Source organism: Desmodus rotundus, chromosome 7, assembly GCF_022682495.2.
Source record: "Desmodus rotundus isolate HL8 chromosome 7, HLdesRot8A.1, whole genome shotgun sequence".
NCBI lineage: Eukaryota > Metazoa > Chordata > Mammalia > Chiroptera > Phyllostomidae > Desmodus > Desmodus rotundus.
This window is the reverse complement of record NC_071393.1, coordinates 129,783,551-129,853,519: the sequence shown is the minus strand read 5'-3', so window position 1 is coordinate 129,853,519 and position 69,969 is coordinate 129,783,551. Positions and strand designations below refer to the sequence as shown.

At 54.1% G+C, this 69,969-nt stretch overlaps 1 protein-coding gene across 2 annotated transcripts; it reads left to right on the top strand.

Annotated features, from left to right (window-relative positions):
• The first annotated feature begins 23,416 nt into the window (after positions 1-23,416).
• Positions 23,417-69,734, top strand: PRIMA1 (proline rich membrane anchor 1). Of its 2 annotated transcripts, none has more exons than XM_045201968.3 (5): positions 23,417-23,654; positions 24,478-24,601; positions 30,798-30,933; positions 61,164-61,293; positions 68,991-69,734. In XM_045201968.3, exons 2-5 carry the CDS (start codon positions 24,509-24,511, stop codon positions 69,091-69,093), a joined length of 462 nt encoding a protein of 153 aa, XP_045057903.1. In that variant the 5' UTR covers positions 23,417-23,654; positions 24,478-24,508; the 3' UTR covers positions 69,094-69,734. The 2 variants fall into 2 exon arrangements, with proteins under 2 accessions (XP_045057903.1, XP_053784926.1); XM_053928951.2 differs by lacking the exon at positions 23,417-23,654 and adding an exon at positions 23,757-23,808.
• The last annotated feature ends 235 nt before the right edge of the window (positions 69,735-69,969 follow it).

Below are 69,969 nucleotides of genomic sequence, written 5' to 3'. Positions count from 1 at the left end.
GAACCCGAGAAGTCCTGATGCGAAGCCCAGGCCCCTGGTCATCCCTCCTTCCCTCTTGGGGGCCCAGACTCTGCTTGGAAAACCCTCAACTTCTTTCAATGGGGGGGCCCTTCCTCTGCTCCGGGGCAGATTATGGCTTTTCTGCTCCCCGTGAGTCATTCTGGTATTGGCTGAGCACCTACTATGGGCAGGTTCTCACCAGCTGCCGCACTCCTGTGCTGAAGCTAGGAAGCTGAGTGAGGCGGGACTCCAGCCTCACAGAGTGTCTCCGGAGCTCGCGCACACCGTGCAATGCTGCCTGGAAAGAGAAGCAGGGATAAAGCAGGGAGCACGTAGAGAAGGAACGCCATTCAGCTGCAGGGGAGTGTGGAAGTGGGAAGATGGGGTCAGGGCGGGTCTCCGGTGGCTGGGCCCTGGGAGACAGGGTGGGAGTCACTCTCTGTCTGACCCCTCTGAGTGTCTTCTGTGACACACAGCCAAGGGGCTAGGAGCTTAGTTACTGAAAAAGTGCTTCAGCGCGGGTCCTGGCCATGTGTCAACTGCTTTGAAAAGTTACCTAAATGCACGACGAATACAAAAGCTAGCGTTTATGGAGCCCCGTGATGTGACAGGTTCTGTGCTAAGGGGGTTCTGGGATGATGTCTCTCCATCTTTGTAACAACCACTTAAAGCCAAGGCTGGTGTGGGGTTTAACTTACAGATGAAGAGACTGAGGCCCAGAGAAGCTAAGTAACTTATCCAAGGTCACACAGCTGGTAAGGGCAGAAAAGGGACTTGAGCCATGCCACCTGAGAAATAGGAAGGGCTGCAAGAAGAACGTGACCAACTGGACATGTGATGACCCTCAGCTGGAGTGAGTTGTGGGGAAAGGCGGGACTAAGTGCAAAGATGGGGAATCTGAACGTTAAGAAAGCTCAGCTGAGCATTTCAAAATTCTTGCTGTGAAGAGTAGCAGAGAAATGGGATGGTCCCTGGGGTCAGGGCAGGACGTTTTGAAGCTTGGAGATTCTAGAATACATTTGTGTACTGCTGGGAATGACCCAGCAGGGAGGGAGGGGTCACTGATTTCAGAGGGCAGAGATAGCTGCAAAATCCTCGAGAGGGGGATGGGGACCCAGCATGGGTCAGGGACGCTTCCTTTGTTGTACAGGAGGGAGGGCACAGAGCTTGGACACAGCCTGTGGATGCCGGTTGTCCTGTGGGCAGGAATCCCGGCTTACTTGCCTCCCAGCAGAGGAGAGGTAAGGCCACCAGCTGAGAGAGGGAAGCAGGGAGAAAAGTGTGACCTTGTGAACCTGGAAAGCAAAGGGGAATGTGGGGGATTTGGGAGCCGGGCTGCAGATCCCAGGTCCTCTATGTGGTCAGGGTAGCCTCCCCCCCATAAATAGCACTGTGGTGAGCCTTTATCACATCCTGCTTTCTCAGAATCGAGCCCTCAAAGTGGATGTGGGTGAAGGCGTTTGAACCTTTTAAAGACTTGTGACAGGTATCGAAACTGCATTGTCAGGTTGCGCTCCCACAACAGTTGGTCTGGATTTTGTCGCCCCGCCGCGGCTGTGGAGAGAGAGGGTTCTCCTCTCCTCCTGCTGCAGCAGCTTCAGGGCACCGTCGTGGTATGATTTTTTCTTTTTTTAAGATTTGATTTATTTACTATTAGAGAGAGGGGAAGGAGAGGGAGAGAAACATCAGTGTGTGAGATACATCGACTGGTTGCCTCTCACACGCCCCCAACCGGGGACCTGGCCTGCAACCCAGGTGTGTGTCCTGACTGGGAATCGAACCAGCGACCTTTCAGTTCGCAGGCCGGCACTCAACCCGTTGAGCCACACCAGCCAGCACTCATGGTATGATTTTTTAAAACGCCTTCTCATTTGATAGCAAAGGGCAGTGCTTCATGGTTGTGCTTACCGCATTTCCATCTCTTTGATCCACGTTAGATGAAACATTTTTCATAAGCTCATAGTCATTTGTCTTTCCTTTTCTTGTAGACTGGCCTCTTGGGGCATCCTCACAGAGTCCCCGAGGCCAATCTCGGTGACATGATACGGCCACACGGCCCATCAAGAGCAAAGCAGAAAGCGAGCCTGCAGAAAGGGGGTCTGGGACTATTTCTTTTCCTGACAGTTGCACGGGAGTGAAGAAACAAAAGCCAGCAAACGGAGTCCAGGCCATCAGCAGCCTGTTTTGAAGTTAATTTAAAATAGATGTCTTTGTTTAAACTGTCGCTTCTGTCTCTGTCTTCCTTGCGTACACACAGGCGGACACAAACATACGCCGGCAACAGTGAGGGATTATTTACAGAGTTCTATCTGGGCCGAGCTTTGGGGGATGACTTTTATTAATTATTGAATAATTCGATGAATAATTCATGATGTCCCTGCTGGCGAAGTCCTCATCAAAAACCCACGAGAGCAAGTCAAGACATCCCACAATTTTCCTGAAGCTGGAATAAACCCTGATTGTATTTCTACGTGTGTGTATATGTGCCTGCGTGTTTGTGTAAGTGCCTGAATGTGCAAACCCGTGTGTGAGCAAGTCTGCAAGTGATTGTACTACGAGTGTATGTTGAGCAGCTTGTGTGACCGAATGTATGAGTGGAGGGACGCATCTGGGTAAGAGTGAGCGGCAAAGGAATTTCTCTGGGGACTTTATATTCTACACATTGTTATAATTTCTTTGTCTCTGGAGGTGGGAGCAATAGTTCTTTCTTCATTACCTGTGTAGGTCCCTCTTAATAAAAAGCATCCAGATTTCAGATAGAGGAAATTGAAATTTAAAAAAATACGTGTGCGGTAAGGAGCAGTGAGGAGCAGGGCAGGGATGGTGGGAAAAAACTAAGGAATATCACTTCCACCTGATTTTTCTCTTATTCCCCAAGCTGGGCTTCTTCGGGCTTGGCGCATAATGTTACCGAGCTGAACCATTAAAAAATACAAGAGAGAAGAAGGAGAAGCCCCTTCAGACAAAAGGACAAACAAACCAGGCCATGCACCTTGCCAGCTGCAGCAGGGTTTCCAGTCCCGCCCCTTTGGGGAGGGACCTGAGGATGGGAGGGAGATGACTTCATTGGGGGTGGGGGGGCATGCAATTTACACACCCTGGGCCCTGTGGTTGTTAGTTACTTAATGTTTCTGGGCTTCTGCCTATAAAATCTTCATAACAAATCTGCGCAGTGACCACTGGGGGCTACTGTTGGAGCTTTGACGAGAAGTGGGTGCCATGTGCCCAGGGTCCCTGCAGTGCCAGTGAAGGGGCACGAGACAAAGGGTCATTCTCTGAATCTCCGTTACTGAGAAAGAAGCATTAACAGCTCCAGCTCTGACAGGTGGACGTTTCCAAGTCCCCATTTACTTCTGTCACTTCTTGCTTCGTGCGTTTTGATGCTATCATGTGCTGACACATTTATGATTGTTACGCCTTTCTGTCGAATAGAACCCTAGCTCCCAAACAAAGGCTTTGTTCTGAAGTCCACTTTGTCTGATATTAAGACAAAGAAAGATGTGCCGGCTTTCTTTTGTTAGCACACGCGTGGTCATCTTTTCCCATCCCTTTGGCTTTTAACCTCCCTACGTCTTCAGAGTTACCGGTGTCTTGTGCAGGCAGCATGTAGTGGAGCCCCGCTGCTTCATCCAGTCTGACAATCTCTGCTTTTCAGCTGAACTGTTCGATCCATTTACTTTTAGTATAATTGCTGTTATGCTCGGGTGTAAGTTTACCATCTTGCCATTTTTTCTATTTGTCTCAGCCTTTTCACTTTTCTAGTTCTCTGAAAAGCTTTCTTTTGCATTAATGTATTGTTCAGTGTTTCATTTTATTTCCTCTATTGCTTTTTAGCTATGCTTTTTTTCACATACTACTTTTCATTATTTTTACTGGTTGTTCTGGGGATGCTAATATGCACCCTTAACTCATCACGGCCCAATTAGATTCGATGTTGTGCCACTTTGCACCGCTCAAATTTAAGAACACTGCAAGAGTCTAATTACATTTATTTTTTTATCCATTGTAGTAGTAAGGTCATATATTTTATTTCCATATACATGATAAACCTGATATTACAGTGCTATTATTTTTACGTTAAACTGTGATCTGCCATGGAAAGAAATTAAGAGAAAAACGTAAAAGCTACTATTTTCTATTTACCCACATCTCTGTCCGTTCTGGTGTTCATCAGCCCTAGCTTTAGATCTGAATTTCCCTCTAGATCCACCTCCACTCAGCCTTAAGAACCTGCTTTAGTATCTCTTGCAGTGCCAGTCTGGGAGAGACAAGCTTTCTCAGCCTCTGTCTGAGAATATCTTTATTTCCCCCTCATTATTAAACAGCTTTATTGAGATGTAATTCACATATCATACAACCCACCCATGTAAAATGTACAAGTCAATGGTTTTCGGTATATTACATCATTTATTTTTTTAAATCATTTTTTAAATTGTGGTAAATTTTGCCAGTGTAACCATGTTAGCGTACAATTCAGTGGCATTAATATTGTGTGAACGTCACCACTATTTCTAAAGCCATTAAGCAATAACTTCCCACGGCCCCTCCCACCACCAGCCCCCCTAATCTACTCTCAGTGTCTATAAATTTGCCTGCTCTAGATCCCTCATGTGAGGGGCCTCATACAGTGTCTGGCTTTTTGTGTGTGCCTTACTTCACGTAGCCTATGTTTTCAAGTTCCTCCATGTTGTGACATATGTCGGTCCTTTCTTCCCTTTGAGGGCCGAACAATATTCCATCGTAAGCGCTCATCTACTCCCACAACACGTTTTGTTTATGCGTTCATTCGCCATGGTCACGTGGGTTGTCTCTACGTTTTGACTGCTGTATGTAAATCATTCTGCTGTGGACTTTGGGCTACAAAAACCTACGTCCTCGTTCTCAGCTCCTTGGAGCTCATCTTTATTTTTGAAAGATACAGAATTCTATGTTGACAGTTTGTTTCTTTCTGTGTTTAAAATTCGTGTTCCATTTTCCTTCAGGTCCCCATTGTTTCTGATGAGAAATCAGCCTTGATTTCTATTGTTTCCTGTATGTGATGTGTCATTTTTTTTTTAATCTGGCTGCTTTTACAGCTTTGGGCTTTAGCTTTGGTTCTCACAAGTTTGACTATGATGTTTCTCGCTGTGGTTTGCCAAGGTTTGCTGAAGCTTCCAGATGAAATTGGGTAAAAACACGCAATGTTCATTAATCAACTGATGGATGATGAAAAACACCTATCAGCTGATATTTTTCATCAAATTTGGCAATTGTCAGCCATTATTTCTTCGAATACTTTTCTGGATTATTTTTTCTCACTGTGCGTTTTGGGATGCTAAAATACATGCATGTCACACTGCTTAACGTTGGGTTGGGGGTCACTAAGGTACAGTTCATTTTTTCAAATCATTGCTTTCTCTCTGTTCTTTAGGTAGGATAATTCTGCGCTTCTGTCTTCAAGTTCACCAGCTCTCCAGGCTGATGTTAAGCCCATCCAGAGATGTTTTATTTTATGCCCTATTGTACTTTTCTGTTCTAAAACACTCGTGTGGCTTGTTTCCATTTCTCGGCTAGGACTCCTCATGTTTACTCAACCAGGCCATCGTTTTCTTGAAGTCCTCGAATATTTATAATAGCTTCTTCAACGCTCCTGTCTCCTAAGTCCAATTATCTGGGTCACCTCTGGATCTGCTCATACCAACTGTTTTTCCTTAATTATTAAACAGGGGTTCGAATCCCATCTTCCCCACTCTTTACCTGTGTGACCTGAGGCAGATGAACATCTCTTGGAGTTTTTCCCCTCTAAATAACAGGAATAAGAGCAGCCACTTTGTAGGAATATCACATGAATTAAACAAGAGAATGTGCTCGAAGCTCCTCCACACAGCAGGTGTTTAGTGAGAGGTGGCTGTTACTGGCCTTCAAGATTTGGCTCATGCGATATCACTCCCACAAGAAGCTTGTTCGATAATCCCATCTGGAATCAACTGCCTTTCCTCTTTGCCCCTGAACATTGTGGGCTTACCTCTCAACTACCCCTTGTTGTCCTATTATTTGCTAACCCATCTCTCCAGGTCCCCAAAAGTGGGGACAGGTTGTACTGAGCTCTGTGTCCCTGGCTCACAGTGGGTCCCTGATGCTCACTTGTCACACTCAGCGAAGCAGCCCGTCTCTGAGGGGCTGGGCGCAGTTTCACAGGCGATGTAGTGTGTGAGAGCTGCTGTGGTCCGGGACCTCCCTAGGGGCCAGCCCGCCCCGGGGTCCCCATGCCTCCAGGCCTGCTGAGCTGTAACTGAAGCGCAGGCCGCACGAAGCAAGGCTCGTGGTGGCCTCAGGAAAGCGCTGTGTGCTGTGCCTCTGAAAGCTCCTGACCTTTCCTTTGCAGAGCATCAGTGCCTCCTGATTTCTCGCTGCTCTGCCACGAGACCGTTAATACCGAATGCATACATTAGGCTTTTCTCCCCACGCAGCCCTCTCAGGCCTGAAACGTCCCCAGTCCTCCCCTGCCCCTCTAACTCGGGCACCGGACCCCTGGGCCGTTCCTCTATCCAGTGAACTGGTGAGGCAGTTGTCATGGACGGTGAGGAGGAGGATAAGCATGAGGATGAAGACAAGCTTTCGTACGGAGGCAGAACTATGCTCCGGGCACAATGCATGTTATCCGGTTTAGTCCTCATCGACCCTGAGATAGGTGTCAACCTCCTCACCTAACAGCAGCCTTCTCTGGAGGCTCAGAAAGATGACGGCATTGCCCAAGGTCAGGTGAATGGTAAGAGGGAGCCCGGTCTTGCAGACTCTGCCCTATGCAGTTGACTCTTCGTGGCACTCGGCAACCCCCAACTCTGTGGACAGGTGCGCAGGCCTGACCCCCAACCCCCCCACCCAGTCACGTCAAGTTCTCAGGGGTCCTGAAGCACGGGGCGTGGTGTTTTTTCAAAGGGATGTGACTACCTGTGATAGACTGATTGTAACGTGTGCTGGACAGGGAGGTAGGTGGGGTGACCTGAGAGATCTGGTGGGGGTGAGGACGGGTCCCCACACACTTATAATGACAAACATCACTTGGTGAGGGCCAGCTGGAGCCAGAGCACACATCGCAACTTGACATACGTTATCTCTCTTCTGTTCTCACGACAATCCTGTGAGGTGGCTATTATTCCCATTGCACAGATGAGGGAGCTGAGTCCCGGAGGGATTTGGTAACTTGGAGCTTCTAGATGGGCCTGCTCTCCCTGTCCTCAGTCTGTTCCATCCTCTGCTTCTCCTCTGGCTGGCTCAATCCAGGTCACCATTTGGTCGAGCCGAGATGTTACCTCCCTGGCCTGCAGCATCCCCAAGGCTGGGTCGAGGCCCTCCTGGCCCCACTTTCTGGCAACCCTGCCCTTCACCCTGCCATGGAGCTCTACAGGCCGCACTGTCCTTGCCCTTCGCTGACCCAACCCTCCGTCTGGGCAGAGAGCAACTCACCTCTTACTCGGCTCCATGTGGTTAAAAGACTTAGTTAAAGGAAAATGCCCAGAGCAGGCTCTGGCACACAGGAACTAAATAAATGCTGTTACTTTTATTGTTCCCATTGCTTACCACAATGTCAGGTCAAAAGACATCCGTTAAATTAAGAAATGAATGGTTATCACACAGCTATGCATTCTCAGAGCCAGGGATATGATGCTTCCTTTCCCAAACCCATGCACCACTTCCACATCCAGGCTGGGCCTGTGGGACCCTTTCCATCCACCTGCTGCTGGCATGCCTAGACCCCCAGAGCACACCCACACCCCCTCAGCAGAGGCAAGTGCATGCACTGGGCACAGCTCTCCACCACGAAGCCCTCAGCTGCCTCTGGCTCCAGCCAGGAGACCACTGCCTTGGAGAAAGTCCAGTAAAGCACCCTGGCAAGGAAGCCCCGAGACTTGCCCTCTGCAGGGTTAGTGGACAGTTAGGGAACCCTCCGCATTGTTCTGGGAACTCTCCAACATAAAATGCTGAAAAGAGCAGGGATTTAAAGCCAGACTTGCCCGTCGGCCTTCAGGAGTCATCTCAACCAGCTCCCTCCTCTCACTGTCTTCCCTGGGAGACCTTCATTTTGGTCCAGGCCTTTCTCTCTGTCCCTCCTCTACCACCTGCCACCCCCCTGGGCTGCCTCCCCAATTCCTTTTCTCCCACTGTCCTCTCAGCCTTTATAAAAAGCAGGATCACAAGGAAACCCCATAGTGGCTCTTGCTGAGGTTGGCAAAGTCCACGCCAAGACCGAAGTTTAGACCAAAGTTGAAGTCCCCTGGCGGGGAGGATGGTGTTCAGCCCTTTGTGATGAGCATGGATTCTGGGGTCAGGAATTTAGGAAGGGCTCGGAGGGGCAGGCTGCAGGGATCTGAAGGCTTGACTGGGGCCGGAGGACCCACCTCTAAAGTAAGTCACTCTTAGGGCTGGCAAGCTGGCACTGGCTGTCACCCAGGTGCCTTGGTCTGTCCAGATGGGCCTCCACAGAACTGCTTGATGACGTGGCAGCTGGCTTCTTCCAGAGAGATATCCAAGAGGCCAAGATGGAAGCTCCGACACATTTTGTGACCTTGTCTTAGAAGTCACTCACTGTCACGTCCACCACATTCTGTGGGTGGCACAGGCTAACCGTGACTCAGGCTAGGAGGAGACTACATGGTGCGTGAACACCAGGAAGCAACGATCATTGAGGCCATCCCAGACTCTGGCTTCCACAGAGACTGTCCCAAGGATGACACGGTCCTGCAGGTGAGAATGGAATTGGGGACCAAAGAGATCCTAGGCAACCCTCCCCAGGTTCCAGAGTTGGAGGTGTTAAGACACCAGCCGCTTTCTCCCAAACTCTGGGTGGCACAGCAGTGCCCACCACGTGAAATAAGACTGTGGTCTGATGCTGGCTGCTGCTGTGGGTGCAGTCCCCAGCACACTGTGGAACCCCATCTATAGTGCGGCCACGTTTCACTTCCCTGCTGGGTGCTGGCTTGGCGCACGCACAGGGAAGCCCAGACATGCAGAAGGGGGGCTAACCGTCCCTAGCAGCAGGGGATGGCAGTCAGTGGGTACGAGCCTCAGCCCCCGTCCCTTCCCTGAAACAAGGCTGAGGCTCACTCTACACTGCTTCCTGGGGATCCCCAGTGGATGTGGGACCCAGCTGTCCACAGCAGCTCAATAAAGTGCTCCTCACTGCCATTTTTCTCCTTGCCTGTCTCTCCCTCCCTGTCGTCTCCGCTTCAGAATAAACTCCCTTCACCCAACTCCTTGCCTCAGACTCTACCCTAAGACAGCCAGCTTCGCCCGTATTCTACGGAGACCCCACTTTCTAGATTCATGATATCCCCTGCTGGTCCTCTGAGTCAGAAGACGCTCTTCGAGCACTTGGTCTGCACCAGGCACTGGGAAGGAAAGAAAACCAGACGTGATCTCAGCCCTGAAGGAACTCAGCCTCACACATGCTAATGCGAGACAGAGGCACTGACGACAGAGCACGTTGATGAGGGCAGGGACCCAGTGTCCCAGGATGTGACAGGAGCCCCAAAGAGGAGGCTGTAAATCAGACAGGGCACTAGGAAGTCTGGTCAGACAACTGGTGCCTGAGCCAAGAGGTACAAAGGATGAAAAGTGGTTGGTTAAAAGCCCGGGGAAAAGTCGAGACAAACCAAGGGATGAGCTTGGTTAGGGCCAAGGGAAGTGCGTGAGAGAAACAAACGGGACGACCTGTCAGGGAGCTGCTGCTATGGCACTCTGCCGTTCTTCGGCCCCTGCAGAGAGCTCTTCCGAGGGCTGAGCCTCCACGTGGGTTCTTTCATGGAACCCTTTTTCTTCTCCGTAAAGATGACCCTTTAACATTTCAACGATACTGATTTGGTGGTGAAGCTCTGTATGTCCTTTCACTCTGAATGATAGCTTCATTGGGCACAGTAACCTTGGTTGTAGGTCCTTGATTTTCATCACTTGGAATATTTCTTGACAATCTTTTCTGGCCTACAAATTTTTTTTTTGAGAAATCAGCTGACAGTCTTATGAGGGTCTCCCTCGTAGATAACAAACTGCTTTTCTCTTGCTGCTTTTAAGATCCTCTCTTTGTCTTTAACCTTTGGCATTTTAATTATGATGTGTCTTGGAGAGGGCCTCTTTGGGGTTCATGTTGTCTGGGATTCTCTGTGCTTCCTGGTCTTGTATGTCTATTTCTTTCACCAGGTTAGGGAAGTTTTCTGCCACAATTTTTTTTAAAGTAGATTTTCAATTTCTTGCTCTTTCTCTTCTTCTTTCAGCACCCCCCATGATACAAACATTGGTACACTTGAAGTTGTCCCAGAGACCCCTTACACTATCCTCACTTCTTTTTAATTCTTTTTTCTTTCTGCTGTTCTGATTGGGATTTTTGTTTCCTTATCTTCCAAATCACTGATATGATTCTTGGCTTCATCTGCTGTGCTGTTGATTCCCTATAAACTATTCTTTATTTCAGTTAGTGTATCCTTCATTTCTGACTGCTTATTTTTTATGGTGTCTGTGTCCTTCGTTATGCTGGTGAAATCATCACTGAGCTCACTGAGCATCCTTATAAACAGTGTTTTGAACTCTGCACATAGTAGATTGCTTGTCTCCATTTTTTTTTCTCAAATTTTGTTCTGGTGTTTCATTTGGGACTTGTTTCTTTGTCTCCTCATTTTGGCAGCCTCCCTGTGCTTGTTTCTATGTATTAGGCAAAGCTGCTACCTCTCCCGGGCTTGGCAGAGTGGCCTTATGTAGCAGGTATTCGGTAGGGCTCAGTGGCACAGCCTCGCTGTCATCCAAGCTGGGCACTCCAGGTGAGTTGCCATCCCCCCACCCCACCCCCGCCCATGGGCTGTATAACCCTCCTGTTGTAGTTGAGTCTTGATTGCTGTTGGAACATCAATGAGAGGGATATACCTCCAGGCCGATCAGCTGCAAGAGCTGGCTGATCGACCGCCGAGGATCGGCTGTGCAGGGGCACACCTCACAGAGCAGTACTTACTTCAGCGGGGCTCCGGTGCCCACGGATACCACATCTGGAATGTGTAGCTCGTGGAGGTGGTTGGGTCGTGCTTTGATGTGGTCTGAAGGTGTCCACTGGGTGTGCTGGCTCTAGGGCCTCCTGGGAGCTGCAGGCCGAGGTCAGCTGCCACCTGTCTTTGCCCGGGGCCACCCGGCATGAGCTACAAAGTTATCTGCAGGTGGCTGCTACTTGTTCTGGGCTTGGAGGTGCCCAGGTGAGGCCAAGCTGCAAACCAAAGCCCACTGCAATTAGTGCTGGGTCTGGGGCCACTTAGTGAGAGGTACGGGGCGGGGCTCGCTGAGGCCAGATGCTGCTTGTTTGAGAGATTTTAGGAAAGTCTGAAGCAGGAGCCAAGACAGGCCATTCGTATTGTTGCTATTTTTAAGTAATGTTTATTAGAATCCCTTGGCACGTAATAAATTTAATTTACAGCCGCTTACAGCCCGACTTACACATGGCCTCCTGTGGCTTAGCTCATTAACACACTCAGGGTAGAAATGAGTTTTCCCTTTAATTCTCCCATTTCATTTCTCCTTTTGAATGCGGCCAGATTGTGAAACTCTTCAGGAGAGAGTTTCCCCATCATCTCCAGTAAAAATCATCTTAAACACTGAAAATTGTTCATTATCACAGAGGCACACAGCCCAAGTTCATGTTAGATAGCTCGGGGCAGAGCTGGGTAAAGAAACGGTGACTCATCCCTGCTCACGTGAGTAAGTACGAGCCCTCAGAAAGGAGGACCAGAGAAGGGGCTCTGGAGAGGCCCATGGGTACCAAGAACATTCTAGTTGTAGATTTGGAGGCCTTTAAACAAATCCAGCTGTTCTTTATTGGCCCCTCCAGAGAGCAGTAGCAGACAGAGCTCCGGGCTAGGAGACCGGGAACCTGGGCTCTCCTTCTGCCTCTGAGGTTGATCGGAAGATCTCCGAGGGCCTTTCAAGCTCTTAGCAGTCTGACCCTCTCCATTTCTTGGCCTGAGTACCAAATTCAAAGACGGAACATCTCAATCAAACTATCATATAGAATGGGAGTCAGCAGACGAGTTCTGAAAAGAGCCAGCTGGTAAATATAGGGTCCGGCACATATAATGCCCCTTTTTTATTACAAAATCATAAACATGTCATTCTGTAACATTACAATATCACACTCAAGCACACCATATGAGGTGAAATGTTCAAATTAAAACTATAAATTATTACACCCATATTATTACCCAACCAACCACACTCAAGCAGGCGTTGACTTCTGCTGGACCCTGTGTTTTAGGCTTTGCCTGCCAAGAGTCAACATCAAGGATATTATATAGATACTTACCTAATAAGAAAGAACAAATTTCCACAAATTGTGATTGGTGAAATTCAAAATATAATAAAGAACAATATCTAGTAACATAGGTCTACTAATGAGAATGGAATTCTTTTTATGGGATAGCAGCATTTTATTCAACTGGGGTTCAAAGTTAGCATTCCCTGTCATAAAACTGATGGCAAATATTCATCTGTAATAACCATTCCTAGCTCGTGGGCTGTACAGAAACAGGTGGTGGGCTGGATCTGGCCTGCAGGCTCCCGTTTGCCAGCAACGGGCAGAGAATAGTATCTAAGAGTCTGAGCTCGGCAGTCAAAGTGCCCAGATGCAACCCCTGGCTGTACCGACGATTAGCTGGGAAGTTAGGTAATCTCTTGTATCAGCTCTCTACCTCCATAGCAACGCCACACAACTTCAGTGGTGTATGCCGAGAACTATTCGCTTACCTCGTGAATCTGCAGGGCCCCTTGACCTGGGCCAGGCTCTCTCTGCTGGTCTGCGTGGTCTTGCTCACGCACCTATAGGCAGTTGCAGATTGGCTAAGCAGCTTTGCGGATCTTGGCTGGGCTTGCCCACAGGTGTGAGGTTCCGCTGGCTGTTGGCTGATCTAGGATGGCCTCAGCTGGGATGAGTCCATCATCTTGGCTCTTTTCCATGTCTTTTGCTGTCTGGCAGGTTGGCCAGGACATGTTCCTCACATGGCCAGGTACAGAGAAGCAAAAGCAAGCAAACCCAGTTACACAGCACACTCCAAGCTTCCTCTTGCATCGTTCTCTCCAACACCCCATGGGCTCAAAGCAGGGCCCAAGCGGCTGAGTCAGAGTGGGAAAGCAGAACCAAGTCACGAGGCCGAGGGGGTAGGGTTGTCTACCCTACCAGAGGCACACACTGGAACCGTTGATGCAGACCTCCCACTCATTGCCTGTTTCCTTCTTTATAAAAGGGTGTCTGGAATAGTAGCCACCTTATAAGGCTGCCATGAGGATTTAAGGAGTTAATACTGCAATAGCTTCAGAACAGAGACTGGCCCTGTTCTGTACACAGCCAGCAAATATTACTCATTCTTACTGCCTGGTTTACCCACTCTGGGTACCAGCATCTCAATTCTAATAGCCTGGTAGAATTTATGCATCCTAAGGATCTAAGGATAGAAGTACCTGGAAAGAATGAGTTCTTCTGGGGCTCTTTTAAAGCTTTCTCCATCCTCGGTTAGGTATGGACATGGATGCCAGAGCGGGGCCGTGGTATCTGGTCCCAGCCTCCTGCTCCACCCATTAACAAGTGCAGAGAGGCTGAGAGGAAGGATCTGGTCCTCCAGGGAGATGTGCCCGTGTGTTCCGGGTTATCTGGTCCCACGCTGTGTGCACGGCCGGCTGCTTCCTGTTCAGAGCCCTCTTCCCCACCCTCTCGAAGCTCAGTGTCTTCATCAGTTGATTGTATGAAGGCTTTGCCTTGTTTCCCACAGTCCACCTGGCCAGCTGCTGTGGTGGGGCACTGCACCCCCTGCCCCTCTGACCTGTGCTCCTCGAGGCTGGTCTCTGGCCTGTTCATCATGCCTGTACCACAGGATGAGGTACATGTCTCTTTCTGTTTGGACTATGACCCCCAAAAGGGCCCCCATCACTGAGGGAAAAGGATACCCTTGGTCCTCTTATGAAACATAACTAAGCCTCCTTTCTACAGCACTGCCTCCGGGGTTGCCGTGTCTGGCGGGCTACATACACTCCTCATCGAAGAAATCCAACACAGCAAACCCCACAGTGCAAATCATTAAAAGATGTGAGAGAAATGGCTAGCTGTCTTCCAATGTCAATATTTCTCTTATTCCTTAGTAATGAAAACTGATTTCAGCTGGGCACATGGCTGCCCTGAATAAGAAATTGGTTTCATAGCCTCGCTTGCAACTAGGTATGGTCACACGATTAAGTCCAGATCAACAGGATGTAAGCAGAAGTGTCATTTGATATTTGTGCAAAGCACAGCTAAAGGGAGGATCATACTTTTCTTTCTCTCTTCCTTTTTCCTGCTGGATGGAATGTGGATGTGACAGCTGGAGTTCGAGCAGCCATATTGGACCATGAGGTGAACAGAAACCTATATGCTGAGGAGGGCAGATCAATAAGCGAGAAAGAGCCTGGACCCTGATCTGTGGAATACCACACTAGCCCCAACTTCCTTTTACCAGAAATATATTATTATCATGTTTAAACCTCTCCCGATTACTGATTATATCTGGTATTTGCATGGTATTTTAGAGTTGACAAAACCCATTCCCATTTATGTTCCCTTGTTGATTTTCCCAGGCAAAGAAAGTAATATGATTATTCCCATTTTACTGATAAAGAAGCTGATTTACATGATTGCCCAAGATTATACAACTAGGTAAAAGCTACTACTCAAACTTCGACTGCGTGACTCCAAGTCCAGGTTCCGAGCCGCTGCTGGCTCCCCTACACATCCCTCCTCCGAAGCACTGCCAGCGTGGTCTCTATAAATCACAAATGTGCAATACCCAAAACAGCCTCACTTAAAACCATTCAGTGCTTCCCCACTGCCCCCAGAATGAATGCCAATGTCTCGGCATGGCTCCCAAAGCCCGCCACGGTGGGGCCTTCCCTCCCACAGCCTGGTCCCTTGTACTTCTCCATGCTCTGCTCCAGCCACACCCAAGAACACCTAGCCAGGGAAGAGCAGTACTGAGATTCAACCCCAGCTTGGTTTGGTACCAGAATTGATATATTTTTTGCTTAAATCACAAGCCCCCCCACCCCATTACTCATTACTCACACAAGCGGGTAAAAAGGGCAGCTTATACAAGTCCTTATAAGACAGAGGGGGACAGGATGAGCTTGGTGGGGTGAGGGATAGGGGAAGGGAAGTTTCCTGGGCAGAGCGACAAGAGCTGGGGTTTGAAGGATGATAAGGACTTAGCGGAGAAGACAGAGGGAAACATTCCAGGTAGAAGAAACTGCATGTTTGAAGTCCATTTGTGCAGAAAAGCACAGTTTGGTCCATCTAAAGCATAAAGTACAGTTGTGCCAAGATGCTGAAAACACCGGGTTCTTCCTGCAAGTTTGCATCCTGTGCTCACTTCTGTCACAGCCCTTCCCAGCACATTTGTAATCGTTTCCTCCTCTCTCTGTCTCCCCCACCAGCCCTGGGGCTCCCGGAGGGAGGCAGGCAAACCGGGTTCCCAGTGCTCATGTTTGGTACATAGTCTGCATTCTATACGTGTTTGTCGAGTGCCTAGAAAGTGTGGATTGTCTCAACCACATTTCAGGGGCTATCGGACCGAACTAATCCTTCTACCTTACACTCTGAGGTAGGCGTGCTCATGGAAAAGTTATAACGAACAGCCGAGTGATGGACTGGCCACCTCGGGTGTTCGCAAGAGATCGCCACACTCCCCGATGCTTCTGACATTTCTGACTAAGTAAATGGCAAAATCCTCATTCCCTGAAAAATCTACAAAGCTCAAAGACAAGACAGGTTTCCAGGCAGAAGTCATTCTGTGAAAATCCTAGTGTAAACAAGAAAAAGATGTAGTTCCACAAGTTCTCCCTATGATAATAAGTTACCCAAACATTTCATCATCAGACAAGACGCAGAATGTAAAACTTTGTAAACTGTCTCTCTGCCCCTTCATTCATTCAACAAATACGTAGCTGGTCAGCATAGGTCAAAGGCCATTCTAGGCTCTGGAATATGGGGGCTCTCTTAGTTGGGGTGCTCCCCAAAGCCAAGATAGGACAAAGACTCACGCAGGTGATCTCTATTTGGGAGGTGAGCCCAGAGGAGGCAGAAAGAGCCACTTAAGGCTGTGCAAAGGAGCCAGTTCCTGCTGTGGACCAACTGGTTCACTCCACTGGGGACCCGCAAGGAACTGTAAAGAATTAGCCTCAGACTGTGCTCCAAGGAAAAGAGGCTGGGGCATGTGTCTGCAGCCCCTCCCTCTCGTTCAGGCTGCTCTGGAGGCCTCGACCCTGGGCTTCCTCAGCTCTCAAGCAGAGAGCAGAGAGATGCTACACAGCTAGGTAGGCAGACAGACAAGGGAGGACCCCGAGCACCGAAGAACTGTCCATCACGGCTGTGCTGAAACCAGAGCTGGTGGAGGGGATGCAGGGCAGGACTCATGATGGGCCTGCTGGGACCGTGGACAGAGGAGCCCGAGCTCCCGCTCCTCCATGGAGCTTACATTCTAGGGAGAGGAGACACCCACCAACCAAAGGAAACACATAAAATAGTGTATTAGAAAGCAGTAAGTCCTAGGGCGAAAAATAAAACGAAGTAGGAGAGGATGGGGAAAGCCTGCAGGCTGGGGCTAGCATTTTAAATAGGGCAGTTGTGGCATGTGAATGGAGACAAGATGGGGAGGGGGGATGGGCCCTGCTGACATTGCAGGAAAGGCATTCAGGCCGAGGGAACAGCCAGGCCGAGGCCTGAGGCAGGCGTGGGCCTGAGGGTTTGCAAAATGTCAAGGAGGCAAGAGGGTGAGAGGAGACACATCGAAGGAAAGGTCAAGAAGTCAGGGGCCCCTTCCCCATAGGAGCGGGGGCCCGTGGTCTGCACAGCCCCTCTCAGGTATTCACAGGGCTCCTGCTCGTTGCCGGGGGCTGTCACGCACCTGAACTTCAGGATGGATCGAACAGAGCCCCTGGCCTGGGGCTCGCCCAGTGGAGGGGAGGCCAACTTGCCCTCAGGTCTAATGGATGGGATTTCCTGCGGCCTGGCCGAGAAGGTGCCAGGCTCAAAGCTTCATGGGCACCATCTCCAGTGCTCCCCACTGCCGTTCCGTAAGGAGCACCCAGCATCCTGGCTTTGCGGTCAGGGAAACTGAGGCCCAGAGAGGTTAAAGGGGTGTCCCGGGCTCAACTCAGATTCAAGCACCACCAACATCAGAGTTCTTTCCAGCAAGCCCTTGCCCTGCCACCCCTGACTGCACACACCCTAATAATTAGAGTCCAGCAGGGCAGGTGTGGCGGCAGGAGGCTGGTAAGGTCCTGGTAAGGTCCAGAGAAGGGGACAGGGTGGTTGTATGGGAACTGGCCACATTGACAAGAGGAGAAAGGACTCTTGGGGGAGGGCGCAGCGTGGGTGGAGCAGAAAGATGTGACTCAGCAGGGGTGGGTACTGGGGAACCGCAGAAGCACACGGAACAAAGGGGCGAGTGACTGGGGAGGGGGGCGAGGGAGTCTTCTGGAGAGTCTAAAGCAGGGAAGAGAAATGGCCCTATTTGCAGTTCAGGGTCATGTACGTATCTCCTCCCGCTAGTGGACTGCGAGCTCTTGGAAAGGAGGTTCCACCTCCCTCACCCTGATGGCCCCCACTTGACCCAGCACATGGAAGAGAAGACGTGGAACCAGCTCTCCCCGCTGGGCTGGCATTTGGACTTGGCTGACCCTGCCCCAGAGGGGCGACCAGCAAGCGGTTCCCATCAAATGTTCTCTTGGATCATTTCTGCTTGGACTTCCTTTGACGTAGGAAAGTGGTCCTGAGCCAGGCTGTGCTACTGAGTATGTCCGGTCCTGACAGTTTTGCCCCCCCAAATTTTGGTGCTTTCTTAGGGTTTAAGAGAGGATAACAAGAGAGGGAAGACGTGAGTGGTTTAAAGTAAAATTAAAAATCTGGGCTTCTTCCTGGCTCTTTTCCACATCCAAACATCTGGCTGCAAGGGATTTGGACCAAAATGTGCCCAGCGAAAGAGCTAAGGCCAAGTTTGGGGCAAGACAAATCCGTGGTGAATCCTGAGCAGCTCTTAGTAACTGGCTGGGACATGGGACCAACGTCAGATGGACAAGTGACATCTTGAACAGAGCCCAGGAGAGACTTGGGGTCCCCCTTCTGCCATAACTAGTCAATCAGGAGCACATTCTCTTGGATAGAGTCACAGCCGGCCAGGAAAACGTGGTGTTAACAATTGCCTGTTTAATTCCAGCTGCGGTCATGAGCAATTTGGGCAACACCAATGTCTTTTCAAAACATAATTAGCCTGATAATTTCATAGCTGCATAATGAGTGCTTCTATACTGGTCACAAAGCCTTTCTTTTGTTTTCTTTGTGTTTTACCCGGATGCCAATTAGCACTCTTGCAAAAGGGCAGCATTTTTGCCCCTCTATCTTTCAAAGTAATTAGAAATGGCCTTTTTTTAAAGTACTTTTTAAAAGATGTTATTTATTTATTTCCAGAGAGAGGGGAGGAGAGAGAGAAAGAGAGGGAGAGAGACATCAGTTGGCGGCCTCTCGCACGCCCCCACATGGGGACCCAGCCCACTACGCAGGCATGTGCGTGCCCTGACAGGGAATCAAACCCGTGACCCTTCAGGTTGTAGGCTGGCACTCAGTCCACTGAGCTGCACCAGCCAGGGCAGAAACGTCCTTTTCTGAGCAGTTCCTATGAGCCAGGCTAAGTGTTTATCTGAATTATCTCAGTTGATCCTTCCAAGAACTCTGAGATCTAATTATGTCTAAACACTATTATAATTCCTGCTGGACGAGGGGAAAGAGTTGGGCTTTGAAGGTTAGGAGAGTCTTCAAAGATTACGCAGCTAGAGAGAGTCAAGCGGTCTGACAGGTGTTCTTGACCAGCATGGCATTCTTCCCACGTGGAACGTGCCCGTAACCATAGTAATGGAGGCCTGAGAAAATCCCCTGGATGCTTAAGGAATCTCCACTCTCAGTTTGCTGTGGTCCTACAGGTGTCTCACATACAGGGTCTCCTGGATGCCATGCTGTCCCACTGCATTTTAGGCAAGTGGCCACAACATCTCCAGCCCATGACACCCCTAAGAACTTGTCTGAACCTAGTTTCCCTCAAAAAGGGAGCCCGAAGCAAAGTGTATGTGATAACACATTTGGGGGGGGGATGCAACCCCAGGTCAGAAGGAGTGAGAGAAAATAGGCAGGGAGGCAGGGAAGGAAGGAAAGCCGAGGAAATGTGGTATGCTTACTGAGTAGGCCCCAGCTTTGCCAGGGAACACAGCCCATTGCTCAGTCCCGCAAGACAGATTTGAATAAGTCATCTGGAACCATGGGTGGAAGGAAGCGGGGTGGAGACCTACCAGAGACCCTTTTTTCTCATTGATCAAAATTCATATCATGGGGAGTTAACTCCCCCACACTTTCCAGTTGGCCCCTACAGACAGCTGCGGCGGGGGGGGGGGGGGGAGCAGATCCCACCCAGTCTCTGGAGGGTGGGACTTCAGCTGAGTAGAAGCCAAAACCGCCGTGAGGATGGATAGGCTGAGCGTCCACCCACTGCAGCCGGGGTCTCTCCCAAGCCAGTGGTATGAGGAGAGGGGACAACGATGATGACGATGATGGCTGTCCTCTCCACTGAGCAGCACAAAGAGCCGGGGGGAGCCGAGCAAATCTAAGGAAGTGCAAAATGGGCAGCAATATAGTCCACCCCTTGCGTTATTCAGAGGTGCTCACCCCACCTATGATTTGCATCTAACTTAAAACAAACCAGCGTTGATTTGAGAGTGAAGGGACAAGTCCAATTTTTGAATCAGTCAATCGTAACTTCCTAAGAAGACATGAAAGTATTAGCGAATCAGGCAATAGTCCCACTACTGCAGCTGGTCCTGGGGCCATAACTGATACTCATCATCTTCCCTCTGCCCACACCTCTCTTTCTAGATTTCTCCAGCCAGCTTGTCAGCTGGCCTGGGTTCTTAACTGGAGGGTCTGTGCGTTACTCAGACCATTAGTGGTTTCCTCGGAGCACAAAAGCCCCAGTGAACCCCAGTGTATCAGCTGGGGCTGCCCTAACAAAATACTACAGGTGGGGGTAGGTGGCGGGGCTTAAACAACAGAAATTCATTTTTTGACTTCCAGAGGCTGGAAGTCCCATAACATTCCAGCAGGGTCAGCTTCTGGTGAGAGTTCTCTTCCTGACCTATAGACAGCTGCCTTGTCCTCACATGTCCTTTCTTCTGAGCTCAGGGGGAGAAAGGGGGGAAGGGAGAGAGAGAGAAAGAGAAAGAGAGAGCGAGCACATGCCCTAATCTCTCTATTCTTGTAAGGGCACCAATACTATTGGGTTGGGGCCCCACCTTTATGAACTCATTTAACCTTCATTTCCTCCTAAAAAGCCCATCTGCAAATACAGTCACATGGGTAGTTAGTGAATTGGGGTGGCAGGGGGCACAATTCAGTCCATAGCACCAGAAGTACTCTGTCCTGTGTCCCCTGTGTGACAGCAAGCCTAGATCACAGTCATCAAGGATGATCATCCTACCCCTGTAGCAGCCCCTCTCTCTGACTGCTGGTCCCACAGCATGAAGAGCCCATGGTGCCCAGGGAGTGGTTACAGCTTCCAGTTTAGTGGAGTCCTTACTATACGCACCAGTGGAAGCTTCACCCTATAGAAGCCAGGGCCTCTAACTCCGGAGAGTCTAAGTTTGCAGGAACAAGGAACACAGTCTTCAGGCATCTCACTGGCCGTTGGGCTCAGAGGGGCCAAGCCTATATCCACACCTTGGTTCCCAGACTTGTGTATTCTAGTGACTGGAGACACACTTATCAACTCACATTATGTCTGGGAGGAAAACGTCTCAAGCCCACAAGCTGTCATCTCTAAGATGATCTGGAGCTGAGCCCTCGGCAGACCACGCCATGGTTCGGGGAGGTACTAAGATGGCCAGAGAGAGGCCGGCTGACTTCTACAGGGTGGGTCCCCCTGTCCAACTGAATGCTGAGAGCCTCCTTGGCAGTGGATGGTCTCTGGTGCGTATCAGCAGGAGGCAGAAAAACCCTTTGTGCCCACTCCACGAACTCACCGACTTCCTGTGCGCCTGACCTCCAGGAGGTTACCACTGCATTGCCCCAGGAGCCAGTGCTTGTCTGCACCTCGGACCAGCTCTCCTTCCGCCCTTAAGCGGGGATGTAATGCAACAGTAGTCTGTTCCCAACTAGCACCAATACGTTGTAAACGAGGTCTCGGCCCTTTCATCCCCTGTCAGATAGTCAAAGGGACCTCCTCTTTGAGGCCGTAGGTACAATTGAGGAAGAACTTTCACAGAGCTCAGGATCTAGGCCACTTGTTGATGTAACTTACCCGTTCCTCGTGGACTTGCTCAAGCATGGCCCAAAGCGTACCACCTCTACCCCACGTCGGATGGCTGCTGCTCGTAACCAGCCTTCTCACTCAGCAGCATTGCCCAGCCCGTCTTCTAAGGTGCTCCATCCCCCTTCAATCACTGGGCTCTGGGCTGTGAACAAACAGTTAATTGTCCATTGTAATAGCTCCTGTTAACTTTCTGCTCTTGCACTCTTGATTTTCTTTAAAAAACAGTTATACAAATTGAGCACTATCCTTCCTTGTCTCCATTGGTCTCGCCCCTAGTGACACCATGATCTGTCACCCACTGAAACAGACACCTATGGCTCAAGGTCAGCCCGGTTGCCACTCCAGCCTTGCTGTCCTTATGGTAAGTATGTCCCCTTTGTCTCTCATGCCTCGGGAGCCCAGCTGGCCTTTGCTAAGACATCTATTCCCCCTGATGCTAAGGAGTCAGTTTCCCTGCCATTTCCCACCCTTGAACTCAGCCTTCAGAGGATCACCACCATCAAACCTCTCAAAGAAGCTGGCGCTCCCCCGCCCCCACCAATGAAGGGAATGTCCTCTGGGCCATCCCACAAGACAGTCAGGCGGCGGTCTCACGACGCTCATATGTGCGTGTCTCTGAGCCTTGTGTCCCTTTTCTCACCAGTGTGCCAGAAAACTGCTAGCATCTCGTGTAGGCTACTGTCAAGGGAACGAGCGCCCTCTCGGCAAGGCACCTGCGGCATCGGGGTCACTGCTCAGTCTCCAGGCCGAGAGGAGCTGTTCTGTTCTGATGAAGGAGAAAGGGGGTGCTTCTACCAGCCAGAGGATTTAGGGAGATTTGGGGGTCCAAGAGTCTCAGGCTTGTGCACCCAAATGTCCCTATTCCAGAGCCCTGACTTAGACATAGGACATCTGGGCGACTGCATGCTTGGTGTTCTTTTCAGCTTGCCACAAAGCATGCCTTACGTCGACAAACAGCTTCCCTGAATCTACCCACCCTCCTTTTTTTTTTTTTTTTTTTTTTGGCAAAACTTCGGTACCATCAGAAGAAGCCACCTAAGCTCACAATCCTCACGGTTATCACTTCCCACAACGGTCAAGTGCAGCAGGTGCTTGACCTCCCAAAGCCTTGTAGCCCCTCCGGAGCCCCTGGTACCATCGTCCAAACGAAAACTAGGATTGTCCATGCCTAGGGGGCCCTTCTGCAAGGCCACTCCATCAGTCAAAGCGCTCGCCACTCACTTCCGCGGGATGAGCAGAGCAGCCTCGAATACCTGCGGTGTGGCCTGGGAGCCGGGGGCAACCTGTTTGAAAGAAACCTACGGGGCTGCTTCGCGACTACTTGTTGATAGTCTTGCCTCAAACAGAGGAGCTTGAGGCGGTTGAGGAAAAACAGTGGTGGAGAGATCTTCCTCGGGACCATCAGCAGCTCCTTCCCAGGCGCAGCCCTGTGATTGGAGAGGGCCCTGTGGGAGGGAGAGCGAGCGCTTGGCCCCTGCACCTGAGCCCCGGCACCCACGGGAGCTTCCGTCCCCTCCGAAAGGGTCCTCCAGGACAGAGCGCCAAAAGGGGTCTCCACGAATCAGCCCTTACCCCCTTCCCGCCGCCTCGGAGAAACTTGGGAGGAGGGCAAGCAAGGAGCAAGCCCCCCTGGAGCTGAGTCTTCTTCCTCGCGGGTGAATTAATAAATGATTGAGCACCCGATTCACAATAGCCTCGCTAGATGGAGACGAGGAATCACTGCAGCGGCGCTGGCGGCGGCGGCGGCGGGGAGCGCGGGCGGGAGCGCTGCCCGCTCGGGAGGCGGGCGAGGCTCTGGCGAGGCTCACGTCTGTTTTCCTTTTTCGTGCATTATTTATTTCGCCTCCGCCTGCGGCCCTGCTGCCCGAGCGGGCACTCCCAGCCAGCGCCTCTCGCCGCTGCCTCTCGCGGGCCGGCGTGACGGACCAGGAGAGCTCCTGCACCCCCGCGCCCTAGGCGGCCGCGCGGCGCCACTGCGAAGGGCGGGGACCCGGGGAGGGCACTCGCTGCTTGCTCCAGGCTGCTCGGAAGAGACTTTCCCCGCCCCCGCCTCCGCCTCAGCAGCCTGCCCTGGCCCTGGGCGCGGGGTGCCGCCCCTCCCGCCCGCGCGCGGCCAGGCGCAGCCTGGAGCCACCGCGCCCTGCACCCAGTGCGAGCGCGCAGCGCCTGGGACCCCAGCTCAGCGGCCCCGGAGGCCCAAAACGCACGCAAACTTTTGCTCCAGTGCCCGGTGCTCCTCCCAGGCACGTGAAGCCCCCAAGCGCCCGCGCGGTCACTAGGGTGAGGACAGAGGCCCCGCCTAGAGGGCGGGGGACTGGGGAGGCGGCTGGCTTTAAATGGGGGCCGTCCGGCGGCTGGCGAACAGTCTACCGCGGGGGGGAGTGCGACCTCCCTTCTCCGCGCCGAGAATCGGCTGGGGCGGCCCCCAGGCAAGGTGGCGTGACGCCCTGGAGGGGTGCGGGCGGAGATGGAGACCTGAGGGAAGCTCAGGCTCTGGGGCGGGAGGCCGGGGCTCGGGAGAGCTGCCGGGATAAATGGGGTGCGCACGGAGGTGCATATGTTGCAGTGTGCGCAGTGAGGGCCGCGGGGCAAGGAGGCAAGGATGGTGCCCGCAGCGTGTGATTTCGTGGTGTTGTGCATGCAGGGTCAGCGAGTGTGCAGGCAGGAGTCGGTGGGTGTGCACTCAGTGAGTGATTCCCGCCGGGTTTGAAGTGTGTTAACTGTGGGAGTGAGTTGTGCATGGCTGTTTCTGGGGTGATGCACGGGGCTCTCTATGCGTGCTTGGCTGTTTCTGAAGGGGCGCATGGGGCCAAGGTGTGCATGCAGGATTCTGGGGGTGTGCACTTGGGCCAAGGTATTCACGCAGGGTTCTGAGGGCATGCACCAGGATAGAGTGTGAGTTCTGGGAAGTCGGTTTCTGCGAGTGTGCACGAGAAGTCATCAAATGTGCAAACTGGAGTGAAGGGACAGGCTTGATTTACGAGGGTGCCCCAGGGTGCGGGGCTTGCCTGCCCAGACGGAGCTGCTTGCCCAGAGTTCGGGTGCGCGGCCACGACGGTGCCCGCGCGGCGCCCGCCTGACCCAAGCTTTGCTCCCCTGACAGTTCGCCCCGAGAGCGGGTGCCACTGGCCGAGATGCTCCTCCGGGACCTGGTCCTGCGCCGTGGCTGCTGTTGGCCCTCGTTGCTGCTGCACTGCGCGCTCCACCCGCTCTGGGGCTTCGTGCAGGTGAGCGCTGGCGCCAGTTGCAGACTGCACGGGCTTGGAGACCTGGGCAGGACCGGGTGGGGGTGGGGTGCCACTTCACTCCCCCAACCCCAGATTCCTGCAGTCCCCCTCTGATTAGTCCTGGGGAGAATTTAGGTAAAGAAAAGATGCTAGGGCCTCCCCAAAGTCTGGCCCAGAAGAGATGAGAGACTCCAGAGGGAGGCTTCAATTGTGGCCTAAGGCCCGCAGGACAGGGCCTCAGAACAGGAATGGCTTAGGGAATGCCAGGTGGCATTTGGGGGGTTGGGGATTATTCCCGTGCTTTTGTGAGTAGGAGGTGAACGTCCAAAGAAAAAGAGATGGGCGAGACTGCTTGCCGGTCTGCCGTGGCCCATGAGCTGTCCCAAGTTATGGGGCCCCGCTGGGAACCAGCTCAGTCAGTCTTGCTTGGATGGTGGCCGAGTGACCAGTGGGAGAGGACCAGGAGCTCTAAAGCTGGACCCAACATGCTGGTTCAGTGGGTGGGTGGATCAGGGTCCCTTCACCCCTCAACCCTGGCACCAGGCCTGTCTTCTGCCCTCTTCTCTGGCTTGCCTCCACCTCACTCACAATTGTTTTCCTTTCGGAACTGACAGCTTTCTTTAATGTGTGAAACAGCAGTTATTAAACTCAGCTGTGCCTCCTCAGGATGCAGGGTTTTGTCACTTTTAAACACTCAGGCAGTTGAGGACCAGCTTCCCTTGTTCAACTTTGAGTTGAACCTCAGATATGATGTTCACTTCGTTTTTATTTTCATTTGCTTCCAGTTTTCCATAAGACTTTTCAGCTAGTGTGGGAAGCAACCCAATGATGTTGCCTGTCTCCACGACTAGAATTCTCCCGGGTAGAAACTGGAGACCCACCACCACCACCACCAAAAGAAATAACTGTGCAAAAGCAGCACAGTTTTTTATCAGCGCCCTTCAGCCAGGCGGTCCTTACACAAGTGTGTGTGTGTGTGTTTCAGATGCTGTTACTCAATACAAATCAATTTGCGTGCAAACCAATTAGAAAAGGAATCCACTAGACAAGTAGAATGGATACAATCTTGGCTGCAGGCTCTGGAAAAATTAATCTACAAATGATAAGGACTGGGAAGCCAAGGGAAAGGGGCTTGGGGACGGATGGATCTGGTTTTTAAGCAAAAAGAGCTGAATTGAGGGGAACAGGGGGAAGAAGAGGAAAAATGGAAGGGCATGATGCTGAGTATTTCCCTGTGAGTGCCGTGCTTAAAATCTGTCACGTCCTGGGAGTGTCTCCAGCGTAGAGAAAGAACTCAGAGCTCCCATGAGTGTTATGCCAGAAGAGTCCCCGAAGTTGTAAGCATTTGGAAGGGTGAGACTGATGTGATAAAGTCCTCTAATTAATAGGATAATTGGTGAAGTGAGAGACCTGTGGTCCCCAGTGCACCAGGGTCCTACCTTGAAATCAGCCTGAAGCCTCTGGAGGCTGCCAAGATGATAAGAAACTCATTCAAGTCAGGTGACATTTAAATTGCCGCAAGGTTGGTGTGGGGACATCCATTAACCTCCCCCCTCCTTTTTTTTTTTCTCTTTAATGTGTCTGGAATTGAGATTTTGAGCTTTTGTGATGTAGGGTTCTTCTAAGTTCACTTCCAGATGATTCCTCTTTTTTTTTTTTTTTTTGCAAGCAGAGAGGATGACAGGCTGGCAAATTTATTAGGTGTGACAGGAGTGTGTCTCATCAAGTCACTGTGGTGCTGGCCTGGCTCCATAAAAGATGCCAGAAGCCGTCATCTTTGTGGGCGTCCTCCTAAAGCCGCCGGCGGGGAGACAGGCTCCGAGCCGAGCCTGTGGGTTTCCGTGTGCTGACAAGGTGCCGCCCCCAGACCCAAGCAACGCTGACCTCCCCCTACCGCCAGTCACTACAGCTTCACTTAAGAATTCAGCAGCATTTCCTGGGCGCCTACAGCTTGCCAGGCCCTGTTTTAAGTGCAAGGGACGTAGTGGTCCCTGTCCTCGCAGCAGCGACAGCCTGGCACTGGAGGGATGATTAAACAAGTACTTACAGGCAGATAGCTCCACAGGGGGTGGGACCTGGTGGAAGAGACAGAGCAGTCTCACAGGTGCGGTGCCTCGGCTGGCACAGGAACCGGGACAAGTCAGGAGTCGGGGCTGGCGTGCAGGAAGCATGCAGGCAGAGGGAACAGCTCCCCGGCTGGAGGCGACAGGACGAGGCCACTGTTGTGAGCCACTAACCTCGTATCTTGCAGTTTGGACTTCATCCTAGGGACAATGGGACTGTCAAAGGCTTAAGCCAGAGATGGCATGACCTCAGATGGGCATTTCAGACATCTCAGTCCAGCTCCAGCCAGAAAGATGGATTCGGGGCGGGGACCGAGGCGAGGGTCAAGGAGGCTGGTGATGGTAGGGTTGCCAGATTGAGCAGATAAAAATACAGGATGTGTAGTTAAATTTGAATTTCAGATAAACCACAGATCGCTCTTTAGCATCATAAATCTATCCCATTACAATATTTGGGACACACTTATACTAAAAAATTGGTTGTTTACCTGAAATTAACAGAGCGTCCTGCATTTCACCTAGCAGCCCTACGGGAGAGGCGAGGGCTGCCCAGCAGAGAGAGGACGGGGTCCTGGTTTAGAGGGGAATGGGGAGAACGGATGGACACAAGTCCTGTTTACAAGGCAACATCCCCTGGACCAGAGAGCTGAACTGAGTGTCCAGGAGTGGGAACTGGCAGCCATGGAGCCCCTTGTGCCCCAGACCACAGTGACAGGTACCACATCCAGGTGACTGCAGGATCAACCTGTGCCTCAGGATTCTGGCCCCAGGAGAACAGTGCAGAGCAGGGGAGGGAAGGCAGAGGTGACAAAGCTAGAGTGAAAACTCGTCCTGGGAAGTCACAATACCAGCTTTTGCTCTGTGGGCTGTAGGCAAGTCGTTGACCTCTCTCGGCCTCTGCTCCTTCTTAGTCAAGTCCAGCTAAGAGCAGGTGACCTCAAGGGCAAGTTCGTTGTCCTTATGGGACTCCCTAAGATATAAACCAACCAAGCCAGGTATGGATGCAAGCTCCCAGTCCTAAGATTTCCTCTCTACTTGTCTAAATGCTGCACCACCACCCCACAGGACCCAGAAGTGGACCTGGGTTGGGGGGGATGGGCTAGACCCCATGTCTCTGCACTGGGCAGCAGATCGCCTCCCAACCCATCTTTCCCCTGAGCCCCCGCCAAACCCGAGCCCTGGGCAGCTCCGGGAGACCACTCACCCTCACCGAGCCTGCCCTCCCTCCCACTAAGTGTGGATGGTAACGACCACCCCTCCTGGTTATCCTCGCGGTGAAATGACAGCCTGTCTCCCGTGGCCGGCACACAGCAGAGCTCAGGAAGTCACACTCAGTCAGGATTAATGAAGCACAGGCTCATCTACCTGCCAGCTTAAGTGGGGGGAGCAAACATCACAAAACAGTGGGGAAGGTGCCACAAAGACAAGGGCTTACAAGGTGAGGAAGCTGCCCTGGGCAGGTGGGTCTCATCTGGGGGGTCACGGGGCTCAGGACGGCTTGCCTGAGCAGTCTATGTAGGAGCTGGGTTTGAAGGATGAATAGAAGTTGGCAGGTGGACCAAGGGTTTGCGTGACCAGCTGTCAGTGGCGACAGGCTCAGCAGCCTCAAGTTGCACTTAAGCAAACTCCAGGAAGGGGCCCAAGTGGGGCCCGCCCCTCAGGGAGGACAGCCAGCCCTGAGCAGATACTCTTGTGATGACAATTGGTTAAGCAGTCGTGCTGGCCCCCTTTCCAGGGGGGCCGTTCCGAGACACCACAGCTTTCTGAGATTCTTCCTCCCCATCAATCAGCCTTGAAGCTTGGCCTCTGGTTCCCTGCCTATAATTTCATCGCATTAAATCTCTTATACATCTGTGCCTGTATAGCCTCTCACAAAAATAGGTCATTGGGTTGGGCCAGGTTAAACAAACGTGCTCCTCTCCAACGCTCTCGCGTACATTGCACTGTGGAGCATGGGAAAGTAATTGCTTTGGCAATGGCCTTCATGGCTTGACGTTCACACACTTGGTAGAGTTCAGGGGAGAGGTGATCTCTGAGGCCAGCAGCTGGGCAGACAGAGCTCCCGAGCAACCCCTCATAGTCCTAGAAAGTCAGAATCCAGAGGGTAGGCTCCGTGCAGGCAGGAGAACTGTCCACTGTACCCATGGAGAGGCCAGGGGACCGGTCACTGAGGGGCAAAGAGTTAATCGTGTCTGTAACATAGCAGAGAAAAGGTTTGCCCTCTGAGGATGTGCTCTTCCTAGCGGGATATAGATCGCCTCTCAGAGCTGGAACCACAGTCAACGGGCCTTTGAAAACGCTCAGAGGTGGTAAGCAGGAGCTTCTGGGCCTTGGCGGTGCTGTCAGAGCTGGAAACTGGTTCCCCTCTTGCTGCTGTCCCCGTGGCCCTTAGCTAGCCTGCTCGCATCTGCCAAAGGCGGCGGGAATCCGAGCCCTGTGGGCCCTCTGCTGGGCCTGGACATGAGCAGCCAAGGGTCGCACTTGCATTTACAGGTGGTCACACGTGGTTGGATTTGCAGGGAAATAAGGGTTCTAGGTTTCTACTCACTCAAGATGACAGGCAGAGGAATTAAGCGTGGGCATTGTTGGGGTGGGGGATGACCACCAACTTTTTCCTTCATGCTTTTAAATCAGCTTGTTCCCTGGGACGGGCACAAAGCACCAGTCTCGTGGATTTGTGGCACCGCCTCAGGAAGGGACACGGGCACAGAGAGTCAGTCTACGGCTCCATTAGAAGCTTAGCCTGGGGCGCTTAAAATACCCATGCCCGGCTGCACCTGCAGAAAGTCTGATTTAACTGACTGTGGCTAAGGCTCAGATGGGAGTATTTTGGGGGGCTGCCCGGAGATTCTGATGTACATTTGGGGTTGGGGACTGCGGGGTGAGCACAACCAGCTCCTGCTGCTCTTCCGAGCTTACAGGTCAGGAAATGACACCGATGTCTAAAAACACCAGACCCACATTCCAGAGGCGTGGTTTCTGGTCCAGCTTTTACTATTTTTTCATTCACTTATTTGTTCATTCATTCATTCATTCATTCACCAAATGTTCATTGAATGCCAGGCATCCCCTTGGGTGCCAGGTTATGACAGTGAGAGAAATGATCACAGGCCTGGCCCCTGCCCCCGTAGATCTACGGCCCAGTGGTGCAGATGGGCAGGAACCAGGTAGTCACCCCACGGCAGACTTCGGCCCCGCAGAGTGGGACCTGGGCCGGAGGAGCCTATGAAAAGGAGACCTAACCAGGTCTGTTGGTCAGGGCCACTTCCCTGAACAGGTGAGAGCCACGCTGAGCAAGGGGCCAGCGGGGAAAGGTGGGGGTGGGGATGTTCTGGCCCACAGGAGCAGCCCATGAAAAGGGTCGGAGTGTGGCCAGGGCCAGAGATTAGAAGAAGCGCCCTGAGGGCAGAGCTCAGGGCGAGCTATGGCTGGAGACTCCCTCGGGAGGGGGGTCTCCTGTGCAGGGCCCTGAGGCCACATAACCCCCTGAGCTGTGGGCGGGCTTTCGGGGGGGGTTCAGGGAAGCAGGTGGTCTGGTTGGATGTGTTTCACATAAGACCACTGGGGCTGCCCTTGGTCAAGTGGCTCACCAGAGCAGACGCCTGGCTGAGTAAGTTTCCTCCCTGAAGACAGAGGGCCTTTGCCGTCCCAGGAAGGGGTCAGGAGCTGGGACTGAGGGAAGGAGAAGGCTGGGCCTTGTACTGGAGTGGGACAGACTGGAGAAGTGGCTGGGTCTGCCTGCTGGGGGCGTAAATCAGTGTCCTGCCCCCACCTGCGAGGGGGAACCTGGGGCAGCCACTTCTCCTGGGCTTCAGTTTCCTCATCTGTCTGCTGGGGAGCTTCTAGGAGCTCATCTTCCAGCTGTTTCTGCTTCTCTGTAACATTACAGCCACTTGCCACAGTCCTATAGCGGGTCCCCGGCAGAGCTGGAAATAAAACCTTAATCTCCAAACCTGCCAAGCTCACCTCCTACAACATTGTTCTCTTTGAACCTGACTTCTGTCTATTCTTCCTGCCGTGGTTTGGGGGAAGAAGCCCAAGTCCCAGCCTGGCAGGGAGCGGGTGGGGTGAGCCCGTTTTGGCTCCCAGTTACCTCATTGTCTTCTCTTGGTCACGTGGGTTCATTTCTGCAGGTGACACAAGGTGAACCCCAGAAGTCCTGCTCCAAGGTGACTGACAGCTGTCAACACATCTGCCAGTGCCGGCCCCCTCCCCCGCTGCCGCCGCCACCCCCACCCCCACCGCCTCCCAGACTCCTCTCCGCCCCAGGTGAGTAAAAGCTTGCCTGTTTCCGGTTTCTCTTTGTGTCCTCCGGGCCCCTGGAGAACCTTGGGCATAGCAGAGGGCAGCCTTGCCTCCTCTGTAATTTTCCACTGGCCGAGCAGGAGGAAAGCCAAGGCCCAACTTTTGCCTGCAGTCTGCAAAACGCCTTCCCCACAGAACGCTCCTGCGGGACGGAGAAGGATGTTTCTGCACCCACTAATCAGATAACAGTCAACCTCCATTGGATGAGTGACGGGGCCTGGATTGCTCTAAAGGCCAGACCTTTAAAGGACAGGCCCTGGGCACCGGGCTTATATAGCCACCCACGCACACAGTTTCATTTTCCAACTTTAATTCTGGTTTAAGGAGGCTCTGGGAGCACAGTGGCCTGGATGCCTCTCAGCCGTTTGCAGTGAACTCGGCTCCCCGCCCCCTCACTTGTTTGCCTTGATTTCATCTATGAACAATTCGACCTCCTGGTCATTCAAACAAAGGAGGATTTCTTAGCCAGAAATGGCCTGAGTCCTGACCTCCAAGGGTTAAGTGCCCTGCATACAATTGCTGCTTGATAAAGTCTCTAAGAAGAGATTCTGTGCTTGGGGTTGATCACCCACGGTGGGGCCTGTAGGATGCCCGTGACCCTGGTTGGGTGTCCCTCATTAAGCGCACCGCCGTTGACTTAAAGAACCTTGTGCTTTAAAGAACCTCAATGATGCTTGCTCTCTGGGCAGCTGTGTGTCCAGGCAGCGATGCAGTGTCCTGGGGGATCTTTACACTGTGCTTGTGTTTCTGTGTTTTGTATACTGGGCCCCTACCTGTCTCCATTCTTATCTGACACCTGTCCCTGATGCTTCTCAGAGTGGGCTCCTCAACATTGCCTGAAACATTTTTTAAAAAGGGCAGCAGCTTCAGGGGCCCACTTCAGACCCACCCACTCAGAGACACTGGGGAGGGGTTGCTTAGGAAGCAGCAGTTCTGAGGAGACTCAAATATAAGTTAAAGTGGAGAACCTTGGCCTACCAGGCCCTCTGCTCTGGGCCTCTGAGGGATTCCCCCATCCCAGGAAGCTCACCCTTCCTCTATTCAGAAGGAATCCCCTAGCTGTCCTGAGGGCTCTGGCCTCAGGCACCTGCCCTGGGAGATCACGCCCCTCCTCCCTTCCTTGAGCACCGTCCCCTCCTCCCAGGGTGTGGGCCACAGCCCTGTGCGGTCCCCAGCTGTGCTTGTATCTGATGGACCTGGTTAGAGCCCCTTCAGTTCACCTCATGCAGACTGAGCTTCTGTGCCCCATACAGAGGTGGGAGGCCGTTCTGGTCTCCTGGGATCTCTCGGCCTCGAAGGGAAGACCCTCCTGTCAGCAACCTACAAAAGGCGGCCTGAGACAGTGCAGATGTTGCTGTCTGGTGCACAGGAGATCCCTGAGTAGCTCAGCCACACCACACTGTTACTGTGACCCGGGTCTTAAAGAATCAATGGCATGTTCCAGGTCGATAAGGAGGTGGTGGGAACAGGCATCCAGGCAGAAGGACCAGCATGGGCAAAGGTGTGGAGGTCTGCCTCTGTGAGACCCACCTTGGGAGTCACGAGCCCTTCAGCAGGTGTAAAGGAGGGGCCAGGGGCCGACGGGGAAAGGGCCTTAAGCGTGTAGCCAATGAGATCACATTTCTTCCTGTGAATCGTGGTCTGCCAAATGTCATTCATCACATCCAAATACCTCCTGTTCTTTGCTCCTTTTTCTTTAAATAGACTCACTTTTGTGTTTATGTAAATTGATTTCCAAAGAAAACTTGACGTAACCACTGTCGATGAAAAAACAGTATCACTTGCACGAATAGAAAGTGACCATAAAAACAAATGTAATGAAAACAAAGCCAGTGTTAGCGAGGTGTCAGAGCTGTAGCGGCTGTCTGTGGAGGTTCTTCTCTGGGGAGACATCGGGAGGTTGGTGGGAGAATCAGAAGGGCCTCATTCCTGGTCCTGTGTTTCCCTGTGTTTGAGTGCCAGTCCCTGTGCGTGGAAAGCCAGCTCACTCAGCTGCAGGGACGTGCACCCCACCCTTTACAAGTCTGCTGTGGGCTGTGACCAGCCCACAAAGGTGTTAAGCAGAGAAATGACATGATTCTGTGTATCTGCTTTAGAGAGATCAACTTTCTTGACAATGCGGAGGTGTGATTGGGGGTGAGCTACCAGACTGGAGTCAAGGGGAGGACTCCTGGGATAATTCAGTCCCCAGACCACCCACGAGGGCCTGGAGCCAGGCTGGAGCTGCAGGGAAGAGGAGGCAGGCAGGGAGTGCCCCTGTGGTTGGGGATAGCCACCTCATGTTAAGCTTTGGGCCTAAAGGCCTCCTGGATGAGAGGGGAGGAGGTGTAGTTTGGTCCTAAGGCAGACTTTCTAGTCACACATAGCAGACAGCCACCTTGAAGTGGCTTAAGTAACACAAAAACTAGGAAGGGAGATGCTAGTTTTTTGCTTCATGTACTGGGATATTCCAGCGGCAGGTCTTCCATGATGGTAGTATCAGGTTTCTGTCTTGGCTCTCTTCTCTTCCGATTTCTCCTGGGTTGCCTTTTCTCTCAGGCTGACCCAGTCCCTGGGACTCCAGGCGCCAGGATTCCATCAACCTTGCAGTTAGTAATCTTCCTACGAAGAGAGCTTCTCTTTCCCAAAGCATCCTCTAACGTCCTGGGGCTGACTTTCATTGGACCAGCTTGGGTCACATGTCTATCCTTGGACCAATCATGGTGGCCTACAGGATGAAATATGCTGATTGGCCAGGCCTGGGCCAGGTGACCACCCTTGGAGTTGGAGTGTAGAGACAGGTTAAGGGAGTGGTGGCCTGCCAAGGTCATGGACGTGAACCCTGGGCAAAGAGGTCAGCGGATGCACCCCACAGCCATGAAGTGCCTTGCATATGAGACCAGTGGCAGAGAATGTTTTATACATTCTCTCAGTCCTCCTTGAGCTCAACCCAGACCCTGCGCACAAGTGGCACCCAGTAAAATGTCAGACAGAGCTATGGCCACACCCACAATTTCTGCTTGTCCTGCAATGGAAAGGAGTCAGCCTCTCTCCCAGAGGGCACCGGGCTTCAGTGCTGCGAGGCTCTGCTCTTGTGTAGCAGGTGTGCATGGAGCTTACCAGGTGCTGGGCTAGGGACACAGCCGCGAGCGAGAGAGGGGCAACTCCTGCCCTCATGGAGCTCACAGTCCAGTGGACCGTCATTTGTGGGAGCGTTTGTAGGGGTGTCCTTTCCAGCCGTCTTTCTAGATACCTGGGCTCCAGGCTCGTGTCAGCCTTTGCTCACTTGTTCATCGGGTTGGCCTTGAATTTCCGCCCCCCACTCCAGGGGCCTCTCTTTCACCTGGGGGAACATTAGCCAACCACCTGCTCTGTATCCAGCCCCACACTGGGGCCACTGGAGGTACACAGAGGCACCCAGGGACTTGTCCCCACTGGCAGGGGCCGGGTGATGAAAAGGCTGGGAACGGGCACAAGAGTCTGAGTCCCGAGCCTCAGCTGGCACACCAGCCCAGCACTTCTGTGTGTGCAGGAGGACCAGGCCACATGAGCCTCGGCCCCACCTTCTACAAACCAGGTTTGCAGGTTCCACCCACCCGAGGGGCTGACTTGAGGATTCCCTTAAGTGAAAAGTGCTTTTGAAACAGCTGCCAATCATTCTGTGGAAATCCCTCTGATACACAGTGGCCTGTGAGCGCCAGACCGGGGAATACAGGTGCTGCTGAGGACAGGCTCATTCCCAAAGGGGTGGGAAGGCATGAAAGGATTCCCTGGTAGACCTGGGAGCAGAGAGAGGCCAGACAGGCCACAGGGAGTGGGGAAACGCTGACGCAAAGGCCCAGAGTTAGGGGCCCAAGGAGCTGACAGGAGACTCCCCGCTGACACCATGCTGATTGGCAGAAGCCCGGGCAGAGGGAGAAAGAAGGGAGGGAGAAATCTCTGTGTGCTTTCAAGCAGACCTGTCAAGTCTCCCATGGAAGTACCTCGCAGGGACATTTGCCTGAACGGATTATTGGGTGTCCTCCACATGGCCAAACAGCACGCTGCTGCTCAGGGGGACCGGCTTGTCCTGGTGTGCCTGGGGCTCTCCTGGCTGTACCCCTCAAAGTCCTGCACCCCAGAAACCCTCAGTCCCAGGCAAACCTGCGCGGTTGGTCACCCTACTGCTAGACCACCCTTCTGGCAAAGGCAGTGTGGTTTCTGTTTTTTGCTGTGTGTGTTTTTGGTGTGTTTGTTGTTTTGTTTTACCACAAAACTTTCTAGAGCACTAGCCCCCAACGCCATCTGGGGCTCATTGCTCTTGGGGGCCGCTCAGCCCTGCACCCCTCCGAGGGGACCCAGCTCTGTGCCCTCTCCCAGCAGCCCGGGAAGCCAGTTGAGACAGCCCTGCCCTGAGTCCCGCCTGCCATCGGGAAGGGGCAGGGAGAAGGCTCTGGTGAGGCGGGAGAGTCTTGAGCAGCATCTCTGCTTGCTGCCCTTGTCTCCCAAACTCTGCCCATGACCCTGCGCACTTCAGCTGAGGTGGCGGATGCACTTTGTGAACTTTAGCCAGATCTGGACCATCGGGAGTCACTAGACCAGTAGTTCTCCAGCGTGAGTGTGGTCAGAACCCCCCGGGAAGGCTTGTGTAAACACAGGTTGCCAGGATTCCTGATTCAGTCAGTCCGGGTGGGGCTGAGGGTTTGCATTTCTAACATATGGTCTGGTGACGCTGATGCCACTGGCCTGCAGTGCACAGTTTGAGAACCAGCGTCCTAGGGGATGGCCGGAGGTCAGGGAGCTTCAGCGTCAGTCCTGGCCCTTCCAGGCCCAGCCCTGTGACCCTGGGCACGGCGCATCCCTGTCAGAGCCTCCGTCTCCTCATCTGTGGAGTGGGGCAGATGACCCCTCGCTGAGAAGGGATTTCTGCGAGACTGCAGATTATACAGGCTGTTCTTGGCAGACACCACGTGCTTGAGAGGGGGTGTGGCAGTGCGGTGCCTCACTGCCTGGCTTTCCTGCTCCCCACCCAACCTGGGCTCCAGCCTTGTTCCTTAGCTAAGGGGTTTGGGCAAGCTGTCCTGAACTGCTTGGGGCCTCCATTTCCACATAATGACAACACCTGCCATAAATGGTGGGGGGGTCGTGAGGATTCAAAGCCACAAAGTTTGCACAGCACAAGCCCGGAGCCCACATCACACTCCATACATGGCAGCTAATAAGTAATACTAATGGTAATGATCGAAATCATAATAGTTCAGTGACCTCCAGGTTTGGAGTTGCTTAAACACGGTTCCAGCACCTGTCTGCTGAGAGCAAAAGATCCGATTAGAAATTCAAGGATGAAGTGAGTTCTTTAAGGATGTATAGACTCCCCTCGGAATTCAATAGAAAGAAATGGTTTTCAGAGAGTGTCTCCCATGGCCGCCCTCGCCAGGCCTGTGATTCTCAAAGGCAACCAGAGTCCCCCAAGTGCAGGTATTTCTAGAAGGTGTAGGCAGGGCTGAACCCTGAGGAAGGAGAGGCAAAGACTGGCCCCAGGGCCCGACCAAAAAGCCCACCACAGCCTCCAGAGCTCAGGACTTGCCCTGAGCTCCGGGCTTCCTTTGTCAGTGCCAGCGGTGGCCCAGTGGTCCCTGCCCATGACTCAGACGGCTGAGGCCAGGGCAGGAGGGTGACCAGGGCAAGGCGGGCACACCCCTCTGTGAGACCTGTCCCTGAGGCTGGCCGGCCCAAAATAGCAGTGGCAGAGCAGAGGCGTGAGCGTGCATTTCCTTAGTGCCGTCTTTCAGAAGTTCAAAGCACTGCTATTTCATTTTTTGCATTTATTTTATTCTTAGAAAAATCAAAGAAGAGGTTAAGTGACTCCTCAGAGGTCACCCAGCAGTGGCAGAGCTAAGAATGAGTCACCTGATTCATCTCTATGTGCCGAGACTAAGTTTTAACAGAGAAAGAAAAAAAATGGGATTGTGAAAGTTCTAGAATGCTCTTTTTATTTGTCCACCCAGAATACTAGAAGGAAACTGGTATTTAGTTCCCAACACTGAGGGGGAAGCTCCGCGTTCCTCACCTCAGGCCTCAAATGGTCCTTTGTAGTAGGTGTACTAGCCCAGGGTCTGGGAGGAGTCTAGGCCTCAAAGACGGCAAGCTACTTGTTCTGCTGACCAGCTAAGGAGGGGTGGTAATTCAAGCCCCCCTGATTCCTTCCTGTTTCCTCGTCTGCCTACCTCTCCCTGCATCACTGGAGTCCGCTGCAAGGGTCCCCGTTCCTTTCCTGTCTCAGAGCCTTTGTACCTACAAGTTCTTGCATCTGCAAGGCCTCCCCGAAAGTGGCTAACCTAACGCATGCCAATCTCAGATATCCTCCAGGAAAACCTCTCCTAACTCCCACAGAAGTCATGCCATTCCCCATTCAGATTTTCTGTGGCTGTGGAACAAATCACCCCGAAACGTAGTGGTTACAAAAACAACACCGATGTGTTATCCTTTCCTCTCACAGCCATGGGGGTTCAAAGGCTCCACTCGAAGGGCCACACTGGGGGTCTTTCCTGAGATTGTGGTCCGTTGACTGGGGCTGGAGCCATGCTGGAGGCTTCCTTGTTTGTGCCTTGTGGGTGGTGCTGGCTGCTGCTTGGCCTGAATTCCAGAACACCTGCACGCCATGCGTCTCTGTGGCCAAGGCTTCCTCACAGCATGGCGGCCACGTTCCAAGCTTGAGAAGCCAATAGAAGCTGTGCCCCCGGGGACGGTGCAGTTGAGAATCTCATGCAGCATCACCTGTGCTGCGGTGCCTCATTCCTTGGAATCAAGTGACCCAGGCAGCTCACCTTGGAGGAGTGGGGGCTTCGACTCCACCCCTTGATAGATAATCTGCATATATTTTAAAACCACTCCTCCCTCCTTCAACAGGCACACATCCATGCACACACACTTTGAACTATTCTTTGCCTTCCTAGCAGCCGCCCCATTACATATCTAATTAACATGTCTACTTAATTACTTGACTTACGCCTGGACTCTGTGCTAGATACAGGCAATCGTCGCATGTCTGGTGAGTCCACCGAGAGCCCCGGGCCTGGTATATCATGGGTCCTCAGGGGCTACTAATTCATTTCTCTTTTTTTCTTTGAGGGGGGAAGGGAGGGAGAAGGAGAGGGAGAGAAACGTTGATCAGTTGACACCTGAACCTACCCCGACCAGGGACTAAATATGCCACCCAGGCACGTGCCCTGACCCGGAATCGAGCTGGTGACCTTTTGCTTTGCGGGACGAGCCACACTGGTCAGGGCTACTGAGTCATTTCCTTTGCAAAGGTTTTTGACTGTCGACTCTTGCCAGCCTCTGTGCCAGGTCCCAGGAATGCAGTCGTGGGGATCACAGCTCGCTGTACAAGTGTGCACAGCAGGTGGGGCGGGCGGGGGCTGGGATGGGCGGTAAACACAAATGTCACCGGGAAAATGGAAAACAACACGTGCCACAAGGGTAACGAAAAGGATGTGATCTGATGGGGGTGACTGGGTGCTCGCCTGGATTTCCTGGTCTTGGGACAGGAGATGACATTTCAGCTGATAGCTGGAGGGATGTAGGCTCGGAGGAGGTGGTTCTCAGAGGAGGGAAGAGCAAGTACAAGTCGGTCATGCGGGAAGGCCCTGGGGTGCGTGACGGCCTGGCTGCTGGGTGAAAGAGACAGGAGGCAGCGCGTCCCAGAGGAGACAGTGCCCAGACCACATGAGGGCAGAGCCCTGGAGGCTAGGGAAGGGGCAGGGCTTTTCTCTTACGTGCAACTAGAATCCTCTAGAAGCCTCTAGACGGCTTTGAGCAGGGGAATGGTGTGGCCTCACTTCACTTCACAGAGACTGGCTCCCCCCTGAGGAGGGTCCAGGTGAGAGGCAGTGATGGAGGAGCCTGGGTGCGGCCTGGGCAGGGGATGGGGGGAGGCAGACCTGTCAAGCCCTGGTCTGGTTTAAGAGGGATTGGAGGTTGGATAATAGGACTCTGTAATGGCGATGGTTGCGGAGTGGCGGACAGCAATGTCCCCAGGCTTTGTGCAATGAACAAGCAGACACCACTCACATCCCCCCTCCTCTGTCCTCTCAGGACGTTTGTGAGCTCACCAAGGGGCTAATGCAGACGCAGTGGGGCCTGGAAGGGGTGAGCGGCTCAAATGTGCCCCTGTGTGTTTTAGCGGCTGCCATTTTATAAGGACACAATCTCCGGGACTTTATGAAGGTTCCAATCCCTGGCGCAAGCAGAAGAGGAGGCCTTTGGAAGCCTTGAAAGCCAAGGATAGGAGCAGCAGGTCTGGCCAGCCCTGGGGACCTACCTTCTCCGCAGGGCGCCAGGCTCCTTATGACAGAGTGTGAACGTCGCAGCGCCATCCTGCCGGAGTGAGCCCCTGATGAGGGGCTGTCCAACATAGGCTGTGTCACTGAATATCCCTTGCTTCATGGGCTGTGTTGGTGCTGAACTGGTCCTTGCTGTCACCATTGATTTGGACCTGGGGGGTATTTGGATGCTCATCATTTGCAGGAGGCAGGGCTTCTGTCTTGTTATCTTTGAGCCCCCGGCTTGGCTCTGGCTCCCTGGCCAGCTGTGTGCTGGTCGCTCAGCCTCTCCAAGCCCCGTGTTCTTGTCTGCGAATGTGGGCTGAGATTCCATCCCCCAAAGGTGGTCGTGAGCACAGATACTGCTTGTGCGGGTCTTGCACAGCGCCTGGTACCTCCTGCTCTCTCTCGGCAACACCATTTTTGCTTGAGTACTTCTCCTACCCAAGCTGGTCTCAGCTCCCCTTCCCTAAAACGGGCTGGTTCTGCCCGGAGTTCCTCTCCAGACTGAGCACCGCGCCCTGTGAGCACGACTCTTGTCCCTGGGCTTGAGCGTCCAGCCTTGTAAGAATTTTAATAGTTGCTGGCTTTCTTTTAAAAGGTGATTTTTTTATTTTTTAAGTACCGACTCTCCCTTTCCCAATTCAATAAGCAGAATTGTTTGTCATCCATTTATTTGCTTGAATCCAGCCAATGAAAGATTATAGATTTATGTGGACTTTAATTTGCTCAACAAACCTTTATCCACTGATTCACTGAACAAACTTTTGCCAAGAGTTTGTGCCGCGGCAGGTCCTGGGTTACAGATGAAGTGTCCACAGCCCTGCCCTCAGGGAACCTGAGCCCTGGTCGCCCGTGGCCTTGCCTGAGAGCCTTAACAATGACTGATGCCCTGAGGGAGGTGGTCCTTGTAGAGATCGACATTGAGACTCTTGGCTGCACCTGAGACATGGGGCGGACAGGATTGGTGCCAAAAAAGAGGCTTGGTGGGACTTGGGGCCACAGGGCCGGTGAGACTTGCACGTGAGTGAGTGAGTGACCACCCATGTCACCAGGGGTGCTGGGAAGTCCCCGAGCTTGGATCCTGCCCCCCCCCCAGGACTCTGGAGTCATGTGAGGTGTCTGGACTCAACGCCGAGCTGGAAAGAGGCAAACGTGCACCTCCATGCCCGCCACGTGCTTCCTGGGCGCTTGCTTTCTTATAATGATTTTTATTGAGGGAAAAGTCAGCATCTTAACCATTTTAAAGTATGCATGCAGCAGTTTTTAGGGTATTCACAATGTTGTCTAACCACCACTACGATCTAATTCCAGATCCTTTTCATCATCCCCCACAAGAAACCCTGTCCCTCCCAATCCAGCCCTCTCGCCCGGGCCCTGGCAACCACCAATCCACTTCCTTCCTGCCTCTGTGGATTTGCTCCTCTGAACGTTTAATGTGAACATGGGTGTTCTTTGGCAGTCTGAGCCTCAGTTTCCTCATCTCCTAGTGGGGCCTGGGCCTCCATCCTCAGTGGCGAGAGGCGGAATTCAGACGGAGTGTGCAGGGTGGGCCCACCGCCTAGCACAGGCAGGTGCTCAGAGGATATGGCCCCCATAAAGGAAGGGGACCCTGCAGGATGGTAGGAGGTGGCGGTGAGGTCCTGGCTGAAAGGCCTAGCCTGTTGCACTGGGACTGAGTGCTGGCTCCAGCACCCGTTACCCCACGTGGACTTCATCTCACTCACGGGGCCGTTGGGAGGGCCAGATTGGTTCACAGGTGACAGTGTTAGAGCAGTTCTGGCCCAGGGCAATCACCTGTCAATGTCAGCTACTTCATGTTGTTACAGAATCCATCTAGGACGTCCCCCTTGGGTCCAGGACAAAGCTGTCCGTCTACCTGTGAAGTGTGTGATCTGATCCCTGAGGATGGGGACTGTGGATTCATCTTTGTCCCCAGAGACAGCTCACAGCTTGACACATGGAAAGTGCTCACTGGTATTTGAAGAAATGGGTGCATGTGACCAGACAAGGCAGACAGAGAGACACCTTCAGGATCAATGGAGAGGGAGAGGACCGACATTTTTTAAGAGGTTGCCATTTGCCAGGGAGCACCTGGGACCAAGTCTGAGAATGGGCTCCTCTAGAAATGGGCACACAGACAAGGGTTCAAGCACAGGTGGCTGGTTAGAGAAGGCGAGATATCAAGCCAGTTACCACTGTGGGTGCCTGAGGGAGTCTAGTGTCCACGGGGAGCTCTGGGAAATGGTGGCTCACTAACAGCACCTGAGGGTGACTCACCTGAGGGCCGAGGGAGCTGCGGGTGATGGCTGTGGTCGACTTTCCCAGGCAGAGATGCAATACTGGCAGTGGGAAGCCAAGCTAGCAAGCCCAGAAAGGACACTGGCGCCATTGGCTACAGGCTGTCACCTTCCTCCATGGGGATGACCATGGGTGCTCTCGCCCCTGCTCAGACCCAGGCAGGCCTACTCCTTCTAGCCAGGAGCCCCCGCCTCTCTCCTACTCAGGAAGCGGATCAGCGGTCTATGAGTGTTTCCCTATTGGAGGGATGCCTAATTCATCTATTTCAGGAGCAGTAAATCACTCACAGTCACTTACTCATTCAACAGATCTGGGTAGGTCTCTCCTCCATGGCCACAGACAGAGGATGAGGCCATGGGTAAGACAGGGCGAACCTGCAGGGAAGGTTCGCAGGGGAGATTGGGGTTCTGCCTTTTCTTATGTGGAGTTTGGATGCCCAGCAGGGGAGGCAGCACACACAGGAAGTGCATCAAGAGGCCAGGCAGCGGCCAGGACGACTGTGTTGGGCCCAGGGCAGGTGTCCTGCCAGAGTCCCGGCTGAGCTGAGCGGGGATGATTCTCGGGAGGGCTGGGCATGGAGGTGGGGAAAGGACTGCATCCTGGCAGAAGGAACGGCAGGGGCAGAGGGTTGGAGGCCACAGATAGCCTGTCCATGCCAGGGTTGAAGTGCTTGGGAAGCGTGGGGGCTAAGGGTGGCAGGGAGCAGGGCACAGGGGATCTTGGGCACAGTGGGGAGCTGGCTGCAGAGCTCCCATCTAAGTTGCCTTCAAATGGCCCTGGCTGGGGGAGGGGAAGCAGCAGGAGACAGAAGGCATCAGGGAGAAGGTGGTGGCCTGGGGAGAGACCAGTGGCCTGAGCCAGGCAGTGGCTGTGGGCAAGGGTTAGGGTTAGGGTCCCTTTCTAAGGAACATCTCTTTCTAAGATGGTGCCATGATGTTGGCCCTGTTTGTTCCCCATCACAGCCCAGGTTATGGGGACTTGATTTACGCTGCGCCTCATCCCATTCCTCCCTCTAAGTACAGTTAGGTTGCAAATGGGGACTGTGACTGCTAGTCCTGCAGCGTGGGCCCTCCTTCCCTTTAGGAAGACTGACTGCGACCTGTTTGTCGCATCCATGTTGCCCTTTGACCTTTCGCCTCTAGAGAAGAAACCCAGTAAAAGTTCGGTGTCTTGACCAGCCCAGGTGGGAAGCTTCCACACTGTGGCGTTCACACAAGGGTCTCTGCTGACATCCAGAGTAGGCTGGTGACACCATGTCCTCCTTCTGAGGCGCTCCTCCTCCTCCAGGAAGGCCTCCCTCCTCAAGGCTGGGAGGCTGGGATCATGAACAGATTGCTACAGTGGCTTGTTGGGCTGCGACTGCCTTCCAGCAGGAGAATTACTGGGCTTAAGAATTTTTACATTCCGATTGTGCTGGAAATGCAGTTACCCTGAACACCCAGAGAGTGTGTTTGTCCCTTCGAACTGGCTCGATTTCTCCTTCCCCTCCCCTCCCTTTCAAGCCCTCTCCCTCCTAGTCCAAGTTCATACTTCTCCAAGTTCAGATTCCAGCCCCCCCCCCCCCCCCCCCCGCCCACACACATGCGCAGGGGCAGTGTCCCACCCTTCTTCGCTCCCCTCTCTCTGCTGGAGCTGACTTTTACCCTACCTGGGGTTCTCAGTCACGAGTGAAAACACCCTCAGTGGACATTTGGAAATGTAAGGGGGTCATTTTTAGGTCGTTGTCCCAGTGACTGGCGGGGGGTGAGTGCTACTAGCATTTAGTGGACAAGGGCTGGGGACAATAAATGTCGTGCAAGGGACAGTTCTCCACAGAGAAGTCCCTCCCCATAATACAGCAGAGATGCAGCCGAGAAACCGCTCAGCCACCAAGCCTTGTTTCAAGTCCTGGCCTGGTGTCCCGAGGAGAGTGATTGTTTCCATTTCGGGGAGCCTCAGCGACCGTCGGCTGCTGTGGGTGACAGTTCCTGTCTCTGTTGGTGATTGTGTTTCACTCTTGTGTGATAGTGTGGGGCTAGTCCACGTTCTTTTATCAGCCACTCACCAAACACCTGGCCAGCTGCAGAGAGGCACAAACATGCAAGACCTGGGCCAGGTCCTCAGGGGGCTTGTGGTTGCATTACGGAATGACTGCCATGGTCCCTGATGGGCACTGAGGACTAACTGGCAGGCCCCAGGAGGCACACAATGCATCCACTTTTCCCTGCACGCAGCCCCCAGAGCCACTCTTAGTCAGTAAATTTGCATGCTGGTTGGACCCCAGGATGTCAGTCATGCCTGTGTGGACTTTCCCATTGGCTGGAGGACAGGGCTCTCTGCATCTGTCACCAGGGCTGTTGCTCTACTCTGTTCTTTGAACGCTGATATATGAACTGAACTTTTACACAGACTCAGGTACTTGTATTAGGCTGTGTCTTTATAGACTTTTTTTTTTTAATTTTTTGTTCTTCACCCAGTCTTAGACCCAGTGGCCTCGAGGCAGAGCCTGGAGAAGGGGTTCAGGTGTGCGCCGTTACTGGAGGAGCAGTCTCAGGAGGAGGCCCAGGGAAGGGCGGAGTGTGGTGTCAGCTGGGATCTAGCTTCAGCGGAGCCCACAGGGAGATGCAGAGTGTGGGCAGCTCCGTGAGGAAGCCTTGAGGCAGGGGGGCAGCCTTCTATGGCCGTATGAGCAAGTCATCAAGCACTGGCTGTCCCCGTGACCTGGGGGACACTCTCCACCAGGCTAGATACTGCACAACGTGCTCCAAATTTCTTGGCCCAAACATGGCAGAATCCATTGCTCTAAAGACCTACCAAATTTTATCTCATTAGTTTTGAGATTTTTAAATGTATTCTCTTAGTCTCTCCCCATTTTGCTCCTTTCATTCCTCCTTTTTCCCCATTTCCACTGGCGGTGGGCACCCAGCAAAAGCAAGCCCACTGGCCAAAGCACCCAGCTCTCCTCAGAGAGCCTGAAGGACTCCACGCAGAGGAGGCTCGGGCCCCAGAGCCCTAAACCTCAGCCTGGGAGCAAAGCCCCACCCCTAGATTGGATCCTGCATTCTTTCACGGGCAGAAATACACAAAGGACTTTCATCTCTGAGAACATTCTGGGCCCTGTAACCAGTGAAGCAGTTTATCTCCTTATTCAACTCCAAGAGCTTTCTGTGGGCCACTTAAAGCCCGGTGGGATTAATGTCTCTGGTGTTTCCACTGAATTCCCGGGGAGGCTGCAGGCGCGTGAGCAGGAGAAGGCGGTGGCCAGACGTTCTTAAATGCTGCTGTCTCTGAGGGGCAGCCATTAGCAAGACCACTAATTCCTCTCTTGCTTGCTTTTTTAACGCACTTCCCACAACTTACCCACTTTGCCCTTGGAAGTTACCCCACTGGTTCTGGAAGTCCTGTCACTGCCCGAAGGTTTCTAGATTCTTCCCTACAAGGGTTTGAACCTGCATGGCCAACACGAGGAGCAAACACCATAGTAAAAAAAAAATAAGATGTCTACAGTTAGTAAGAAGCCTTTGAAGGGGACTGAACAGGAATGTAACATGATTTGATTGGCATTTTATGAGGAACCTCCGTTGGCAGTGTGGAGAGTGTGTGGGGGAGGGACCGAGCAGTTCGGAGGCTGTTGTAGAGGGCACGGGTGAGGGCAGAAGCGGCCAGTTGAAGGAAGATGGGCTGTTGGATTTAATGGAGGGGGTGGTGAGGGAGGGGATTCTCAAGAAAGACCCCCACATTTCTGAATTGCGCAGCTGGGTGAACGGAAGACAGGAGGGGAGGAGGCCAAGAGGGGAAGAGGAGGAGTTCAGGTTTGGGCACAAAAAGTCTGAGCTGGCCTGTGGGCCAGCCGTGTGGAGACACTGAGTCACCGCTGAATGAAAGGGTCAGGAGCGGGTGCTGGAGCTAAAGCATCCGGCTGTCAGCATCTGGCTAGTGTTTGAAGCCGTGGGACCAGATAGATCTTTTAGGGGAAGAGTGTGGATAGAGATGGGGGCCAGGAAGGGAGGCTGCAGGACCTTCCCCCACCCCCGCCCACCCCAGGGTGAGAGGCCACCTGCAGCCCAGGACCTAAGAACCCTGCACTTTTCCTTCTACTTTTCAGCATGACAACTTGCTTTCCCTCCTTATTCCCAAAGAGACAGATTAAAATTGACCCCTGACTGGTGCCACCGCCCAGGTCACTGTCTGTCCTGCAGAGGTTCAGGGAGGGCAGTCGTATTAGATGCTACACGAGTGGGCTGTGGCCTCGCAGGCGACACCCAGTGTTCAGAAAGACAAAGAAAGTGCCCTGGCTGGTGTGGCTCAGTGGATTGAGCATGGGCTGCAAATTGCCGGTTCAATTCCCGGTGAGGGCACATGCCTGGTTTGCAGGCCACATGAGAGGCAACCACACATTGATGTTTCTCTCCCTCTCTTCTCCCTCCCTCCCCCCTCTCTAACAATAAATAAATAAATTTTTAAAAAAGGCAAAGAAAGAAACAATGCTTAAGAAAGACACTTTGCATTTTTAAAATTCTGATCTGTTTATTCTCTTTTTAAAATCAGTATCTCGCTCTGCTGTTAAGGGGAAGTATCCTCAGAGTGGAGCCCCTCACGGTGACAAGGGGACTATGAAGCAGTGTGGGACTGGGCAGGAGAGGAAAGGAGACAGAAGGTGGCTGCAGGTGTCTGGAAGGACCTGGGTGGGGACAGGGCAGGGTGGCCCGGAGGGACTGGGGAGAGTGCCTGTTCTCTGGGATGCTTGCCTCTCCGGGACGTCCTCAGTAAGTGCCCGCTTCTCATCCCTGCTGTGGGCTGGCTCTGAAGAGAGGGCGGATGGGAAGATACTGAGCTGGCATCAAGGTGGGTTTGGGACAGGAGCCAAAGCCCAGGCGCCCATCACGTCTGGTTCACCACACCTGCATCTGAAAGGCGTGCTGGGAAAGCCCCACGTCACTTATTGGGAACTCGAGCTAGCTGTGGCTGAGAAGCTGGGGTGCCTCGGACTTCAGAGAAGCACTTATGTGTGTGCTGTGCGTGACGTCACACTGCCAGTCACTTCAGCACCTGATACTGTTTCTGCTGTAAAAAATGTGGCTGTCCCCTGAAGTGATGGATCCAGACCGTAGAGAACCCACTTCCCCAAAGGTCGGGTTTTAGTACCAAATGAATCGTGGCACCAAACTACGTTTTGGATTTGGAAATGACAGGCAAATAGTTGAGACCCTGTACTTGAACACAGCTTCTCCGAACAGATTGGGGAGACCTCGGTGCATCCACATAGAGGCACTCCGTCAGCTGGGGGAGTGGGGGGGAGAGGAGGGGAGGGGGCAGAAGGAAGGAAAGCAGCTCCGTCCACACCGGGGTGAGGGCAGAGCCGAAACACATGAAGTGGAGCACACATTATACGTCACAGACGACAGCCGCTGCGGTGTGCCTATGAGGTGCCGTCCCGGTCTGTGCAGGCTGCGGTCACGGAAGACCACGGACCGGGTGGCTTATAAACAGCAGACATTTATTTCTCACAGTTCTGGGGGCCAGAAGTTCAAGATCGAGGCTCTGGCAGATTTGGTGTCTGGTGGGGTCCCCTTTCCTGGTTCATAGAAAGTGCCTTCTTGCTGCGTCCTCACATGGCGGAGGTGGCAGGAGTCTCTCTGAAGTCCCTTCTGTAAGGGCACCAATGTCTTTCTCAAGGGCTTCACCCTCCCGACCTGGTGACCCCAAAGACACCACCGCCTGGACCATCACCTTGGGGTTTAGGACCCAGCCCATGAACATTCGGCCCGTAACAGGCGCGCCTACTTGGGTTGCATACAAATGCCCGCAGCCCTGCTGTCTCAAAGGAAACGCCAGAAACTGGTTGCCTCTGGGGAGAGGAGCTGGGTGCCTGGCCTAACCCTCAGGCCTCCATTTGCTTTTCCTGCCCAGCTCCTGGATGTCTCAAGGACCTTCAGGGTTATCGATTATATTTTGTATGAGGAGATTCCCTAGAGCTGGGGCAGGTCAGTGTCAGGAGAGCTTCTGGGAGTCCACCTCCTCCCCAGGTGAGGGGCTGAGGCAGCGCGAGCAGGGCCTGGCCCGGGGCCTCGGCTACGTGGCGTTTGTTTCCGGTAACTTCAGTTTTCAAAGGTGCGTACGGCTGGTCCCCAAAGTCACCCTGTCTATGTGAGGCAGTCCTCACCTCCCAGGCCTCGTTAATGTCCCTGTCAAAGGAAGATGATGGGACAGTTGATAACGGTGACCTGTGTGGCCAGCTGTCATGAATAATAAAGAGCAAGTGGCGGTGGCTGGGTCCCTGATGTGCTCCATGCCCCCCGGAATTTGGAACGGCGTGTCCAGGGAGCTTGTGGCTATAAGAATTAAAAGGGGAGAATACATCCTGAATGTGATATAAAAATGTGACATGTCCCTTGTGTCTTCCTTGCTGAGAATTTTATTCCCCTTTCCATCCCTCCTGGCATCCAGGGTGGGCACAGAGCAAACTTTGCACCCCCAGGTCTTGCTCATTTATCACAAACTCTTCCCCTGAGTAAGTCCTGTCCTCTGCCCTCAAGAGGAATAAATAAAAGGCTGGAGAAGGCTGGGCATGTTCCTGGAGACAGTCTGCGTGGAAACCACTGGTCAAGATCAGTGGCCTCAGACAATGTTAAATCTGTTCTTCCACCGGACCATGGCCTCCTGCTGCTGAAATGCACGGACTCTGGTCTTCGCCTGATTTTAGGCGAATAGAACATGGAGGAAGGAATGTCCTGGAACCCTGGCTCTGCCATGGATGGCTCCTCCCTGAGCTTGTCCTCACTCCTGTCAGTGGGGACAGTGACACCCGCGTCTCCTGATGATGGATCAGGAGATTTAAATCAGGTGATTTCAATAAGCGCACATCCCACGGGGCTTACCAAACGCTCAGCAAAGGAGGCTACTGTTATTATCACTGTTTTTATTAAGCCTATCACATGTTTTTTAAATGTAAAGATATTTCTCCATACAATTTTTGGAAACCTTAGGCATTTGCTCATCTGCCAGAAGATGACAAATCAGAAACGCTAGTGTGGGCTCAGACACAGCCCAGCAGGCCAGTCTAGACATTCGGCGTTTTGTGTGAACGTGGGCTTTCGTGGCGGGGACTTTGTGCAGATGGTGGTCTTAGAATCTTTTTATGGTGGGGTTTGGCATCCTGAACCGCAACTCGGAGCTGCTGTGCCCAGAACAGGTCACTGACGCCCCGCCCCTGAGGCCTTTTATCCTGGGAGCCCTGTTCGGGCGGAGGGCGGTATGGGCGCCCTAATTATGCAAGCGTCAGTCTCCAGAGGCCTTGAGAAGAGCCTCTATTGTTGGGCCTCCTTGCCTGGGAAAGATGACGAAGTTCTGCCAGGCGGCCGGGGAAGAATGTCCCTCGGTTTATGTCCCTTCTTCCACCAGAGAAAAACAAGGCAGATATGAGCACTGCCTGTTCGTAGCTCCCAAGTTTCTGTGTCGCCCTCGCCAGCAGTCAGAGAAGGCCAAAGGCCACCATTTCCTGGAAAAGATGTCGGCCTGTCCCCTGCCCCTCCGGAGAGTGAATGGGCTCCTTGTTGTCAGACTTAGAATGAACTGGACTGTGGGTGGCAAAGGCACATTGTCTCCTGCGTTGGCAGAGAGAATTATGGATGCCTTGGAAAATAACACATTTGCCTCTTGGACACAGTCACAGCCAGTTCCGCTGTGCGGCCTCTGAGTAGCCAGGGGTCACCGTGGAGGCGACTGGCTTGGAATCTTAGGTTCCAGCTGGAAGGCCATCAAGCTTAGCTCCTTCCATTGGCTGGGACTGGTGTGGTGCACCCTGGGAGGCCAAGGCAGGTCTGCGCTGTTGGCGGCACCTGTGCAGGAGGCCTCTGTCTCTGTACCACGTGTAAGAGCCAGGGAAGGGCTCCGGAGATCTTCCAGCCCCTGGCTTTCAGCCGGGAGATTTTGTTCTTTGGGGGACATTTGGCCATCACAGCTGGGAGAGGGGTGCTCCTGGCATCTAGTGGGTAGAGGCTGAGGACGCACAGGATGGCCCCCCACAGCAAAGGATGATCCAGCTCAAAACATCAATAGTTCCAAGGCTGAGGAACCCTGGTCTAGCCCAAGGTCACGACTCCCGTTTGGCAGGTGGGCGTTTGAGGTCCAGATTGATGAAGTGCTTGCAAACATTCAAAGGGTTTCCAATGCAGTGCCAGCAGCCAGGGTGTGTGGCTTTGACCTTTAGACTGAGTTGCTTGTCCAGAGACAGAATGGAGTTCCCAGGCAGGAGCTGGTTGCCATGGCTCAGCATGCCCATACTTCAGACAGAAGTTGGGTAGTAGCCGGAGGGTTCTCGTGGGCCATTTCACGGCTGTGGCTCGATGGCCCGTTACGGAGGGTGGGGCCGAAGAGCAGCCTTCTGCACTGTTATTATCTCGAAGGCAAAGTGACTGCTTTTTAGGTCACAAGTGTCCACTCAGAAAGCCGTGTGGCTACTAAAGGAGTGAGTGTGCACACCAAGGTGGGCCTTAGAAATGCCCCAGCTCCGCGGAGACCCGGATGGTTGGTCCCCGCTCTGTCCTCGCTGTCCTGGATGGCCCAACAGCAGCTTACAGCTCAGAAGCTCTGCCTCTCTCTGAGCACCTCTGGGACTTGGCCTCTTTGGCCCTTGGGAACCCTCAGCTTCCTTACCTATAAAATGGTGCTGATAATTCCTGCCTTCTCTCTCTCAGAGTTGGGGAGGAATATGAGAATAAAATGTTAAAATCTAAGGGGAAAAAGTGCTTTGGAAATAGCATTGTCAGCATACATGTGGCTCTTGTCTCGCCACCAGTGGGCTATGAAAACTACCCTTGGCCACCTGTTGGGAGAGGAAAGTGGGACATGTCACCTCTAGTCACCCTGGTCTGGGTGCCCAGTTAACCAGCTGCCATGATGTAAATGGTCTGTATCCACGTTGTTCAGCATGGAAGCCGTCAGCTGCATGGGGCTGTGGAGCCCTTAAAATATGGCCAGTGCTGCTGAGGAACTGAATTTTTCATTCAATTGTAAGTTGAGTATTTTAAACATAAGTGGTCCCCTGTGGCTGGCGGCTGGCGGCTGGGTCTCAGAGGCAGTCTTGGACCATTGGTGTGGGGTGGGCGGGTTGGTTGGCTTTGTCTTCAAAACTATGGTTTGGCCCCAAAGCCACACACATTTCAGGTGTTTTCCTTTTTTTTTTTTTTAACAAATTAAGTGGCCGTGATTTTTCTCAGCTGTGTCACTATCCCTTTGTGGTCAAAACCTGGACAACAGTCATTCTTAGCCTAACCCAACAGGGACCCTTTGCCCAGGACTCGGGCTTAGGCAGAGAGCCAGCACAGGGTGGTCTGGGACGGCAGCTTCGGAACGTGGAAGGTCTCATGCATCTCGAGGGGGTGTCATTCCATCTCCTTAGAAGGCAGCCCAGCACCGCGGTGACCTTCTGTCTGAGGTGCCTGACATGGAACCTGGCCTCAGAGCTAGAGACAGGATTTTTCAAGGACGTGTTCCCGGGGGGGACAAGGGGAGAGAGGAGGCCGGTGAGATTGTGGTAACCTCAGGCCCAGTCTTGCAAAGGCCTGACCTGATCCCGTTCCAGAGGGGACTCTGGAGATTAGTCACACTGCACGTTGTCCCCAGCTGGCGGCAGGGGGCTGGCTCTCTCTCCTGGCACCTGTCGGTTACTGGTTGACTACTCTCCAGGTTGTAGGGGAGTGAATTCTCTCCCCTCTGGATTTGGGCACCCCGGCACCCCTAGGACAGTTTTGCAAAGAAAGGCTGTGGGTGCCCTGGAAAGTCAGATGTACCTGTGCGTCCCCTACACCCCAGTGTAGGTGGGGTGCAGCTTCCACCTTGCCACCTGCACCTCCACAGCCACTCTGGGGTAGGTGGCTACAGCAACTGAAGTCTGAATACCCGACAAGCAAAAGGGCCCCAGAATGCACCCAGAGGGGCTGGGGGAAGGGAGGAGGGGCCAGTGGCTCTCTTGTGGGCTTGAAACCACCAGAGAGGAATGGGACTGAGCTGCTGATGCTGAGGGAAAGACTTTCACCACATGAGGAGCCAGAGTCTTGGAACCTGGCTCCAAAGTGGCGGCTGTCCCTGCCTTAGAAGTCAGCCCACTGCATTTAAGGGACAGTTAGAGAGTGGGGGCAGTTCCTGAGGGTGTCGGTCCTAAGTCCGCCCGAATCCCGTTACCTCTCCTTGAGAGCCCTCGACCTGCCTTTGAACGACGGTTATTGTGGCAGCCCCATCCTGCACCGACTGTCCCTGCAGCAGGGCCGCAGGACGAGAGCTCCCCACCAGCCTCCCGGAGAGCGTCGTCACCCGTCAACAGGTGAGGGGCTGGTCATGTTGGCGCTTCGTTGGGGTCACTGGGCCAGTGTGGCGTGGCTGTTAGAGTCCACACTCAGGTCCGCCTGTCCTCTGTGCTTCTGCTGTCTCCCCACATGGTCACTGCTAAAAATCCCTGGGGACAGCATCCTGTGCCCCCTGCCCAGAGACCTCCCGCCGGGGCGTCGCTGTGACTTTTGGAGTGAAGGGCCATTCTAAAACTATAATGGAAAGAGTAGAATGTTCACTGCAAAGTAAAAACTTGGGGTATAGTTTCAGGGTACCTCAGACTGCTCACTTAAATTCATCTAAGAATCTCAGCTGAAGACCACCCCCCGTCAGGTAGAGTAGACAGACTTTTTCTGGAAAAGGCCAGAAAGTAAATAAATACTTTAGGTTTTGCAGGCCATACAGTCTCCGCTGCAGGCTCTCAACTCGGCTAACATAGTCAGAAACACCCATGACCTGATGTAAACACAGAGGTGTGTCTGCGTTCCATGTGTTCCAATAAAACTTTATTCACAAAAAGAGGTGGTGGGCCGCATTTGGCCTGTGGGCCAGAGTTTGTCAACCATGAGGCTGAGCCGATCCTGAACCCCTCCTCAATATGATCACAGCTGTTTAAATGGCGGGGGTTCTACCCGCCTGGGCGTTCATGAGGCCCCACCGTCTGCGAGGCGCCCTCTGGAAGGGCAGAGAGTGCCCTTCTCTACCGAGCGTCGGGCAGGTGCAAGGGCTCTGCTGGCCACGTAACCTCAGGGGCGTGCTCCTGTCCCCCCGCCGTGAACCTGTCACAAGCAAAGATGAGCTCACCACTCTCAGGCGCCCCGCGTTCGGGGCCTCGTGGTTTTCGTCACAGCGCTCTGTTTCATAGCTGAAGCGCAGGCCCAGTTCCTTGTCTCGGTGAGGCAGGTGTCACAGCATGCATCTTTGGAGTGATCGCTGAACTCGTGTGCGCTCCCCGCAGCTGGGGAGCCCCCCGAGGGCAGGGGCCCTGTCCCTCTTGCTAATCGTCACGTCCCCGGAGCCTGGCACAGCACCTGGCACAGGGCGGACTCTTAACGGATATGTGTTGAGTGAGTGGGTGGGTTAGCACTTGAATGTGGGTGAGGAGTCAGGGCAATGGGGTGGGCTCGTGTGGTCACCCAGAACTTTCCCAAAGTGGCACCCTCTCGCCACTTCTTGACAGCTCTGCACTGTTCTGAAGCTGGGGAGTTGGGACCTCTGGGCAGCAGGGCATCTGGGTGGGAGCGGAGGCTCGGCAGAGCCAGGGCGGGTCCCCAGGCCAAGGAACAGAGCCCGGGCTGAGCGCAGCCACTATGAGAGGGCTGTGCTGAGGAGTAACAACAAGTCTTGGCCTGAAGGAGCCTCACAAAGACGGCTGTTCGGTGGTGAACAAGGGGAGACGTGTTCTGCAGTCGCCGCCAGAAGCAGAATTAATGACACCAGGCAGCGGCCTGCTGGTCTCGCCTTCTGCCCCGACCTCCACCCAGACCTCTCCCCCATATTGGGAAAAGCCGTGGCTGCCCCTGCCCTGGAGACTTAAACCCAATTCATAAATTTCCTTTCCTAATTAGGCACAGGAATAATGGAGATGATTATTAATAATGGATGAGGTTTTTTTTAATGCCCCCTTTAGGAGCCGAGCCTGAGAACAGTGTCCTTGATGATAAGCATCCACACTGCCACCACGCTGGGCTCCGTGCCCAGGACACCAGGCAGCAATAAATAAATCAGAGGAGTGAGCGTCCCGTGGAGCTCGGGCACCAGACTGGGAGTCACAGATGGAAGGGCCCGGAGCCCCTTCACCAGGGAGGCCTCAGGCACCAGCCAGGGGGACAGAGAGGCTGCCTGTGCCTTCGTCCCTTCCCTTGTGAGCCCAGGCCAACCCAGATGGGGCCTTTCCATAAGGGGGCTCCCTCCCTCCCCGACTCTGTAGGGCTCAACCTGCACAGGCCTCCCTGGGGCTCGGGGTGACTGCCTGCCGCCTGTTCACTCTCTGATTGGGCGTCTCATTCTGTCCTGCGCCAGCCTCTGGAGGAGGCTCTGTGGCCTTTGCCCAACCCACAGTGGAAGGAACTGAGGCTAAATCTAAATGATTAAATGATTTTCCCAGGGTCAGAATCTGGAATTTAACTCCAGGTCCTTCTGACTCAAAGCCTGTGTGGATAACCCCTATGCAGAACGGGGGAGGTGCCCCAGGGAGGAGGGGCCTGGTGACGGTGATACCTGGGAGGAACCAGTGCAGGCCTGGCATTGGAGAGGTGGTAGGGCAGAGAGGAAGAGCAGGTGGAGCAGGGTCAGAGGGCGCAGCCAGAGGATCTGGCCTCTGGTGGCCTAGCTGTGGAGCAGAGGGTATGCCAACACCTGGCTGGGGCCTGAGACTGGGAGGGGGAGGGCGGGGCAGGGAGGCAGTAGCTCACCAATGGATGCACAGCACAGGGGCTGGGTGTGTGAGGGACACTTCACATGCAGGGTAGTTGCTAAGAAGAGGTCAAGGGCAGGAGCGATGTTAGGGGGCCAGCAGTGACGGGGGGACCAGGGGTCCTGGACAGCTGTCCCTAGCCCGGTTGGCCTTGAGGGTCAGGCCCCTCTGGGTCGCTGAGAGAGCCTCTTGCCAGAAACTGGCCAAGGCCTGTGCACTTCCACGGGCCAACAGTTTCCGTCCCCAGTGGACGGGATGCTCAGCCACAGCAGTCCCCGGAGTCCCGCTGACATGCAGGTGGGGGCTCCGGCCAGGCTGGGGAGTCGGTGTGAGACCTCCAGGAAGACAGCATGATGGTGCTGGGCAGGACACGGCCTGTCTCCAGAGCTCGCCAAGCACGGCCCTACCTCCCCAGCACACTGCTTGACCCCAGCCCTGGTGGAAGGCCAGTAGCCCCCATTTAGGCCTCAACCTGCATCTCTCCTGTAGAGCGGAGAGGGGGTGCTCCTTAATTTTGGAAAAGGCAGGTACTCCTCCCCATCCCCCTATACCCTCCGGAGCTCAGCCCCCTGTCTTTCTGTTCAGTGTGGGCCGGGAATCCGTGCCTTCTGCCTACTGTGATTGGGCAGCCAGGAATTTCCTGCTATGGGAACTCTCATCTGGGGGAGGCATCAGGAAGACTTATGAAAGGTTGTGGGGGTCTCTGTGCTGTACCTGAAGCCTGAGCCAGATTCCCATAGGTAGAGATGGGGTGGAGCCCTCCCCCCCAGGCTGAGATGCAGAAGCTCACTGTTTTCACCTGTTTGGTTCCAAAGGAAAGGCCCTCTTTCTCTCTAGAAAGGGGGCTTGTTCGGAAGGTTTGCATAAAGCTCCCTGTCTGACCCTGCCACACACTCTGGCACCTTCCCGGTAGGAAAGGCGTGAGTGGCCCCACACGGGAGCTGGCCCGCGTGGGAGGGTGGACACCCTGGCACAGGCCTCCTCCAGGGTGCCCTGTGCCCATGAATGGACAGCAGTGGGCCTGAGTTGGCCCTTGTGCGGGAGACAATGGGCTCTGTGTGGGGGTGGGGCATGGGGGAGGAGGCTGTGGGCCCTGCTCCCAACACCACCTCCTCCTCAGTGGACCCTGGGGCTGGGGACCCCGAGGCAGTGAAAGGGGGTACTCAGCCCATGAAGGAGCCTCTGAGGACCCATGCCCTTGGGGTATTTGGAGGTGGTGAGGGAAGCAGGGCTGAAATGTGAGGCCCACAGTCTCCCCTCCCCTCCTCGGAGCCCCAGCATCCTCTTTAGTCCAAAGGGTCAGTGAAACAGCTTCTGCCACCAACAACTGGTCCAGCAAAGCTTCCTGGCCCCTCACTGTCCTTGTGAGCCCAATAAACTGACAGTGGAACCGAAAGGAGCCCCACACTCCATGAGGGCCATGAGGCTGTGTCCTGGAGAGGGGCTGTGTCCCCCACTCTGCTTCTGCCACCAGTGGCCAGTGCCGTGCCTGAGATGCTATCGTGGAAGGGACTAGGCAGGGTCAGGGGGCCCCAGCTGCCTTCTGACTTGAGTTTCCCATAGTAAAGGCCAGTGTGTCCTCTGTGGTTTGGGAAGTACATCACAGACATCGTCCCCTTGAAGGAGGCTGGTCTCTACAGCTCAGGGGCCCTCGATGAGCCCCGCAGGGATGAACTGTCAGTGCCTGTGACCTGCCTGATGGGACTGGCGCTGGGCTTTGGGAGGCAGGAAGCAGAGCGGCACCTCCTCGCCCCACTAAGTGCGCCATCCGTTCAGCTCCAGGGCGTCAGTCAGGAAACTGGCCAGACGGGCACGAGTCACCAAAGACTTTGACACTTAGGTGCGGTGACACTTAGGTTCCCCAGAGACCCGCGGCATACCCGAGGCGTCGCCAGCAGGGGCTGACGCTCGGGCTGAGCTCAAGAAACGGGAGCTGCGTGTGCAGGCGCTGGCCTCTGAAGGCGGCGGCACACAGGGTCACAGGGTCACAGGGTCACGAGTCTGAGCCGTGAATAAAGCTGTAGCTTCCATCTCACAGTGGCCACTTGATAGTAAAACGAAGAACCTGGCCGTCACTCCCCTCTAGTAGGAGGTGTTGAAAGAAATCCTGCAACCCTGAGGTTGTTTTTACCCTATTCATTGTTCCTTTGATCCATTCATTGTCCCCTCCTGTCAGTCAGACGTCCCCTGTGCACAGCCCACCCTGACGAGGAGGGAGCAGTGGCAGGTTCCCGGCCACCCATGAATATGCGCTGAGTTGGCTGTGAGTACTGTCGCAAGGCACACCTGCGTTCCGATCCTGACAGGCACCTGGCCACGTGGCCTCCCCTCCCCACTTCCCAACAGGGACATAAACAGGCTCTGTTCCGTGCAGGCCCCAGCCCGTGGTGGCTGCCACTCCTGGCACCTTCCGTCTTCTTGTTCGACAGTCACAACAAGCCCAGGAGGAATGTAGGGAAGATTTTGTCACCGAAAGTGGCTGGGGGACCTGCCTGACCTCACATGGCTCCTCCAGGACACTGGATGGCTGGTGAGCCTACAAGGTCCCACTGAAATCTCCTTGGTTAGCTCAGCCTTCTTGACACCCACTCAGATGGGCGCATCTGAAGCTGCACCCTCTCCACCCCCCGATGCTTTTTAATAGAGATTTCCACAAGATGTTGGGGCTCTGAGCTCTTGTCCCCCAGCACCTGCTAGCACCTGCCAGGAGGAGTAATGATATACCCGCTGGTGGACTTGCTTGTGGGTGTCCTCAGCGGTCCTCTTCGTTCCCTGGGCTCTCAGCTCCATCTCCCAGACTTCCCGAGGGGCGGCCCGACCCGCTTAGAAACTCTCCAGGCGGTAGCTGGACACCCCAAGAGCTCACCTCTTTGTTCGTTGTCCCTGAGGGATCACGGCCTTGGTTGCCTTGATGTCCACTGTTTTGTAAGCTATTGTTTTATATATTTGGTATATTTTTGGGATGTTTCAGGTGGGGGAGTCAAATGTAGTCTCGGTTACTTCATCTCTGCAGGAAGCTCTTACTGATGCATCTTTCAGTTGCAAAGAAAGCAGCTCCTCCGATAAATCAAAACTGAGCCCAGGCAGTTCTAAATCACACTGGGGTTGCTGGCCTCGGCGTCTTTACAGGCGACAGGCGTGGTTAATGAATACAGCAGACAAAGCCTCGCTGGGTCCCTGGAGAGAGCGTGTGGCGACCGCTGACACCTCATGGCAGCTCCTGCCTTTCTGTTGTGTTTACGGAATCTTGGCCGGGAGGAGGGAGAATGACAGTGACGGAGGGGACGGAGCTTGAGCTGCCTCAGGTCTGGAACCTCACACTCAGGCTGATCACCTGCCTCTCACAGGCCCCGCCCTCCCCTGTGAACCTTAGCACTTTGTGGCTTCCTCCCCTCAGCCACGAATGACCTTCACCTTGCCCATGAGCGCATCTCTCCTCCTCTTGGAGACTGCTAGCTCCTTGAGCAAGGCCGTCGGGTCCCAGCCAGCTCTGCAATGACCCGTGGGCAGCTGGCAGCAGACTTGGTAAAAGCAGTTTACATCGAATTCGTCTTTGCACCCCCAGCTCCCCGCACAGTGCCAGGCCCAGAGGACGCTCAGTGCAGTTTTGGTGGATGGATGAAAGAATACATGAATGAGCACCTTCACAATGCTGTCTTCTAGAATATGACCCATCAGTCTGTCCCCATAGGACTAGCTGTCCTACCATATCTAGAAAGAAGTGCTGGCCACGCCCACTGGGAAGGAAGTCCAGGCAGGGGCAGACCTGGCCTGCAGCCTGAAGATCAGGGTCCCACCCTGCCCCCAGGACAGCGACTTGATCCTAAACCCTAGTTTGCATTCTCTTTTCTGAAATGACACCTCCTAGGCTTCTTTCAGGTCCAGCCCCCCCCCCGCCCCCCCCCCCCCCCCCCCCCGTCCTTGCTAACAAGTGACTCACGCAAGGGTAGGTAAGGGTGGGTAGGTAACAACACAACACAACAGCTGTTCTCTTGGCAAAATCCAAGATGTGTATGCCTAGGACTAAGTTTTACCAGATACCTCCCTCTTTTCCTATCTGTTAGCATTTTTGCCTTGGCTAACTCCCCTACACACTGCTGGGGGGCCCTGTGCAGAAGGATCCTCTCAAATAAATCCCCTCTTTCAATACCAATTGTGTTTGGAAAAAGTAAGCAAAAAGGAAATTCCCACCTCACTGAGAGTGGCTGTAAAGAAAGAGGCACTCGGACATTCAGTGTCAGAGTTCCAAGTGAAGTTTAGAACCAACCTTTCTTTGTGAAGTTGATGGAATTTCTCACTGGGGACCCTGGGGGCATTTTTCAAGGGGTAATTCTGCCTAGTGTGGGACTATCCTGGTCACGGTGGTTGTTCATACCCATAGCTTTGCCAGACTCATTGTAGCCACAAACACAGCCCCCACCCCGTATTTCCAGGGGCCTGCTGGAGGGGGTGCACCCCTGACCGAGACCACATGGTAGATGTTTTCCCAGCCATGGGAGTGTTGGGTGACAGATGGGCCATTGGCAGGCTGGTGTGGGGGTCCCTGTGGGCTGCAGCCCGGAGCTGTCCCAGCCTGGGAAGACACGGACAGAATGGACAGGGACCAAGATTGTTTCCCTTTGCAGCGAAAATAAGGAGGCAGACTCACTGGGGTTTGGCCTGTGTGCCTGGTCGTACCTCTGGCTCTCCAGCAATGACCGCCCCTGCTGGGATCTGCCATAACTCACCCTGTGCAGGCTCAGCCAAGCTAGGGACACCCCAATGTGAGGAAATGGGGAAAGGATTTTTTTTTTTTTTACCATAAAAAGCCCTGAAGAAGTTCATCATGGGGAAAATGAGAATCTTTTTGGATTTCCTTTCCCTTATTTTAGAGTTTATTCCTACTTTGAATTCTGCACCGTACAGTCATTTCAATGCTGGGTTTTCTGAAGGATCTCGCCCTGACTGAGCATCTGTGTGGTTTGGTGACATCCTTGTCCCAGCCATTCCTCAGGAAGCATTTCTGAATCTTCTTGGTCTCTCTGAGGATCTGAAGGGCACCCCCAGCACCTTGCATTTGTTAATGGGGTTTTAACCCCTGTTTCCTGGGGAGCCTATAGCGGCTCCCTGGGTCTCCACACCCAGCTGCAAGGGTGCCAACTTGATAACAATTCCAGAACCCGTAACTACTCCCTTCTTTCTGTCTTGTCTTGTTCCAAATGGGAACACAAGAAGACAAACACTGGGGACAAACAGCGTGGCAGTTCCCTAGAAAAGTAATCACGCGAACATCGTAGGACCCTAGATGTTTATCGAAAAAAAATATGAAAACGTGTCTGTGCCACGATGGATACATGATGTTTACAGCAACTTCATTCATAGTAGTCGAAACCTGGAGACAGCCTCGGTGTCCATCAACAGGTGGGCGGATCACAAATTGTGGTATATTCCCGTGATGGAGTAGTATTCGGCAATAAAAAAGGAAGAGCTACTGCAAAATGCAACGATGTGGACAAATCTCAAACTCACTTTGCTAAATCAAGAAAGAAGACATACACACCGCACAGTTCCATTTCCACAGAAGGCAGAAGAGCGGCTGCCCTGGGGTGGGGATGGACTAGGAAGAGGTCCGGGGAACCTTGCTGGGGTGATGGAGATGTTCTGTGTCATGAGGGCAGTGTGGCTGACCCTGGCGTACCCACTTGTCACAGCTGATCAGACCGCATGCTCCAGATGGGTGTGATTCACTGCATTGAATTACTTTGATCACGACAACGATGACAACGACAATAATAAAGCCATCCATGGTGGCCTTTGGGAAATCAGTCACTTATTCCCCATGTACCGGCATACCCCTCAAAGTGCCTACTATTAAGTGGACGAAGAGTCTAGGGCATGTTGTTGATGCTTTTGCACGTAGTCACTTCTTGAAGACCTGTCCGAAGTCGCTAGTAATGTCTGTACATTTGTCCATCCATCATCCCCCTTCCCTCCCTTCCTCAACCCCCCTTCCCTCCTTCACTCTCAGCTTTCCCTTCTCTTTCTCCTCCTCTTCCTCCTCCCCTCTCCCTCCTCCTCCTCCTCTTCCTCCTCCCCTCTCCCTCCTCCTCCCTACCACCCTCCGTCCCATCCCCACCCCCCATCATTCCTTTTGCAACTCCAGGCGCTTCTTCCCAGGTGTCCCAGGGTCTTCCAGGGCCTTTGGGATGAGTCTGCCTTTCTCAGAGGAGAGTGAACCAGCTTTGTTTCAAGCCCGTCCATACGTGTGCTGGAGGTCCACCCCACGCAGCCTGTGCCAAGGGGGAAGACAGGCTCACTCCAAGGACCTCCTGGATTGAGTAATGACAAGGGGACCCTGTAGGCGGTGTCAGATGCTTTGTCAATGACAGACCTTTCCAAATTTTGGCCACCACATGCATGTAAGCTGAGACAGCTGCAGATCCCCTCCACACAGGCCAAATCCAAGAAAGGAGACAGCTTGCCCCTCTCAAGAAATTAGCTTAAGAACTGATGTTGATGAACCTCCCTTTCTCTCCTTCCTCCCCAGGGTCCCCCATAAGCCCTGCTTCCCACCCCCACCTTCATAGGAAGCGGATTTAATGCCTCAGCTGAGAGAATGAGATGCTCTGTTATTTTTCATGGGAAATTAAACCTGACCCTGCTGTCAGTTAGCTCATGCCGAGGGAGGACGGATGGCCCTGGGCGGGCGTGGTGCTTAACCCCTGCTGGGAGCATGCCGCCTGGCCGCAGGCCAGCCATGATGTCACCTGCTGCCTCCCAGAGTGGGGGTGGGGACAGCAGGACAGGTCAGAGAGCCTGGGCCACAGATGGCAGTGAGGCCACCCTGGCTGTCACCACGACGGTCCACTGGCTCATGCAGGGGACACTCAGGCTGCTCTCGTCTCTTTCAGCTCCCAACTCTACCTCGTGCCCCCCGGAGGAGAGCTGGTGGTCGGGGCTGGTGACCGTCATTGCGGTATGCTGTGCCTCCCTGCTGTTTCTCACTGTGCTTGTCATCATTTGTTACAAAGCCATAAAAAGGTGAGTGTCTACAGGCTTTGAGCCCGGAGGGGACCCCAGCTGGGTTCCTTCATCCACCCCCACTGTGTTTTTCTCATTATGAAAAGTGTTAAGCATTTAAGAAGTAGGAAGAATGTGCCATGAACTCACATCTACCTTCACCCTGATTCAACAGTTATCAAGGTTTGGCTAATATTTGCTACATTGCTTTCCTTTTCCTTTTAGCTTTTTGTTGGCTGAAATATTTTCAAGCCCATCTCAGACCTTACGCCCCGCCCCCATCATTTCTAGGGAGTTCAGCTCAAGAAGCATGTGACCAGCACCAATTACAAGGCGGGCCCAGTGCAGCAGAAAGCGACCCCACCCGTGACTGGCAGGCCCCATGGGAGGGGGGGGGGCTCACTCAAAGCCTCAGAGTCCGGAAATACTGCTCGCAGGGCCGGTAGTGGAGCCACTGGTGGGAGGCACCATGCTGGTTTGGAGTGGGGCCTGACTGGGTTTTGCAGTCAGATCTAAATTCAGACGCTAGTTCCAGCTGTGTTGCTGGCAGGAAACCCCTCTACCTCTCTGGCCCTCAGTGTCCTTATCTGTGAACTGGGCGGAAAGACCAACAACCTCATACTGTTCTGAGGGGTGGTGAGATGCCTGCTGCAAATAGTATGCACAATATGTGTGCTCCGCCATGCCTGGTATACAGTAAGTGCTTACCAAGTGCTGCAGCAGCTCCCATTTGTTTCAAGAGGCGCAGATAGAGGAAGAAGGATGACAGAGGAGGGAAAGGTGCTTCTCTTGGGAGGAAAGAGAGGTTGAGATGCCTCGGAGCAGGTTTGCAGTGAGCATGACATTCAAATTGGGTTTTGAAGGATGAATAGGAGTGTTCTAGTGGGATCATGAGTGATCTAATCAGCAAAGTATCTTCCAGAAACACTGTCATTTCTGTAACTGCCATCTCGGTTGCCTTTCAAAAGGCGGTCTGAGGCACCCTCCCCTAGTTGCGTTGGCCTTTGCCGCACAGTGAGGCAGTTTTTAGGGCCTGGGGGTCAGTTCACTCTGATGGGGATGTTACTACATCTGTCTGAGAGGCAGCTGCCGTGGGACGAGGATTTTAGGAAGCACAGCCAGGGAGGCGCTCCTGCTGACTCCCTGCTGACTCCCTGGTGACCTGGGATGGCGGCTGGAGGGAGCCGTGTGCGGACAGGGCGGCGTTGGCCCCACCAGGCCCAGCAGTTTGCTGGGGACTCAATGGGTCCTGGGAGCGACGGAAGGGTTTTGAGAAAGAGTGTGCTCACCTGGGGCACCACCAGGGTGTGGGGGGCAAGTCCTGTCAAGGACCCCTCCCAGTCTCCTTCCCCTCGGAGACAAGCAGCAGCAGCATCTTTTTAATAAGCCCAGGCTCTTCCAAAAGTCACTTCTGCCGCCCTCTCTGCCCCAAACTTCTGAAGTAACTCGCTGCTTCAACGGGAGCAAGGGATGGGGAGCAAACATTAATATCTGTCAGGCGGTGCCAGCCCGCTGGGGCATGCTGGGCTGGGCTTCAGGGGGTGGGGGTCTTTCAGGAAGGTGTGTGGGGGCGCCACCCTCCCCTCTGCCCTGAACAGCCCCAGAGGACTCCTGTCCACCCTGGCTTCTTGGACAGGCTCTAAGCTCTTGGTGCCAGGGCCGGTCAGTGGGGCCTGGAAAGACAGAACTCACCCCAGCGGATCCCTTCCAGGGGCTGTGGGCGGGGCTCCCTCCTGGGGTGTGGGCAGGGCTCACTAATCTAGGGCTGCAGTGGGAGCAGTGAGCATGCCTGGGACACGGGCAAGGGGAGGTGCCACGGGAAACCTGGACAACCGAGAGACCCCTGAGAAAAGCCCATCAGCACAAGCTGAGGTTGGAACTGCCAGAGATGCAGCCTCTAAATGGGAAAGGATGTGGAGGAGATGCCCTGACCTGTCTCCAGGCTCTCTGGTCTCCTGCAGGTGACTCCCATTAGCAAACCCAAGGGGATCCCAGGTGTGCAGTCGTCAGCGTCAGCATCCAGGGGCCCAGGTCCGACGGGGTGGTAAATGGCAACTGCATCTCAGCCCCTTCTCTGCCCCAATGCCATGATCTGCATCCTCCTCTGGTCAAGACCCAGGGACAGGGGAGTAAGAGCTGGCCCCTGCCCAAGATCCTCATAACCCAGAAGGGCGTCCCAGTGCCAGAGGCAGACATTCAGTCACCGGAGGCTCTGCGTAAGGTCAGGCGGAGGCAGAAAAAGAGGCTGGCAGGCCCAGAACCACCTGGAGAGAGGTGGAATCACCTGGGGGAAGGAGAAGTAGGCAAGTCACACCCAGGGCAGGAGGGCCAGCCACCCTCCCTGCTCTCCCTCTGACCTCTGCTGGCGGTTGTAAGACAGCGGCGTGCAAGCCAGCTGTCCGCACTTCTTTCCTGAATCGTGCCTCTTTCAGGAAACAAAAGCATTTCATGTCACTGTAAAACCATTAAAAGGAAAATTCAGTGATAAACCCTGTTTTTTTTTTATTTATTTTATTTATTTTTTTTTTAGAGAGAGAGAGGAAGGGGGAGAGAGAGAGGCATCAATTTGCTGTTCTACTTACTGATGCATTCATTGGTTGATTTTTGTGTGTGCCCTGACTGGGGATCTAGCCCACAACCTTGGGGTATCAGGACTGCACTCTAACCTACGGAGCTACCTGGCCAGGGCCCAAACTCTGCTTTTAAAAAAACTCTCACAGCCTGGAGTCCTAGGGGAGAAACTGAAAGATCTTTGTGAATGGTCCCAGCAAAGCCTTTTGGAGCCAGATTGCTGTGGGGGTGGTTCTCGAATGAGCTTGGGTAGAGAGGTGACTCTGGACATGCCAGCTTGGCGGGCAGGTGGGGTGTGGGCCAGGGGGTCACGGGCCTCGCGGGGACTGGAGGAGCCTGAGGAGCAGATGGAGAAGGAGGGCCTGAGAGGGCAGTGACCTAGGCGGAAGGGGCTCTAATCAGCACCTCCCATGCACACTCAGTGAATCAGTCGTTGACTTGTTATCATTCCCTTTGACAATCGTTCCCAAAGTCCCAGCTCTGTGTGGGGTGATAGGGTGCTCGGGGGACTCTGAGCCTGGGGGAGCCCAGAGGAGGGGCAACTCACCCAGACTGGGGGCCCGAGAGGTTTCTCAGAGGAGGGTGGATGTTAGTCAGGCCAGGTGCTGAAGAGGCACGTTGCTCACAGTGGGACCGACCCAGGCGATTGCCCCCAAGTCCCAACAACAACCCCAAACTCCTCAGTGGGCATTTCGGTGGCCTCATTGCCATGAGCTCACTGTGAATGGCTTCTTTACAACCACGGGATGATTGGGCCCCAGAGCCCTTGGGTGTCTGTACCCTCATGGCCCACCCAGCCTCCTCTCCACCCCTAGGCCTGGTATGCTCATGTCCTCGGACAGCTGGGACTGGGCGTCTGGATCCCCAAATTCTGTTCCCAGCCCAGCCCCGCTCAGTGGGCCTATTTTCCTTATCTATGAAGTGGGGGTCCTCCACGACTCTGTCCAGCCCCCTGAGTCTTTGTTTCCCATCCTGAGATGGCAGGAGCACCACCTGCCACTTGCCACTAGGTCAGGCCACTGCTTGGCCATCTAAGTGCTGACCGAAATGCTTGGCTGGGCCCAGTGCCAGGGCTCGCTCAGCATGGGGACTTCAGACACCGTCCCTGCCCTCGAGGCACACACCCCTGGGGGGAGAAGCGGGTGTCAATCAGACCCCCTCTCCCATACCATGTATTACAACGGGAGAGGACTCGCTGAAGGAAAACCAAGGCTCTGTGAGCAGAGATGACAAAAGAACCTGTGGTGCAGGTGGATACAGGTGGACACGGCCAACAAACAAGCAGTAACCAGCAAGAGTTGCTGAGATGCAGCTGCAAGGTACAGCCCGCCCGCTGCCCTGGTAGGAGGGCCAGACTCAGCCTCCGACCAGGGGGAGGGAGGGAGCCCCTCGGGCCTGTGACACTAGAGGGTGAGGCCACCAGCCACACTCTTGACACAGAGAAGAGTCCTGTGTTGTGGAGTGATGACACCCACCCCCGCACCCCAGGCACAGGAAGGCCATCCATGGCGTAGGCCCAGTAGATTGGCCATTAAGCCACTTGAGAACCATTTTCTTCTAATTTACAAGGTATTGGCTGAAAGGCCAATAAAATCGGCACAGGTTTGGCCGATCCTGCAGACCGTTAATTGCAGACAATGAGCAAGCTCGCTGCTCCCTGGGAGGGTGTGGGTGCCCGAGTACACCTGAGCACGCTAGTTGTTGCGGGGTTCTGGTGAGTGTCAGCTTTTTGTGGGTGAGCTGCTTCTAGTAGAACAGGCTGGGCCACAGATATTATTGAGCACCTACTGTGTGCTGGGGACTGGACTGGGTGCCAGGATGTAGTGATAAGCAAGATTGAGTCTCCTCCCACTCCCCACCACACCCCACGCCCCGATGGAGAAAGCAGATTACACACACAGACACACACCAGCTAATTAATAAATGAGGTTTTAAAAAGCTATGAGTCCTGTGAAGAAGGGAAACAAAGCCTCGGGGTAATGGGGGAGGGGGAAAGGGTGGAAGAGGGGTGTCTTGGCCCTCCATAGGGAGTGCTATGCATGCCTCTTGAGGGGGCTTTATGGTTGGAGCGTATGGTGAGCGCTTTGTCCACCTGTTACCATCTTTAACAGACCTCCCATGGGGTGCAGGAGACAATAAGCAAGTGAGCCCGACAGCTCTCCCTTCTCAGGCTCTTCAGAGCTGATCTTTGCCTCCAGCTTTCCCAGCAGAGCAGCAGGCTGAGGGTGAGACCTGTCGCATCAATGTCAGCACGGCCCAAGAGGGACACCTGGGCCCTGGCCATCCCTGCCCAGCCCAGGCGTGCTGGTGGAGAAGGCTCCTGCAGAGGCCTGTGGCTGCTGGCATTTGCAGAGAGCTGTCAGCTGAGCACTCCAGGCAGACGCAGTGGAGTGCCTGCTGCTTGCTAGGCCCAGGGTCATGGGAAGATGCTGCGTGGCCAAGGAAAAGCTCATTGCCCTTTCTCTTGGTTTTAGGAACCATGCCGTGTAGGGAGCCATCTCAGCCTGCCCCCGGGGGGAAACGCCTCTCTTTGGTTTCTTGGGACCAGCCCTGCTGGCTCCTAGTACCACGGAGTCTCTAGCATTGCTGGCCCCACGGGGTACACCTTAGGTAGGAAGTCCCTGCAGACGGGAGAGCGCCAGCTGCCCTCCCCACCACCCGCCAGTGGGTGCAGCCACCCACTGACATCTTTCCGCCAGCGTCCTGAGAGCTAACAAACCCTCTGGAGCGCTTGCTGATGCTGGGGCTCCTCCAAGTGCTTGTCACACACTAACGTGTTTACCGCTCCTAACAAGCCTATGAAACAGACACCATCGCCGTGCCCGTTTTGTAGAGCAGGAAACTGAGGCCTAAGGAGGTTGAATGGCTTGCCCGTGAGAGGACACAGTGCTGGGTGAGGTGGAGCCTTCCCTGCTGTAGGAACAGCTCCAGTGGGTCCCAGAAGGACCTCAGGAGAGGGTCGGGCAGCAGCCCAGGGTGCAGAGTGGCTGGGGCTGAGCTCCGGGTGGAGAGGGGAGCAGGTCAATTTCACCTCTCAGGAGGGCCCTGGGCCCCACCCTCTCCGCTCATCAAGCTCCTCCCAAAAGCCCCTGGGCTGGGGGAGGTGGGGGTGGGGGTGGGGCCCTGCGTCAGCCGCACGTTCCCTCTTCACTGGGTGGAGCTCCTGCCCAGACCCCCTTCATCCTTCCCGGCCTGGGAAACTGGCTGAGCCATTGCCAAGGGCCTGGGGCTGCCTCCTTGCCCTGTCCCCAGCATCCCTCCAGCCAGGCTGGCCTACCTCCAGGCCCTCTGGGCCACCATTTTCCCCCAAGGCCCCCAGAATGCAAAGGGGTGTCCAGCCTTCAGCCTGGCTTTAGAATCTGCCCTCCCCTCCAGCAGCAGTAACCCTGCTGATATTCCAGCCTCAACTAAGCAGGGCCTGTGCCCCAGGCTCCCCGTATTTGCAAGGGAGTTCCAGATCCCCTGCTTCGTCTCCTCTGTATTGCACCCTCCAAGGCCCGCAGCCTTATCTCCCCTGACCTGGACCTATGGCAGATTTATCAGACCCAGAGATGTTTGGCTGTTAGTATTCTGTGAAATCCTGATTCTGATAACCAATGCCCACCTCGTATGTTGATGGTATATTTAGGAATCTGCCTTAAGTGGTCTTGTGGTGGAGCTGCTGGGGCAACACGGGATCTCACTGTAAGATAATGCACCCCCTGCCCCCGCATTTTCCAGGCCATGCAGACCCATTGAGTCAGAAATCAAGCCCACGCAACCTCGTCAGACTGAGCGAGGCCCCTGGACAGGCGAGGTTGGGACTGGGGGGAGGGGACAGAGGGAGGAAGGTCGAGGGACAGAGGCTCGCTCAGACTCTGTCGTGTCCGTGAACCGATCACCAGCAATGCAACTCCTCCCAGCCCAGCGAACCTGGGGCTTTCAGAAAATGTCTCTGAGCATCTATCCGCATCAACTGGGGTCCTCGGACCCCGGAACACGGTGCGCGCTAGGTTAAAGCACAATGAGATGGGCTTCTCGGAGGCCCCCCAAGAACTTCAGGAACGTCCAGGAGGAGGGGAAGGCCTCCCAGAGCTGATTGGATCACAGAGCCCATTTCGGGGGAATGCCTGCTGGGAATGCCGATTTAACAGAAAGGTGTCCAGACCAGGATGTGGTAGAAATGGGTGGTGGTCCAGGCCCCACTGTAAACCAGCGGGGGGACCTTGGGCAAGTTATAGCTCTCCCTAAGCCTCAGTTCCCCCATGAAATGAAATGAAACTCCGGGCCTTGCTTCTTCAGGGGACCATTGTGAAAGGGGACAGCAGGTCTGTGACTGAGGGTGCTTTGAACAGAGCATGCACCCCACAGGGGTAGTTCTGGTTTGTACCTCACTTTTCTAGGGGCCACTGTGGCTGGGCCTGGCGCCCAGCCTGAGTGCACCTGGGTTTTGTCACGTGTTTTGGGAGCTGATTCTCCTGCCAGAGAAAAGGGAGAGTTGATAGATTTGGTCTTGGGTGCTGTCTGAGCAGGCCTGGTAACCCCACCCCATGATAACCACCTCCAGGCCCCTGTCCCTGAACTGATTCCTCGAAGGGCTTTATCCCATCGGCACCAAGCTAGCCAGCACCCTCCTTCTCGTGCTGGGGGCTGGGGGGCTCTGGGGACATTTGAGAAGGCAGATGCCGCCATTCCCTGGGCTCTCAACATGGCCATGAACATTCACTTTAGACAACTGACGACAAAGGCCAGCTCAGGCTCAGCCCCAGCGTTCCCGGGGACACAGGTGTCTGAGCTGCAGCCCCCAAGCCTCAGAGCCACCTATAGCCGGGGACTGCCACACAGCATGTACAGCCTCCGTCAGGAAGTGGTGGCCACTCAGGCCCAGGCTGGGGGCCGGAACCCTCCTGAGACACTAAGAGAGATGAGAATCCTTAGAACCACAAGGTACTGCTGCGAATCCAGAACCTCAGTGAGGGAGCGAGAGCCTTCTCAAGCCCCCCACAGCCCCCTGCAGCTTCCGCCCCAGAGCCCAGTGGTCCAAGGATGCTAACCCAGGACAGAGCCTGGTGGGCTAACTGGGAGGGCATGATACACCCCCAGGCATTGATAATTAACGGATGTCCCTCCCTCTCCCTGGCCTCCCCTGCCCCTTCACCCGCTCCCAGGAAACCCCTGAGAAAGGAGGAGAACGGCACCAGCGCTGCTGAGTATCCCATGACGTCCTCGCAGGGCAGCAAAGGCGTGGCCGTGAACAGCGCCGTGGTGTGAGTCTGTGGCCCTGGACCACTGGCCAGAGGGGCACCTTGGTGGCACTAGTGGACACGAGCTGACACTGGGCTTGTCCAGGACTTCATTGTCTTGCTGGCCTTGAGCCTGTCGAAGGAGAAACCACGCTCTTCCCAGCCTCGCAGCTGGGCCAGGGCGGCGCAGGCCCCAGGCTGAGCCAGGCGCCCCTGCATGCAGCCCTGGGGCGGCGCCAGCGCCCAAGACTCTCCGCATCTTGTCTTGTGTGTGACCCGCTGTCTCCCAGCTACCATCTAAAGCACGCGCTCTGTCGCACGCAGAGGGTCTGTCTGCTGACGGGGAGGCATCCCCCTTTAGCCAAAAGAAAGGCAATCCAGGGGCCACTCCCCTGCGAGAAACCTCTCCCCTCCCCCCCCCACATTCCCCACCCCCGGGACGCCCACCTGCTGCTCCGCTGACCGTGCCTCCCCAACTGAAGCCATCGACACGGCCGTGAGACGTCTCCTTTCTGAGGTGCTTCCCACACACGTCTGTCGCCCCATCTGCTCTGTCTTCAGTCTGCAGGGCCTGCCTTCTCCCTCCTGTCCCCACTGACACCCTGGGCCCCTGGACCCTGCCTGAGCACACAAAGGGGCTCGTTTACACTCCAGGGTAGCAGCTGGCCTTCCGGGGGCAAAAGGACACACTGAACCCTAGGGCACGGGCCCGGAAGGACAGAGGCCACGATGCGTGTTCGCAGAAGCACCCCCACACCTGACCCTCATAGAACTGATGCATCTCTGTGAGCCTGGCCCTGCCTTCCTCCAGCAGAGGCCGCTGCTGTGCCAAACCCACAGCGGGCGTGCGGGGCGGGGCGGGGTCTCCCTGAAGCTCCCCTGCAGCCCTGATAGGGACCTGACC

What these genes read in the sequence shown, in the direction of transcription:
- PRIMA1 (XM_045201968.3), top strand. Translation starts at nt 24,509, where the DNA reads ATGCTCCTCCGGGACCTGGTCCTGCGCCGTGGCTGCTGTTGGCCCTCG. An exon ending in CAGACTCCTCTCCGCCCCAG is followed by an intron (nt 30,934 to 61,163) that starts GTGAGTAAAAGC and finishes CGTCTCTTTCAG; the next exon opens with CTCCCAACTCTACCTCGTGC. An exon ending in TGTTACAAAGCCATAAAAAG is followed by an intron (nt 61,294 to 68,990) that starts GTGAGTGTCTAC and finishes ACCCGCTCCCAG; the next exon opens with GAAACCCCTGAGAAAGGAGG.